Source organism: Lactuca virosa, chromosome 4, assembly GCF_052849685.1.
Source record: "Lactuca virosa cultivar CGN04683 chromosome 4, Lactuca_virosa_CGN04683_v6, whole genome shotgun sequence".
Lineage (NCBI taxonomy): Eukaryota > Viridiplantae > Streptophyta > Magnoliopsida > Asterales > Asteraceae > Lactuca > Lactuca virosa.
Window position 1 is genome coordinate 113,454,479 of NC_136429.1, and position 72,089 is coordinate 113,526,567.

The 72,089-nt window shown below is 40.1% G+C and overlaps 1 pseudogene; it reads right to left on the reverse strand.

Moving 5' to 3' along the window:
* Positions 1-5,465: 5,465 nt before the first annotated feature.
* LOC145104922 (putative mitochondrial protein AtMg00300 pseudogene) lies at positions 5,466-5,894 on the reverse strand (annotated as a pseudogene).
* Between the last annotated feature and the right edge of the window lie 66,195 nt (positions 5,895-72,089).

A 72,089-nucleotide genomic window follows, 5' to 3' on the forward strand; every position in this document is an offset into this window, starting at 1 on the left:
TGTATGGATTAACAAGAAAACAAGATGGTGCAAGAGGAGAACAAGATGGCGTAAGAGCATCCCTCTTGACCCATCTCTTCATCATGTGGCGCAACAAGGACCCCTTGTTGCTCCATATCCCTTCCCGGTGCTCCAAACCTCTTCCAAGTGCTCCAAACTCCTTCTAGGTGCTCCAACCCCCCTTGAACACGATCTGTTGCTTTGGCACTTGATCAGTTCCTTTGTCTGATGATCCATTCCTCTCTCAGAAGATCCATTCCTTTGTCACATGCTTCATAAACCCCAAGTTCTCCATTGAGGTCCAAGTGCTCCAAATGCTTCATGAACATGATCCAAAGCTCCATATGCTCGAGTCACATTTAACAATATCCACCTTGACTTGAGTATCCTCTGAACTCCACCTCGAACAAGAACTTCCTCTCCCTTCCTGCCATTCGTCCCCGAAGGGACCTACCTCCTGCGAACATCAACCAAGTCCAAGCGAAGCTTGAACTTCTCTGTAGGCAATGAGTTTGTCAACATATCTGCTGGGTTGACCTTGGTATCAATCTTCAGTATTGAAAACTCGTCTCCTTCCAAAATATCCCGAATGAAATTTAGCCTGACATCTTTGCATGAGTCAAACCACTTTGACTGTCACAATAAAAGACAGGTTTCTCCACCTTCAGACCAAGACTCTGAATAAGCCCTTGCAACCATATCGCCTCCTTTATTCCTTCCATCATGGATATGTATTCGGATTCAGTTGTAGACAAAGCAACGGTATCTTGTAATGTTGACTTCTAACTGATGGCACATCCGAATAAAGTGAATATGTAGCACGTCCGCGACCTGCGCTTCAACAAGTCACCACCAAAATCAGAGTCAACATATCCCACCAAGCCACTCTACGTATTTGCTCCATACACCAGGAAAACATCCGTCGTTCCCTTCAAGTATCGCAAGATCCAGTTTACAGCTTCCCAATGAGCCTTTCCTGGATTACTCATAAACCTGCTAACGACACTAACTTTCTTCATGAGCCAAATCAGGTCTGGTACAAACCATAGCATACATGACACTTCCAACATCACTAGAGTATGGAACCCTGCTCATGTACTTCCTTTCTTCATTAGTAGTGGGAATAGTGCTTGGACCAAGTTTAAAGTGAGCCGCCAAAGGAGTTCCAACTAGCTTGGACTGATCACAGTTGAAGGATTGCAGAACTTTCTCAATGTACTTCTGTTAAGAAATACACAACCTCCCTGCTTTTATATCCCTTTGTATCTCCATCCCCAGTATCTTGTTTTCTGCTCGCAAGTCTTTCATCTCAAACGCATTCTTGAGGGTCGCCTTCAAGTCATTTATTCCACCCATGTCTTTGGCTGCGATGAGCATATCATCAACATATAACAACAGATATATATATAGGAATCTGGTGACAGTTCCTTTGAGTAAACACAATTGTCAAACTGGTTCCGAGTGTAGCCATTCGAGATCATGAATGAATCTAATCTATTGTACCATTGTCGTGGAGACTGCTTCAAACCATATAGGGATTTCTTCAGCAAACATACATGGTCCTTCTTAGGAACCCTTCTGGCTGGGACATATAAATCTTATCTTCTAAATTTCCATGAAGAAATGCAGTTTTCACGACAAGCTGTTCAAGCTCCATATCAAATGCACTCACCATGGCCAAAAGAAACCGAATTGTCTTGTGCTTCACGACTGGTGAGAACACCTTGTGATAATCAATTCCTTCTTTCTGAGAGAACCCTTTTGCCACCAACCTTGCCTTAAGACCTAGCAGGTGCAACTCCTGGTATCCCTTCCTTCTTCTTAAAGATCCACTTGCATCCCACTGGTTTTGCTCCTTTTGGTAATGGAACAAGATCCCATGTTTCATTCTTCTCTAACGATTGTATTTATTCATTCATGGCCATCAACCAGTCATTTGCTTCATTACTCGCCACAACCTCTTTATACGATTGAGGCTCCACGGTCTCAATGTCTTCTCCAGTTGCTAAAGCAAAAGTAATGGAGTCAAGTTCACTTGAATTTACACATCCTACATATCTGTCAGGTTGTCGAATAACCTTCTTTGATCTTCTCCTTGATATAGATTCAGACCCATCATCTTTCCCAGTATCAGCACCACTGGACGAAGATCCCATGTGTTGCTCTTGGGTTTCATCTTGTCCAGGCTGTTCACTACCGCCTTGCTCTGTCACTTATCACAACTCTGTCTGGAGTTTGAGATGCAAACTCCAGCTTCTGGCTAGCACCCCGATCTTTGTTCCCTGCTTCACTTGTTTCACATCTTCCCTGGTTACCCATGGAAGATTTATCAAAGGTCACATCTCTGCTCATGATAAATTTAGGAGTTCTACCTTCTTCTATAGACCACAGTCGATAACCTTTTTCTCCTGTCGCATATCCTATAAACATGCACTTCATTGCCCTTGGCTCAAGTTTACCACCATTCACATGAGCATATGTAACACCCCGTTTCGAATCGTTCCCATTTCAGGGTGGTGATCAAGGAGTGGGTATTAGCTGAGTTAGAACCATTGAAGAGTAGAGTTTGGACTCATTTGGAGGTGGATGATGTAGTTTGGATGATCCAATTATTGGGTTTGTGTTTTGGAGCCCAAGGGTATCGGTAAAGGCGTTGTTTTGGGATTTTTATGGATTTTGTATTTAATTTCGGTTTAATTTTAGGATAAATAAGTTTTATAGAAGCGTAGGGCTTCTCGTTAGCTTTCCGTGGATATAAAGAACGTCAAAATGGGAGTTATAACGAAGAAGTTATGGCTATTTGAAGTTAGAAGGGTTTTGGGCCAAAACCAAGTACGCATGGCGTACCAAGTAGGAACGCATGGTGTTCAAAAGGAAAATGGATGCTGGTGCATATGGGAATGCCCCGCGTTCCCCATGGGAACGCGCTTTATTCGTCTGGGTAGACTAAACCCTAAATTTCGGGTGTTGAACACTATTTAAACGCCTTAACTCACCTCCAACCTTTATTCTCTTAGCCTCCATTGTACCTTAAGCCTCTATTCGAAACCCTAACCCTAATTGTGAGTGCGTGAGCTTGTAAGACCATATTTGAGTGTATTTTGGAGTTCTTGAAGAAGAGTGACCACCTTGGAGTCTCATTGATCAAGGAAGAGCTTTTGGATCCAGGTTCTCCAGCCTATTTGCAAGCCTCAGAAGGTATAAAGTTTCTAAGTTGCCACCTTATGGCTTAAGATCTAGATTAGGGCTTGTTTTGTGTTTCTTATGATCATATGGATGCTCTTTGGGAGTTTGAGCTACTCTAAGAGCCTAGGATTTAAGATCCTCATGTTTCTGAGTATTTAGAGTCATAAAAATGGTAACTTGATGGCTAAGGACCAACCATGCAAAGGTTTTGGGTCTTGGTTTATGGATTGGAAGCTTAAGTGGATGTTTGGGTCCTTTTGGACCATGTAAAGTCACCAAGTCTGTGACTTTATGATTCTATAGGTCCTAGATGGCTTGGATCTACGTTTGGATATCATGACTTTAAGCATTAAGTGCTTAATAAGCCTTTTTGGAGCCAGCACGCGAACGCGCCGCGTAGGGTTGAGGAACGCCCTGCATTCCGAGTTGAGTCCGCGACCTGAGTCGGTGACGAACGCCCATCGCTCCACCAGGGAACGCCGTGCGTTCAGGGCATCATTGGGATTTCAGATCTTTTTGCCTTGGAATGGGTTTTGGGGTTTGGGCTTTTGTGATTGGGCCATTTTCTTGAACTTTACTGATATGGGCCTTAGTGGATCATCATTTGGGCCTTAATGGACTATGTCGTATTCTGGGTCTAGGTTAAGGCCCATTAGATGGGTTGGGCCCAATTTAGCAAATTGGGCCATTGTTGGGCCACTAGTGGGCTTGAGAAGTCTATCTAGTATTGGGCCTTTCATGATATAGTTTTGGGCTTTAGGCATGGACCACATTAGATCAAGGGTAAAATGGTTATTTTACCCTAAGGAGGATTATTGGTTTTTGGACTAAGTGTTATTTTGGTATTGATAGCTCGGGGAACTGAAGGAGCAGTAGTTCGGGGAATTTCCAGTTAGCAGCCAGAGGATTATCTGCGGGATTTCAGTAGTGCGAGGTGAGTCTCCTTACTGTTTGCATGGGTCTACGGCCACAATGTCGGCCCATTTAGTTTATGTATGGTAGAAAGACTCAGGGGTTAGCCCTAGGCATTATATGATAGTATGTTATACCGGACCAAGGTCCGATGTCGGGCGGAGCCCGATGAATGTTTGCATGTTAGATTATACTTGTTGTCTGTGTGATACTTGTATGTGCTTGGTAGGGAGGTGAGTGTGGGCGAGGTCCCTTATCTCATCACTAGGTGAGTATGGACGGGGTTCCATATCTCATCCATAGCAGAGTAGGGGTGGGGCCCGTGATAGGAGAGAAGTGAGTGTGGGCGGGGGCCCGTATCTCACTATCAACAGGAGTGTGGACGGGGCTCCATGACTCATCACTAGCAGGACAGGGGAGGGGCCCAAGATAGGTGAGGCCTCAGGACAAAAATACATTTAGAGTATGTTTTCTTTATGTGCTAGTATGATTATATGATATTGTTATATGTGTATAGCCCCGCGGGGCCCAAAGACAGGCGGGGCCTAAGAGAAACAGAAATAGATCTGTATACCGAGCGGGGCTCGATGCCAGGCCGGGTCTGATGCCGGACATTGTCCGATGCTGGGCGGGGGCCCAGTATATGCGGTTATGTGTATGGTATGTGGTAGTATGGGGAACTCACTAAGCTTCGTGCTTACGGTTTTCAGTTTTGGTATCAGGTATTTCCTATTGCAGAGAGAAGAGCTGGGGATGACTGCATTGCACACACCAAGATGTTTTAGCCTGGGATGTTTACTCTGATGTTTTGATACTCTGATAATAATGTTTTGAGATATTTTGACTACGTTTGATGAAATGATTTGATAACTATGGTTTTATTTAATGATTTAAAAGGAAAATTTTGGTCATGATTTTTGGGATGTTTCAGTATATGTGGGGCATCCAAATATATGTGAACCAGAATAGTGAGAGGGTTTCCTGGACCATACCTCTTGAGGAGTCTTCAAGTCTATTGCAGTTGATGATGATCTGTTCACCAGATAGCATGCAGTGTTAATTGCTTCCGCCCATAATTGCTTGGATAAGTTAGCAAATATCTTTATGCACCTTGCACGCTGCATGAGTGTTTGGTTAATATGTTCTGCCACTCCGTTTTGTTGTGGTGTGTGTCGTATAGTGTGGTGCCACACTATACCTTCTGCCTTGCAGAAATTATCAAATGGAGAATTTTAGAACTCCAACCCATTGTCAATCCTCAGAGTATTGACCTGTTTTCCAGTCCTTTTCTCAACCATGGTCTTCCACTCCTTGAACTTCCCAAACACCTCATCCTTCGTCTTCAGAAAGTACAACCAAACCTTCCTTCAATAGTCATCAATGAACATCACGAAGTATGAGCATCCTCCTTGAGACTTCACTGGTGTAGGACCCCACTGATCTGAGTGAACATACTCCAGGATTTCCTTGCTTGTGTGTTGACCGATACTGAACTTCACTTTGCGATGCTTTCCCTTGATGCAAGCTTCACAAAACTTTATCTTTCTAGTAGCCTCTTCACCAAGCAGTCCTTGTTTACTTAGAATTGACATGCCCTTCTCACTCATGTGCCCCAACCTACGATGCCACAACTCTGTCTTGTCATCACCTTCATTCAAGGATTGGGAGATAACCACCATTCCCATAACCGTACTGCCTTCTAGGATATAGATCACTCCACGATTCATCTTCTCATTCATTATAACCAGAGAGCCTTTGGTCACTTTGACCCAGTCGCCTTCACCAGCGTACCTCATCCCGTTCTTAGCCAATGTGCCAAGAGAAATTAGATTCTTTTGAAGTTCTGGAATGTACTAGCAATCTAACTTCCTAACCATGCAATCGTGCATATTGATCTGAACCGTGCCACTACCTTTGATACTGCTCACCCAATCATCACCCATATTGACTATGCCATCCCACTCTTTGAAGGAGCTGAACCAGTCACGATTATACATCATGTGATAGGATGCTCCAGAATCCAAGACCCAAGCATCAGCAGAACTTGATGTACACACAGTCAGTACATCACCATCGTCCCCTTCATCAGAACTTTCCTGAACCACATCAGCATTGTTATTGCTGCTTGATTCACTCTTGGACTTCCCATTCCTCAGTTGTGGACAAGTTCGCTTGAAGTGCCCCTTCTCCTTACAGTTATAACATTTCATGTTTGATGATCCTTTAGACTTTGATTATGAACGTGATCTCCCTCTGTTCCCCCCTTTCCTCTCTTCTGTCCTCCCTCTTCCTACAAACAAACCGGAACTGGACACCTCCTCTCCACCTGAAACTTTTCTTTTAAGTTCCTTGGACATCAGAGAGTCCTTCACATCATTCACAGTGATTGTTGTCCTACCATAAATCATGGTATCAACAAAATTCTCATATGAGTTATGAAGCGAACATAAGAGAATGAGCGCCTTATCTTCATCTTCAATCTTCACGTCAACACCTTGTAGATCGAAGATGATACGATTGAGGTTATCCAGGTGATCTTTCACTTGGGTACGTTCAGACATTCTGAGAGTGTACAACCTTTGCTTCTAATACAACCTGTTCGTCAGTGAGTTGTTTTGGTACTTGTCACAGAGTTTACCCAGAGCCCAGAAGCAGTTGTTTGATCCACAACCTCCCTCAGTACTTCATCTGTCAAGCTCAACAGAATGACATTATGTGCCTTTGTCAGAATATCCACCTTCTTATCAGACGCCATGTCCTTTGGAAATTTTGCCTCTCCTGTTGGATATAGTGTCTAAGTCCATAACTTTATTTGGTATGTACTTGACCCGACCCGGCATGGTCCATTTGGGTTGCATGGCATTGCAATACTTGGATAGACTAAATGAGAGAATAAGGCACTTATGATTATTAATATATTATAAGTTCTAATATATTAATAATAGTATTATTTAATTAGTATTGATCAAGTATTAATCTAGTATTAATTTGGTGATCAAAGTGAGACTAATTAAATATATAGGGTTGATTATGACAATCATCAATTCTTTTTATGGTGGATTAATGATCCATGGTTTATGGGTTTGGTTATAACCATATGGAGCTCCATGGATAGTCCATGGGAGTTACAAACCCATGGGTCATGAGAAATCAAGAGTCATGACAATTAAGGGCATTCATGTGTAAACCCTAATTGTGACAACACTATAAAAGGAACCCTATGGCTAGCAAAATCGTGACCTAGTGGACCTAGTGTTACTAGAGAGGGCATAACCGATTTTGAGTGCTAGAAGTATTCTCTCAAGTTATTCCAAGTCTTGTGGTGTTGTGTGAAGCATTTGAGGCACAACATTTGGGGTGCTAGGCTCACAAAGTCTTGAAGGAATCCAAGCAACAACAAGGTATGTATTTCTACTAGTTTTTATGTTTTATGTAATCCCCATGCCATGCTAGTTAGGAAATAACCTTGAAAAAGAAATTTGCATGTATATAGAGAAAACATAGATTCAAGGTTATTAGGGTTGCATGTACACTTAGGAAGTGTTAGAATGCTCAAAACCCAACAGTGGTATCAGAGCCTAGGATTGTTTTCTGTATACTTGATGCAAAACTGCTTAAAAATCGAAAATTCTGCATTCTGACGACTGGACTCGCCGAGTCCATGGGGAGGACTCGCCGAGTCCATGAACAAATTCATCCTACTCGGCGAGTAGAATAATGCACTCGGCGAGTAGGAGCGTGCTGGGCAGTTTTTTTTTCGAGTTTTGTTGCTGGAAATGGATTAAGATCATTATCCCAATCTGTTTTGGACTTGTAAAATCTGTTTTTCAAAATGATAATGATTATGTTAACCCATTTTACATGACTTTTATCAATTTTCAAGTATTGTATATGTTTATATGATTTCTTGAAATTGCTTGACATGAATTTGTGTTCTTATGAGTTTTTAGAAGATCATAGGAATTATATGTAACCTCCATGTATGTTTAATTCATGATCTTAATGGAAATAATGGTGTCCATAACTTGTCCTCAAGTTATGGATAACCAAAAGTCACTTCTTTAAATTGTGATTAAAGAACTAAAGAAGTTTCATAAAATGAAGAGTCTTCATTTTATGAACCATTAAAACTCATAAGTTACAAATTGAAGAGACTTGGAATAGTTTCAAATCTTGCCCTCAAGTTTTGGAATTTGAAAAGTCTTACACTTTGATACTTTAATTCCAAATTAAACCTTATATTTTTAAAAAGTTTAAAAATCAACACTTATACTATTATTATAATTTTATTATATAGATATGTATAAGAATATGTCATTCTTACCGTTAGTAGGCCTCATTCACGAAGCCGGTCTATAAGGGGGGTATAAGGTTGTTGCCTATAAAATGGTGACTTATTGGGTGTCCACTCTCACCCACCGCTTCCTTGATCGGTGGAGGGTCGTTAGCCGAATGGGTAGGATACGACTTTAAATACTCGTTAAAAGTATAATGAATTATAAAGTAACTATACATTATAAATTCCCAATCTTAGTTACTTTAGGAAAATGTGAAATTGGTGCTAGCCCATAAAATTACACTTTGTACCTTACCAAGTCGTTAGTGGAGCGTGTGTGGTTAACCGGCACACTAACATGGACTAGTAAGAGTGGCAAAGGGTAACTTGACTTTATTATAGATCGGTGGAGCGTGTGTGGTTAACCGGCACATCGATTAGGTAATATTGTTGAGGGTACCAAGTCAATTTGTATGGTTATTCACACCTTGTTTGTGATCCTCGGCATCCCAGTCACAAACTTGAGAGGGCACAATCGAGATTCAAACATGCCATTGAAAAGTTCAATGTATCTCAAAAGATCTAGGAGTTTCAAAACCAATAAAACCTAATAATAAAATATTTCGTTCTTATGGTGGAAATTGGTAAATCGTCATTTACCTACCTTCAAATATTTTAGAGTATGGATTACGTCATCCCTCTTCCAACTATAAATAGTTTGTTGGATCCTAGCCTTAATATTTCATTTGGGTGAATTATTAAGGATTCCTAATCTAATGAAACTTGTCTTTCTTTCCTTTCAGATGTCTTCCAACAATGCTTCTGGCTCAAACCCAACAGGCTCCTTTTCCCTTATAAACTTGTGTGGTAAGGTCATCTTTGATGGATCCAATTTCAATGAGTGGATCAGAAACATCAGAATAATTACCCACTATGAGGACAAATAATATGTCCTCGATAGGGAGCTTAAGGTTGTGAGTGAAGCCACTGCTACTCCTGAAGAGTTTGCGGAGTTTGTTGCACATGAAAAGGATGCTACTAAAGTAGCATGCATCATGATGGCCACCATGACTCCTGAACTTCAAAAATCCTATGAAGATTTCTACCCCTATGAGATGCACCTGGATCTGATGGAAAGGTACCATCAGAGCGCGCGTCAGGAGGTATGAAATCATCTCCTCCATGATAACCGCAAGGATGAAGGATGGTGAACCCATCACCGGTCACTTGCAGAAGATGCAAAGGTTCGTTGACCGGTTGTTGAAGCTAAATGTTGACTTTCCTGAGGAAATGGCGATTGACATCATTCTCCATTCCTTACCTCCAAGTTATGATCAGTTTCGTATGACTTATCATATGAACAAGGAGGAAGTCACACTTAGCAAACTTCAAGGACTCTTAAGGACAGCTGAAAATGGCCTTAAGTGTAAAGCGGTTGCTACTTCTACTCCTTCAATAACCCCTGTTCTGGCTATTGGGTAGGGAAAGGGTAAGAAGAGGAAAAGCCCTTCGAAGGGTAACAAGGGTAAGACTCTTGATGGTTCCTCTTCAAGTGGGACAAAGAAAGGTCTCATTACTCCTTCTTCAAACCCAAAGGAAGCACAGTGCTTCTATTGCCAGGATAAGGGACACTTCAAGCGAAGCTGCCCTAAATATCTGCAAGATGTAAAGGATGGGAAGGTTAAACCCACCCATGCAGGTATTTACACAATATTGTCTAATAACTCATCTAATGCTAATTCTTGGGTGCTTGATACAGGTTGTGGTATTCACATCTGTACTGATTTGCAGGTACTAAGAAGAAGTGAGCAAGTGGAGCACGGGAAGATAAACTTAGTCATGGGCAACAGGAAAGCATCACCTGTTACCAAGATAGGAGTTTATTCTTTATTGCTTAATAATGGGTTAATGTTAGATTTGAATAAGTGTTGTTACTCGCCTGAAATGGAGAGAAATATTATTTCTTTTCATGGCTTGTACAAACAAGGTTTTACATTTTCATTTGATAATAAAAATGGTGCTATTAATGTTTATTACAATGATGTATTTTACTTTAAAGCATTACCTTGTGATGGTGTATATGAAGCCGTGAATGTTGTAGACAATCTAGGAAATAATGTGTTGTATATTGATTCTTCAGATAGCTTGGATAAAGCATCCTTGTGGCATTGTCGTCTTGGACATGTTAACAAGAAGCGCATAGGCCAACTCCAAAAGGCTGGAGTCTTGGAATCATTTGACCTCAAGTCAGATGATAGTTGCGAGTCTTGTTTACTTGGAAAAAATGACAAAGTCACCCTTCACAGGTACTTGTGATAGGGGTGAAGGTTTGTTGGACCTTGTACACACGGATGTGTGTGGGCCCTTCAGAGTTGCTACAAGGGATGCTAATCGCTATTATGTGACTTTTACTGATGATTACAGTAGATATGGATATATTTACTTAATCAAGCATAAGTCAGAAACCTTTGAAAAGTTCAAAGAGTTTAAGCAGGAAGTGGTGAATCAATTGGGCAGGAACATCAAGATGCTCCGATCCGATCGGGGAGGAGAGTATCTTAGCATTGAGTTCCTTGACTATCTTAAGGAATGTGGGATTGTCTCACAATTGACACCTCCCACAACACCACAGTTGAATGGTGTAGCTGAAAGGCGCAATCGAACCTTGTTGGATATGGTTCGTTCCATGATGAGTTGAGCTTCGTTACCAATCTCTTTCTGGGGGTATGCCTTAGAGACTGCCGTCCATATCCTTAATCTAGTCCCTACTAAAAAGGTTGCCAAAACACCTCACGAGATGTGGACTGGGAAAGTTCCCAATTTGGACCACATCAAGATTTGGGGTTGTGAAGCTTTCGTGAGGCGTGAGACTCATGATAAGCTTGAACCTCGAAGTGAGAGGTGTATTTTCATCGGCTACCCACAAAGATCCTTTGGTTACCTCTTCTACAGACCCAATGATAATGTGGTCTTTGTAGCAAGAAGAGGAGTCTTTTGTGAGAGAGAATTCATAAGCCAAGGGGACAGTGGGAGGCAAATTGACCTTGAAGAGCTTCAAGAGTCAAGTGGTGAAGGAACCTCAAATGCTATCGACCAACCTGAGGAGGAAACTCCTGTTGATCCGATAGATGAGTCTGTACCTCCAAGACGTTCCACTAGGGTGAGGAACACACCTGATTTTTATTATGGTTATCACATCACCACTGAAGGTGATACATTTATTAGTGATAGTACACTAATAGATTTGGATGAACCTAATAATTACAGGGAAGCCATGGCAGGCCCTGAGTCTGCTAAATGGAAGGAGGCTATGGACATCGAGATTCAGTCCATGTATGACAATCAAGTTTGGAACTTGGTTGACAATGTACCAGGTCGTAAGACAGTTGGGTGCAAATGGATCTTCAAGAAGAAGACCGACATGGATGGAAAGGTACATACTTACAAAGCGCGACTGGTTGCGAAGGGCTTTACTCAAACTCCGGGAGTTGACTATGATGAGACCTTCTCACCAGTAGCTAAGATTAAGTCTATTAGAGTATTGTTAGCCATAGCTGCATTTCATGATTATGAAATATGGCAAATGGATGTCAAAACCGCTTTCCTTAATGGAAAGTTGGCTGAGGATGTTTACATGGCTCAACCAGAGGGTTTTGTCGATACAAGATACTCTAATAGAGTGTGTAAGCTTGATAAATCCATTTATGGATTGAAACAAGCATCTCGCAGATGGAATCTTTGCTTTGATGAGAAAGTCAAAGAGTTTGGCTTTTCTAGGAGTGAGGATGAGTCTTGTGTGTATGTCAGGGCTAGTGGGAGCATAGTTAGCTTCTTAGTGTTGTATGTGGATGACATACTTCTCATAGGAAACGACGTCCCAACCTTGCAGGAGGTTAAGTCCTGGCTTGGGAAGTGTTTCGCTATGAAGGACCTTGGGGAAGCTGCCTATATCTTAGGGATAAGGATATTGAGAGATAGGAGTAAGAGACTAATTGGACTTAGTCAAAGTACTTACTTGGATAAGGTGCTGAAGAGGTTCAGTATGCAAGAATCCAAGAAAGGAGAATTACCAATCCAGAGTAATGCCAAGCTGAGTAAGACTCAGAGTCCGAGTACAGAGGCTGAGATAGCTGAAATGAGTCATATACCATATGCTTCCGCTGTGGGCTCGATCATGTATGATATGACTTGTACTCGCCCTGATGTGGCCTTTGCTTTGAGCATGGTCAGTAGATATCAAAGGAACCCTGGCAAAGCACACTGGACAGCGGTAAAGAACATTCTCAAGTATCTGCGGAGGACTAAGGATTGGGTCCTTACCCTCGGAGGCAGTGATGACTTGAGAGTGGAAGGATATAGCGATGCTAGCTTCCACACTGATAGGGATAATTTCTGCTCTCAGTCAGGCTGGGTCTTTATCCTAAATGGAGGGGCAATTACTTGGAAAAGTTCCAAGCAGGAGACAGTAGCTGATTCTACTTGTGAATCAGAGTACATAGCAGCAAGTGAAGCAGCTAAGGAGGCGATATGGCTAAAGAACTTCATCGGAGACCTTGGAGTTGTACCAGCTATAAAGGAGCCAAAGGAAATTTTCTGTGACAATGAAAGTGCGGTTGCTTTGGCTAAGGAACCGAGAGATCACGGGAGATCTGGGCACATTGACAGAAAATACCATTTCATCAGACATCGAATAGAAGAAGGACTCCTCGTGGCTAAGAGGGTATCATCAGATGAGAACCCGGCAGATCCCCTCACGAAGGGACTGAGCAGGGTTAAGCATTTACAACATGCGAGGCGCATTGGGCTGAAGGATGATATTAGTTTCAATAATTAGATTCCTGAAACTTGTAAAATGTAATTGACATTTGATGATAAATAAAAGTTGTTATTTATTTATGAGTAAGGTGTTACTATCTTGTGTTGATTGCTTACTATGTTTCAATTTTGCATGTTTATACTTCCAGAATAATTATGTCATTATTCAAACCATCCACAGTCAGTCAAACTTTGGAAGTAAGTATTGATTTAAGACTGTCATGAATTTGGCTTGTATAATTTGTCTAAAAGTGCTTTGGACAATGCAATGGTTGCTACAACATTCATGAGTACTCATAAGGGCTGAGTATTGGATCCAACCCACGCTCACTTGCATCACTTCATGGAATTTATCTCGAGTGATCGTGAGACGGTAATATCATATAAATCTTCAAACCTAGAGATATGAGTTGTTGACTATGAGTTGGTTATTCATTGATTGCACGAAAACCCATTGGTAACTCGATGTCATAAAATGTGCCTTTGTGAATAATTCAACAAGTAGTTAGTACAAGCATATCAGTCGAAGTTTATCTGTTCCTTCTAGAAATAGAAGCGATATCTGGGCCCCTCGATGATTTGGTTTTGAATTATGTACCGGGCCCGGTCAGAACCTAATTGATGTGTTCAATTTAGTTCTATGTCGAAACAAATCAGAGATCGAGAAACAAATGCTGGACAATAAGTAAGACCATGTTCCATGTGTTTGTCCGGCTGATATCATGAGAACAGAGGATTATATGATCACTTATCTTAAATGGCGTATCATCATCATCTCAGTTCCGAGAGACTTTGAAAGAGCTACGATTGCTAGTCGGATTTTGAAGTCATATTTGCAAATATAGTTATTAGACTTATCCAAGTGGGAGACTGTTGGATATAGTGTCTAAGTCCATAACTTTATTTGGTATGTACTTGACCTGACCCGGCATGGTCCATTTGAGTTGCATGGCATTGCAATACTTGGATAGACTAAATAAGAGAATAAGGCACTTATGAATATTAATATATTATAAGTTCTAATATATTAATAATAGTATTATTTAATTAGTATTGATCAAGTATTAATCTAGTATTAATTTGGTGATCAAAGTGAGACTAATTAAATATATAGGGTTGATTATGACAATCATCAATTCTTTTTATGGTGGATTAATGATCCATGGTTTATGGGTTTGGTTATAACCATATGGAGCTCCATGGATAGTCCATGGGAGTTACAAACCCATGGGTCGTGAGAAATCAAGAGTCATGACAATTAAGGGCATTCATGTGTAAACCCTAATTGTGACAACACTATAAAAGGAACCCTATGGCTAGCAAAATCGTGACCTAGTGGACCTAGTGTTACTAGAGAGGGCATAACCAATTTTGAGTGCTAGAAGTATTCTCTCAAGTTATTCCAAGTCTTGTGGTGTTGTGTGAAGCATTTGAGGCACAACATTTGGGGTGCTAGGCTCACAAAGTCTTGAAGGAATCCAAGCAACAACAAGGTATGTATTTCTACTAGTTTTTATGTTTTATGTAATCCCCATGCCATGCTAGTTAGGAAATAACCTTGAAAAAGAAATTTGCATGTATATAGAGAAAACATAGATTCAAGGTTATTAGGGTTGCATGTACACTTAGGAAGTGTTAGAATGCTCAAAACCCAACATCTCCTTCCAGTGCCACCGCACATCCTTGTTGAACCAGAAGAGCCCTCATCTTCACCTTCCACAAAGTGAAGTAATTTGATCCATTGAACTTCTCCAAATCAAACTTGTGAGTAGACATCTTTAATCACAGGAATACAAACCGTAGTTCTGATACCACTTTTTAGGAAGTAATGCGGATAACTAGCAAAACCAAAAGCACACAAGATACAGTATTTACGTGGTTCGGTCTAGGTGACCTACGTCCACGGACAGGAGGGGAGTATTCTTTATTTCAGAGCTCTCAACACAGAGTTTACAAGTACAATTACACAGAGAGTTTCCTATCACTCTAGAATTCCAGATACAAAATGACCAAGCATGCATCCCTATTTATACTTGAGGGATCAGACCTAAAACCCTAATGGGCCAAGCCCATTGGCCCATTGACCCATAAAGGGTGTCAACCAATCACAATCCGCCATGCAGCATCTTGTGGAACATTCTTGAGCATTATCATCTTCTAGGCATACTTGGATTAACATGGCACAACAAAGGAATCAATATGGCGCATCATGTACCAAGATGGTCCATGAAGGCGCAGTAGATTCTTCATGGCGCAACAGCAACCCTAGTTGGAGCAACACAGATCTAAATGGCGCAAGAGCATCAAGTATGGCACACAAGATCAATCTTGGAGCAACATCATCACCATGAGCAACAAGCACATGCATGGCTCAACAAGGCCATGTATGGCTTAACAAGAAAACAAGATGGCGCAAGAGCATCCCTCTTGACCCATATCTTCATCATTTGGTGCAACAAGGACCCCTTGTTGCTCTATATCCTTTCCAAATGCTTCAAACCTCTTCCAAGTGCTCCAAACTCCTTTCAGGTTCTTCAAACCCCCATGAACATGATCCGTTCCTTTGGAACTTGATTAGTTCCTTTGTCTGATGATCCATTCCTCTCTTAGAAGATTTGTTCCTTTGTCACATGCTCCATGAGCCCCAAGTGTTCCATTGAGGCCCAAGTGCTCCAAATACTTCATGAACATGATCCAAATGCTCAAGTCACATTTAACAATATGTTTATATTTTCATATGTATATCGGGCGGGGCCCAATGCCGAGCAGGGCCCGATGACTAAGACATCTGTATACCGAGTCGGGCTCGATGTTGGGTGGGGCGCCAATGCAGGGCGGGCCTCGATGACGTGCGCGACCCATTACGTGTTTATTGTGTATGGTATGTGGTATTTTGGGGAGCTCACTAAGCGTTGTGCTTATAGTTTTCAGTTTATATTTGAGGTACTTATGATTCCAAAGGGAAGAGCTCGGGATGATTGCAATGCACACACCATCTTGTTCCATATTTTATGAATACTATGATATTTCATGATGTATTTGAAACACTTTGTTCTATCTTGGTTTTATGATGGTGTTTAGATTACAGTTTTACTAATTTAAAAATGAAAATTTTTTGTCATAATTTTTGGGACGTTACACTCATGCTTTCATTGGTTCCATCATGTGTTGCCCTAAACATGCATTTTCCGTAGAACCCTTCCCTATATATATATATATATATATATATATATATATATATATATATATATATATATATATATATATGGAAGGGTTCTACGGAAAATGCATGTTTAGGGCAACACATGATGGAACCAATGAAAGCATGACAACACATCACTTCAGAGTAAACTACATAAATATCATCTACAATACATTACTTATGAATGAAAAAATGGACATTTGTCACTTAATCATTGGTTCTAGCATATGTTGCCTTAGTTATGCCTTTTTATATTGAACCTACTTATATATATATATATATATATATATATATATATATATATATATATATATATATATAATTCCTTCGTTGTTTAATTTTATTAAAATACTTTTACATATTGGAAACAATTTATAAGCTTTTTGACGTCAAATAATTTCCAATCCAGTGAATACTTACACATTTACTCACTCCTTCTATATAGATGTTGCCTTAAATATGAAAACTTTCCTCACTTTCCACTATGTAAAGACAATCACATCCGTAAAGTTTTAGGAAACCTAAAACTAACAGCTTTATCTATATGATCACAACGCTTATTTTGTGACCCTTTTAGTAGAAGTTAATATATTAGGAGCAATGTTGTGAAACTCGGCCAACTCGGGCGAGTACTCAGAATTGATCTCTTATTGAGGCGAGTTAAGCCAACTCGGCCCTATAACTATGAAATCATTGAAAATCGGTATTACTCGGACCAAGTCGGTCAAAATCAGACCAACTCGGCTAAACTCTGCCAATTCGGTCAAACTCGACCAACTCAGTCAAACTCGGTCAAAGGGTGAAAATTGTCTTAAAAAGAGAAAAAATCAACAATTTTAAGATTAACATGTATAATACACATGTGATAATTATGTTGGATTAGTTGTCTAACATAATAAATAAATTGGTATAATCTTGAATTATTAGCTTTGGTCCCAAAAACCCTAGCTTTGGTCCCAAGTTTCCTCCAGCTATATAAATACCTCTATGGCTTCATATTTCGTCCACTCCTTTCCAAGGAGACAATGCCGAAATTTTAAAGCTCCCCTCTCATCTCTCTTTAAGCCTCCTTGTTACTAGGGTTGGGTCTAAACCATCAGAGGCACAAGATTTCTGGTGCTAGTGTCCAAGCAGTTTCAAGAAAGGTTTTGTTTTGATTATCTACTATCATAACCAAAAAGTATGTTTTCTATACCCTTTTATTATTTTCGAAAATACTAGGGTTACAATACGGTTCTTGATATTCAAATTAACTATTCCATTCAATAGTGAAAACTTAGATTCTCAGGGTGTATGCGAACTTAGGGTTTTATATTTTCAACAAAAAAATATGATTTTGGTTATCTATAAAACCCATCAGTGGTATTAAAGAGTATGTTTTAAATTGAATTGCATAATAGTTGAATATATCAACATTAGGGTTTATAGAAATTAACCCTTAGGGATCCAAATTTCGACTGGGCTAGGGTTCTTGAAACCTAGCCTCCACCCTAATTTTCGAAATTTCAAAGGTTTCCTTATTTAATAATTATTACTTTTAAATTGTTTAATGTAGGATAATTAAATAAAATTGAATAACCCTTATCGCTTGAATTTTTGAAAAACCTAGATGGGAAGGGATTAGGATTAAACTTAAATTATTTAATTAAATGTTACTGGTAAATAATTATTTAATCCTCATAATATTAAATTAATTTAATTAATTGTTAATTAAAAGATAATGATTAAATCTTAATTGGTATATTTTAAATTAAATTAAATTTTTTTAATTCGAGAATTAAATTAAATTTTTTAATTTCGAAAATTAAATTAAATTTTTTAATTTTGAAAATTTAATTTAAACTTAGTATTTTGAAAAAGTTTTAAAATACACCTTATACTATGTATATAATTAAAAGTTTAATATATACTATATGTATAAGACAAAGTCAGTCAAATCGCTAGTATGCCTCATTCACGAAGCTGAATTATAAGGGAGGTATAAGGAAACTGCCTATAAAATGGTAGTTGAATGGGTGTCCACTCTTACCCACCGCTTCCTTGTTTGGTGGAGGGTCATTAGCTGAACGGATTTGATAGGACAAAATCTCATTAATAAGTGTAATTCTATAAAAGTAACTAACCTTTTATAAAATCCCACTCTTAGTTACTTTATGAACATATGAAACGTATGCTAATCCATAAACTTGCACATTATACTTTATAATAGTTAGTGGAGCACGTGTGGTTAACGGACACACTAATAGTGACTATAAAGAGTAATAATGGGCATCTCTAAAATTATAACTGATTAATGGAGCGTGTGTGGTTAATCGACATATTAATATGAGATGATAAATGACATCGAGAGTGTCAAGCATATTTGTATGGTTATTCACATCTTGTTTGTGATCCTCGGTATCCCAGTCACATATAGAAGAGCATAATCTAAGATTACACATGTCATTGATAGATTCAATGAATCTCAAATGATCTAGGAGTTTCATAGTTCGAAACTGGTAAGTTGCTTTTACCTACTTTCATAAATTCGCAATAAGATTATGTCATCCCTCTTCTTAGTTGTGAATTGTGATTTTGGATCCTAGCCTTAATCGTTTATTATGGGTTAAAATATTAAGGACGATTTTCATCTAACTAAAACTATTCTTTTTCTCTATTGATGTCTACTCTTGGTGATGCTTCTGCTCCATCGTCGTCTACCCACCACTCGGGTTTCTCCTTACTCTCGATCGTGTCCAAGGTGACCTTTGATGGCACCAACTACAATAATTGGATGCACAATATCAAGATGACTATTCGATTTGAGGGAAAATAATTTGTCCTTGATGAAAAACTCGTTGAAATTAATGAAGCCATTGCTACTCCTGAACAACTACCCTCCTACAGGAAACACTACGTTGATGCAAACAAAGTTTTCTTGCATTACGGTCGCTATGATGAATCCTGAATTGTAGAGGTTGTATGAGGACTACTGGCCATTTGAGATGAACAATGACCTTGTGGAAAAGTACCACAAGAGATCTCGTCAAGAAAAATAATAAGTGGTCTAATCCCTCATGGCTTGCAGGATGAAAAAGGGAGAGTTTATCTGAAACCACATGCAGAGAATGCAAAGATATGTGGAATGCCTTGTTAGGTTTAATGTGCACTTTGATCCAACTCCACAACTTGACAAGTTGTTATGATCAGTTCATATTGGCTTATCATCTGAACAACACGGAAACCACACTGGCCCAACTCTATAACTTGCTACAGACTGCTGATTCGGGAATGAAGGGAAATATTTTAACCCCTTCTACTGATGCTTCTGTTCTCGCCATTGGACAAGGAAAAGGGAAGAAAAGGAAGGTTGCTCCCAAAGCTAACTGGAAGAACAAGGCACATGTTGGGTTATCAAGCAATGGGCGAAAGGCAAGGCCAAAATCAGACATTCTAGCTGTTACTGAACCCAAAGAGGCCACTTCTTATTATTGCAATGACAAGGGCCATTGGAAGAGGAAGTGCCCCAAATACTTGCAAGACATCAAGGATGGCAAGGTGAAGCCATCGTCAACAAGTATATACACTATTCAAACTACTAACTCACAATCTACTCGTTCTTGGGTCCTTGATACATGATGTCGTCATATTTGTTCTGATTTGCAGGGGCTAAAAGAAAGTGAAGAGGTGGAGCATGGGAGGATGAATCTAATCATGGGCAATAGGCGATATTCTCTTGTTACCAAGATTGGGACTTATCGTATTATGCTTAGTAGTGAAGTTAGTTTAGATTTGATAGATTGTTGCTATTCTTCAGAAATGACATGAAACATTATTTCATTTCATGCATTGTTTAGACAAGGTTTTCGCTACTCTTTTAATGATTTGAATGGTTCAATTTCGGTTTATAAAAATGGAGTTTTTATATTTAAAGATTTACCTTGTAATGGTGTGTATGAAACTGTGAGTTGTGTTGATAGCTTAGGAAATAGTGTATTTCACATTGATTCGTCTAATGGTTTAGACAAGGCATGCTTGTGGCATTATCGTCTTGGGCACATTAACAAGAAACGCATCGCCCAACTCCAAAAGGATGGAGTCTTGGAATCATTTGAACTAAGGCCAAATGATGAATGTGAATCTTGTCTTTTGGGCAAGTTAACAAAATCACCTTTCATTCGATCTTGTGAAAGATGTGAAGGTTTTTTGGAACTCATGCACACAGATGTGTGTGGGCCCTTCAGATCCACCACAAGAGATGCTAATCGATTTTATGTAACATTTATAGATGATTATAGTAGATATGATTATAGTAGATATGGTTATATTTACATAAATCAGAAACCTTTGAAAAATTCAAAGAGTTTAAACATGAAGTCGATAATCAATTAGGTAGGAAGCTAAAGATGCTCTGATCCGATGGAGTAGGAGAGTATCTTAGTATCGATTTCCAAAACCTTTTCCGGCCACAGAAAATGTAACAATGACAGAATCAATTGAGCGACAGAGAGAGGAGAACGAGGACTATGGAGTTTCTCGGAGAAGTTCCGACAAAACTTGGGTTGCGACAGGTGTCTTTCAACGCAATGGGTTTGAAGGGATTATCCGGCCACACATGATGCGTATATGGTGTTGGGTTTCATCCCGGAGGTGGCTACATGTGAGTCGAGAAGGAAGATTTGTGGTCATGTTTCATTCCGGAAATGTTTAGAAGTTCCCGATAGGTTGATGTGTCGTTCTGTGGAGATAATCCCAATGGATGGAGTAAACCAGGAAAGGAGGGTTGGCCGACTCCTCGAAAGAGATTTTTCCTTCAAGTTCTCGTGACTAATGGAAAATTTTCAATTTGTTGACTTTCTCTGGAAATGTGCATGACGAGGCCCATCGACGTGGTTTTGGATTAGTCAATTCATGTGGCTTGATGTTCATTCAATGAGATCAAGAATTGTATGGGTTTTGAATTCTGATGCTCCTGAACCAACAATTTACCAATGCAATGAGAAGAAAAGGAAAAGTGATGTGCAGGTGTCGATTTCATATTGCTTGAGGTAATTAATCTTAATAACTTAGTGTTTTTAGATAATTTGTATTAAGGTGTCTAACTTGAGTGGCATGTAAGATAACGTCATATAGGTGTAATTGATATTTAAAAACATAAATGTTATATTGAATACTACGAAGCAACTTATCATGGTGTTTTATGTACAATTACAAAGATTATGATTATTAAATTATAATATAACAACTTAAACTAAATAAGAGGTCATGCTTAATTTGATTGAGTATTATAAAATAAACCAAATACAAATTTTGGATTAATAATGCTTATTTATCCTGATTTCCTAATTATGCCTAAACTAAATCAAAATATATTTGTCGTTTAGGTAACTGTTGGAATAAATAGCTACAAAGTCATGCTTTGGGTGGTTATATTGCCGAAGAATAGAGGTGAGTCAACTTGTGGTTTTGAAAGTACATTGTTAGGAGTATCACATATCTTAGATGGATTGGGATGAACTTAGTTATCTAGGATGCATGTGCCCTTTTGATGATTGATTGTAATGTCATTCTTGTTGAAATGTTTTATGTGTCATGATACCTAGGGTGTTGCATGCTAGACTCTTCTTTGTTTGGTGTGATATGTGATCTAGGGTCATGCTAGATTGAGTGAAGTGTATGAACATTATGTGAGCATGTTAATTCTTGTTTGAAAATATTTGTTTAAAATGTTTTAGGACAAGCATGCTAGTATTGTATCAACTTTATAGATGTGTTGTGTATGAAAGTAGTGTGTGATGTAAAATGTGATAACTTCATGAAATTACATGTTTGCATGAAAATAACCCTTAAAGAGGTAATGTGTTAATAAAAGAAAATTCATAATGTTTACATGATTACTTGAAAGGGTAAAAGTGTAACTCATTATTTAATTAATCATTATTAAATTAGAAAAGGGGAACACACTAGCGGGGGAAGGGTAGAAACCTAGACATAGGTAAATACCCAATCCATATATTATGACGGTCTAGTGGGTTGAAAGATACCTATAGGAAAAAGAGCTTAAGCCAACTGTGACGCCGACTGTTTTTTCTAGACAACCAATCGGGACATGGTCTTGGTAGACCTTGGTATACCGGGACAGGAGTGATGTTGGTCAAGCGATGGGACCAGCGCAAACATCACGTGGGATTTGGGAGGTGTATCTGTTGGAATTGGTACCGCTCGTACCAATCCTGAATGACAACGCATGTATACGTATGTGCACAGTCCGAGTAGCGAACGCATCGCACCGGGGGCAATGATTACGGGTGAGAGTCGCTCCTCACTTAGTGCATTGGGTCATGCCAGTCACGTTAGTAGCGAACGAGGTCTAGTTTTGGGGAGGTTTTTGCGGTGAATAGAAAGACCCTAACTAGGAGGTAGTACATTAATAATTACAGCGGTGAGCGGTGAGTAATTAGTAATGTAAAGCGGAGAAACAAAATATTATATAATAATATTCAAGCGGTGAATCGATAAGATTAAATTAGTTACAGCGACGTTGAGGAGAGTAACTAATAAAACAAGCTCTAACTGAAGAACTAAAGTAAATTGAGCTAAACATGTGTTTGTTATGTGGTGTTATGTTGTATGTATTGCTAGTGAGTCTTTGACTGTGTGTGGATCTATTGTGTGAATCTATCTTTGATATGTGTGTTCTCTTAACACTGTACTCTATTGACTCACGTAGTTTATGCTAACACTTGTTCTTTGCTTGTTGGCTTTCCTTCTGTGTTAGAACAAGTAGCTTGGCATGATGCTTTGGTGAGGATGGGAGCTTTTGGGTAGTCTTAGTTAGTATCTTTAGTTATGATACCATTTGGACATGTTGAGTTTCATCATTATGTTTTTGTGAACTTTAAATTTTGATGGGTTTTTTTTGACATGAAAATAAGCCTGATGATGTTTTTGAAATAAACCTAATAAGTCTTCCGCAACGTATTCTGATAAATAAATGTTTTTAAAAATAAAAAAATTTTGGGTGAAAAATCACGATGTTACAGATATCCTGGCAGAGCTCATTGAACAACAGTTAAGAATGTTCTCAAGTATTTGCAAAGGACAAAGGACATGGTTCTTGTCCTTGGTGGCAGTGATACGTTGAGAGTGACTGGGTATAGTGACACCAACTTTTAAACAGATAGAGACAACTTTTGTTCTCAATATGGCTGGGTATTTACATTAAATGGCGGAGAAGTTACTTGGAAAAGTTACAAGCAAGACACAATGGTTGATTCTACTTGTGAATCAGAGTACATAATAGCAAGTGAAGCATCAAAGAAAGCAGCTTAGTTGAAGAACTTCATCGGAGACCCTGGAGTAGTTCCAACCATTCAGGAACCAATGGAACTTTTCTGTGTAACGAAGGTGCGGTTGCTTTGACTAAAGAGCCAAGATATCATGGCAAGTCAAGACATATCGACAAAAAGTACCATTATATTAGACATAGAGTAAAAGAAGGTCACGTCATTATGAAGAGGGTATCATCAAAAGAGAATCCTGCATATCCTTTGGCGAAGGCTCTTAGTAGGGTTAAACACAATCAACATGCTGGAAACATTGGATTAAGAGATTATATTAGTTTTAGTAGTTAGATGATTACTTTGAAACTTGTAACAAAATAAATATAATTGACTTTTGGTGATTAAATAATATAGATTATTTATGAGATTGTTTACTGCCTTTGTCAATTATTTATTCTTGTGTTTCGTTTTGCATGTTTTACTTCCAGAATAATTTAATTATTCAAATTCCACAGTCGCTCATACTTTGGGAAGTAAGTAGTGAATTAAGACTGTCATGAATTGGATTGTAGATTGTCTAAAGAGGTTAGATATAGAAATTGTATTGCTACAATAATGAGTACTTAGAAATGGAGATGTAAGTATTGGATAAACCCATGCTCAGAGAATTACTTCATGGATTATATCACAAGTAATTATGAGACGATAATATCTTATATTCTTGAAACAGAGATATATGAGTTTTAATTTACACGTCAATTGTACATTGGTATCGTGAAAACGTGTCAGTAACATGATGTTATAAAATGCAGTATCATGTATGATTTGGTGAGTAAAGGATACAAGGATATAAGTTAAAATTTATTCTTTCTTTTTGCCCTAACGGTAAAAGAGATATCTTTTGGCCCCTCGGTGATTTGGTGTTGACTTATAGTGCTGGGCCCAACCAGGACTCAATTGATTGTTCAATTTGAAGTCTTATGTCGTCATCAAAAATCAGGAAATCGGGAAACAAAATGTTGGACAATGAGATTGATTCTAATCCATGTCTCATGTTTGTATGCTATGTAGTAGAACGGATGAATATTAAATCACTTATCTTAGGACCAATGTCTGTTTAGTTTAGAGTTCGGCAGTTGCTATGGAAACACTATTTGCTGTTTAATTTAGATGCTATACCAGTAATTTAGTTTTAGACTTATCCAAGTGGGAGACTATTGGATTAGGTGTCTAAGGCAACAACTAAATTAGTATAATCTTGAATTATTAGCAAAGTCCTTTTGGGTTGCCCTCAAACATAGTAATTGAAAAAGGATGACTTTGAGAGAGAGAGAGAGAGAGAGAGAGAGAGAGAGAGAGAGAAAGAGAGAGAGTGTGGTTTATAATTTATTATGTGATTAATAAATTAATTAGAAATCAAAATGAATTTATTAATATGCTATGAAAAAATATATTAATTACAAATTGTATTATTTAATTAATAATAAATCATAAATTAATTAGAATTAATTTTCGGATTAATTAGATTAATTAAAAGTGTAGGGATTGTTTGGTTATTTATTGAAAGTTGAAGCAGGAAGGCTATAGAATCCCATGAGACGGGGTGGACGAAAATTGGATAAGAATACCCAAGAATTTTCGTCCATAGGGTTAGGATAAAGAGATAAGACAACTTCATTATTATATTAATTAATCAAGGCCTTATCCCAAAAACCCTAGCTTTGGCCCCAAGTTTCCTTCAGCTATATAAAGACCTCCCTGTTGTTAGGGTTTGGTGTGAACCATTAGAGGCACGGGATTTCTGGTGCTAGCTTCCAAGCAATTTCAAGAAGGGTTTTGTTTTGATTATCTACTAGCATAATCAAAAGGTATACTTTCTATACCCTTATATTATTTTCGAAAATACTAGGGTTACAATAGGGTTCTTGATATTCAAATTGATGATTGCATTCAATAGTGAAAACTTAGATCCTTAGGGTGTATGCGAACTTTGGGTTTTATACTTTCCACCAAAAATATGACTTTTGTTATCTATAAGACCCATCAAATTAGTACATATATATAGGTCTGGCAATTGGGTTGGATTTGGGTTGGCGGGTTAGAATCATCAACCCAACCCAACCCATATAACTCGTTTAAGTATATGGGTTCGGGGGTTCACATGTTAGTTGGTCGAACCCAACCCGCGTAACCCGTTTAATAAATAGGCAACACATTTTCAAAAAATGCGATTTTTTCAACATAAAGTCATAAAGTGATTAAATTCATTAACAAAAAAGAGTTTTCAACATAAAGTCATAAAGTCATTAACATCCATGAGAAATGAAAACATTCATACAAAGTGAAATTGTTCAAAAATATTCAAATACAAATTCAATAATTAATTCATGCTATAATTCTCATTTCTTCCTCTAACAACGACTTCTTCATTTGGTAAGAAATGAATTCAAAACTTCATGCATGACATCAAAACAACTTGTGAGTCTAGATCTAAAACATATAATGTTCTTAGGACCTTTGAGAGTAATAAAGTTTCGAACTTGTTCCCAACTCTCACTCAAAACGCTTCAACGTGGACTAAAACTAATAATACTTCAAGATACCAATAAGCAAGGAAAATTGTGACTTATAAAGGTCCAAAAGATAGATGAAGGTAGGATTCCACAAGATTTAAGCTTCTAAGACAAACCTTTCTTGCCTCTTTGAACAAAACATCCAAAATGTACACCAAAAAAAATTTAAGGAGAAAGGAGGAGATTAAATCATGAAGAGGGAGGCTAGGGTTGCTATCAAGGAGTTATAGATGTGATGGAGGCTGAGAAAACGACCTAAAACATGAACTCTTACTTTTAAATACGTTGAAAACCCTAAAAAATCATAGGCTTGGGTCTGCCTAGAGTCCGCTCTGTGGAAAATAGTTCTCCGCTCTGTGGTGATTACCATGCCATGGAGACCTGCTCACCACCCCGTGGAGATGATTTGTCACCCAAATCTGTTCTAGCTTTAAACAATCATCACTTCTTCTTTTCAACTCCGTTTCGGCGATCTTTATATGCACGCGAAGGTATTGACAAGCCCCATAATTATATCTAATTGATTTTGACTAAAAACATACCGAACTAAAAATCATTAATTCATGTAAGAAGCCCAAAATATCACCTTTCCCATTTTACCTTTTGCTTCAAAGCATAATTTAAGGGATTTAATCACTTAATCAACATTATCAATATTTGATAGGGTCTAAACTCTATTCATTTGAAGCCCAAAACCTTTAGTCAATCAAATTACAACCCAATATCCTAAAATTAGAAACATCATTGAAACTAGGTGTTGCACACATGTTTCTTTCAACATCTTCTTCGTCACACATCTACTTTCCTCTTTCTTTTCGTTCATCCCCGATCGACGTCTATGCCTACCATCGTATCCCCCTTCATCGATTTGTAGCATACCGCCTCCATCTCTGTCTCCATCTACATACGTCTATTATGTTCTTTAATCATTCTCCCAAATTCTGGAACTCATCAATTTACTCAAAACACTACATCTATATAATATTTGTATTCTCATGATATCTTCTACCTAATTTGTTATTGAAAATCACCAATTCTTAAGAAATATTTTGTAATGCCCGGTTCCCTATACATATTTTTATTACAAGTTTTTGCATATTTACACAGGGACTCGACGAGTTGGAAGCCCAACTCGTCGAGTAGGTGCGAGTGATTGGACGCGGGTGGAAGTATCTACTCGCCGAGTTGGAAGCCCCGTACCTGTCTGGATGAAACCCTAAATTTGAGGGTTTGCACCCTATTTAAACACTTCAACTGGCCTCCACTCCAGCCTCCATCACCCTCAGACCCCATTCTCGAAACCCTAATCAATTGTGAGTGTTCTTGAGCTATTTTGGTGCCATTTTTGTGATTTGAAGCTTAGAGAAGGAAGGGAAGGCTTGGAGGTTCAGGAAGAAGGCAGTAGATCCAGAGTCTTGGTTGCATTTCCAGCTTGTTTGAGGTAAAAAGCTTCAACCTTGACTTCCCATTTGTTAGATCTTCTTTAGGGCTTGAATCTTATCATTTTTGGGGCATTTCTAAGTCACATTGGGGTGTAGAGTGTATAGTAGAGTGATGACTTCAGATCTTGAACCTTGGAGGGTTCTCATGGCATAAAGGTGCCAACTTTATGTCCATGAGAGCCCCATGCATCTTGTAGACTTCATTTTTGGGTCTTTTGAGCTTGAAGACCCATGCATGGACGTAAAGTTCGTGACTTTACGTGTGATATCGACCCTAGGAGGTCAGATCTATGTTCTGGATGCATTAAGCCCGACTGAAATCGACTTGGTAGACTTGGACTTTGGGGGACTCGGCGAGTCGGGTTATGGTCCCCCAACCTTTTCTGTTTTTGATCGATCTGGTTGAGTATAAACGAGGACTCAACAAGATGGACTTGAATATGAACTTGAAGATCGAAGAACTCGACGAGTTCAAGGATGAACTCGGCGAGTTCAAGGAAATGTCCCAAGGTATATAAATAAGAACTCGACGAGTCAAGGAAAGACTCGGCGAGTCAAGGACTAACATTCCAACTTGCATGAAGAAGTCCAGCTTCCGGTTATGCCAGTCAGATACCGGTTGAAAGATGCCGAGGGATAGGCAGTATATGTTTATGGTATGTGGTATAATAGGGGAACTCACTAAGCTTCGTGCTTACAGTTTTCAGTTTTGTTTCATGTACCTCTTCAGCGAAGGGGAAGGAGCCGGCACGGTGGCAGCGCATCGCACACATATGATTTCCGCATTTTGAGATTCATGGGATTGTACTCTGACATTATTACTATTTTGATGATATGGTTGAGACATATGACTATGGTTTTATGGTTGAGACACATTTCTATGGTTTTATGATTTGATATGGGATTGTACTCTGACGATATTACTATTGGGATGTTACAAGTTGGTATTAGAGCCTTAGTTTGAGGGATTCGGGCACACTCTCGGGTGTGTCCGGACTCAAACTGAGGACTTGGTATGAAAATTTTCAAAAGAAAAATCATTTTTCTTATAAAAAGAATTTTTGAAAAGAATTTGAAAAGAGAAAAAGGAACTTTGAAAAGAACGAGGTGTATGATGCGTGCAACCGGCCGAGCTCAAGTAAGTTTTCCCCAAGATACCTATACATGTTATGTTATGATGTGATATGACTATGAGAACTGCATCCTAGATTAGGGCTAAGGATATAGGAATAATGCCTTATATGCTTATTGTCTTTGTATGAGAACTGCATGCTAGATTAGGCCTAAGGATCCAGGGAGATGCCTTATGTGCCTGCTATATGTGCTTATAGAGATACATGCTAGAACTGATTAGTTAGTAATACGATGGCATGTATAGGGTATGTTTGGTATGGTTACTCAATGCTCGAATGCTGCTTTCTTTGTGCTATTAGGAGTTGTAGTTATCTTTAGCTAACTAGTAAACGGCTACGTTAAGTTACATATTGCGAGGACTAAATCATTTCAGAAGGTTAGGTCTAGCCCTACTGCACAGCTCTTGTTTGAGTCCAACCGTTGTGGGGTGGGACCTCTCATTCAAAGAATTATCTGGTCTTAGTGATATGTAATGGTATTCACAAGCTAGTTAGGTAAAGGTGGCATGAATTCCTTATGCAGCTGATGGCGGAGAGTAGGTTGGAGGGTTACCCTAGGGTAAGCCTAGGATGAGATTAGTGTAGTGAGCAATAGTAGTGAAAGGGACTTGGTGAAGTCAAGGCAATCCTTGAGGAAAGTACGGATAGATGTGGAAGGTAGTATGGGCCCGTACTACTGAAAGCAGAGGATCCGTACTCGAGTCAAGGAGGGCCGAGATAGAACCAGGGAACTTGTAGTATGTGAGACCTTCTGAGGTTATGTATGACCTTGACGATTATGTGTTTTGTTTCAGAATGGTGATGATTACGCGACATGGAGGAGGAGGTTCAGGGTCAGGATCAGGTTCGGGATCAGGTGTCGAGCCAGTTGATGAGGGCCTACATGAGTTCATTGCTTCTGAGATCACTAGAGGCATCCTTGAGTCGACCCCGGTGATTTTCGGGTCGATCAAGGAAGGGATTATTGAGCTGATGGAGGATCGCCTCATGGCGTTTAGGAGTGACTGGGTGTCTAGCCAGTCAGGGGCGCGCACACTATCCTTTAAGGACTTCAGGGGATGTGGTGCGCCAGACTTCCATGAGGTGAAGTACCCCATTGTTGCCAGGAGATCGATTGCATACATGGAGTCTGCTCAGTTGACTAGCTTCTGCCCTGAGGGGTCGATGGTTCGGTATGCTGTTGGATGTTTGAGGGACAGGGCTAGAGATTGGTGGGAGTCAGTTGGTGATTCTTTGGGAGACTCAGCCATTGAGGCTATGACCTGGTCGGACTTTGTGACCAGGTTTAGGGATGAGTTTGCGCCGGCTGTGGAGCATCAGCAGCTGGCCATGAAGTTTCTTGACATGAGACAAACTACTGAGACAGTGGCGGAGATTACCGCCAAGTTTCGGGAGTGGGCCTTATTGGTGTCTCAGTATGCCGGAGATGAGGAGATGCGGAAGACCCGCTATCATGACATGTTGAGGGCGGACATTCGGGAGCATGTCAGCTACTCAACATGCCCGACCCTAGATTCTATGATTGTCAGGGCGAGGGAGAGGAAGATTGACTTGGAGCACCTCAGGAAGAGGAAGGAAGAGAAGAAGCAGGTTACTGGGGCTTCGTGGAAGAAGCCCAAGGGATTCGACTCTAGGTCGAAGGGCCAGCAGGGCCGGAGCTGCTGTGGGAAATGCGGTAGGTCACTTGAGGGAGTTTGCCGCACTGGGTCGGGATCAGGCTGCTATAAGTGCGGCAAGACTGGGCACGTTGGCAGGGATTGTAATGCCCCTACCCCCACCATTCAGACATCAGACCTGATTTGCTTTCATTGCAATCAGAAGGGTCATAAAAAGGTCAACTGCCCGAGATTGACAACAGCAGCACGAGTAGCGGCGCCAACTCCAGCGACCCTATGGATTACTGATGGCCGGCAGGGCAAGTCAGAGGCTCCAGTGGTGAGGAGCCGAGCCTTCCAGTTGACTACCGAGGAGGCACGCGCCGCACCCGATGTGGTGGCGGGTATGATTTCTTCTCCCTAGCTCTTAGTATATGTTGATTATGATATTTATGTGCCATGTTATGTGTTGTGTTTAGGATCGTTCCATGTGAACGGTATCCCAGTTCATGTGTTGTTCGATTCGGGTGCTACCCAATCATTTGTCTCGCTTGCGCTTAGCAAGAGGTTCCCTGAGTCTTCGGGCATGTTGGATTTCCCTCTAGAGGTCGAGATTGATGATGACCGGTCAGTTCGAACATCAGAGGTTTTCAGAGATTGTGTTTTTAGGCTATTCGAGGAGCGCTACTTGGTGGACTTGATTCCCATACCATTGCGAGGGAACAAGTTTATCATCGGTGTGGATTGGTTGAGCCCTAATGGGGCAGTGATAGACTACGCGCATCAGTTGGTACGTGTCAGGACCCGAAATAGGGGAGAGCTGGTGATTCAGGGCGAGAGGCCACAGCGTGGACCAGCTTTATGCTCAGCAGTGAGGGCTAGGCCCTACCTTCAGCAGGGTTGCGCCGGATATGTCGCCTACGTCATGGATACCCGGGAGGAGGGTAAGGCGACTGTGAGTGATGTGTCAGTGGTACGAGAGTACCTGTATATGCTTCCAGAGGATTTGCCTGGGATACCTCCGAAGAGACAGGTGGAGTTTAGGATCGAACTGGTCCCTGGTGCGGCTCCGATAGCCAAGGCACCATATCAGTTGGTGTGACAACCCGTAACTCTTTTTCCGTTATCCTTACTCAATTTCCGTTAATCAAATTCGGGTTTTTATTTAATTCCGTCAAATTTGATAGTTTGGGATAGACTTTGCGTGTAAATAAATCAATTCGGATTTATTTATGTTCACGTCAGTATTTTTTTTTTTGACTAACGGAATATTCTAAACTTAGTACATCAAAGGAAACGGTGTTAGGATGAATTGTTGAAGTTCAAGTCATGAAGCAAACCGAAAACCTCCTCAAAAAGGAGTTTTCGGTCAAGACCTTAGAGTTTTCGGTCAAGGTGACCGAAAACCCCATCTTACATATATATTTCATGATCATTTCGATCATTCTTTCCCTTTTTACAAGTCTAGAACTCAAAAACTCTCTCAAGTATCATCAAGTTCTTCACTTTGATCTTCAAATTCTCGAAAATGTAAGTGTTTCTTTCACCTTGAATCGTTGATGGATCTTCCTAACTAGCATCCCCCTTCGATTTCATCCACTAACTTCATCTTTTTGGGTTTAATCTTCAAGAACACGAAGAACACACACTAGTGTGTGTTTGGCCGAAAACACTATTTCTTGCTTCCATATCGTAAGTATTACTTTCTGCACTTATTATCTAGTTGGAACTCTTGTTTAAGGCCTGGAAATCGTCATTTTTCCAAGAACAAAAGGAGTTTTCGGTTAGTGCATCTCCTTAAACCGAAAACCCTAAAGAAATGTGCCTTTAAGACCTTAAAACGCACTTAAGGCTTCAGATATAACTTAGAACCCTTTTTCATGTTTGAAAGCCCTTGAGAAACACCACATGCATCAAAGATATGGAGTTTTCGGTCACCTTCATGGACCGAAAACCCTTCATGGACCGAAAACCCTTCATGAACCGAAAGCCCTTCATGGACCGAGAACCCTTCGAACCGAGAACCCTTCAACCGAGAACCCTTCGGACCGAGAACCTCCTTCGGACCGAAAACCATTTGGACCGAGAACCACTTGGACCGAAAGCTCCATTTGGTAACCATACACTCCTTTTATGCAATCATTTGTGATTGTAACACTTCCATATAAGTGTTTCCTAGACTATAAGGGTCCCGACAAGCATTTCCAAGTCTTTAGGGTAGTTTCCCGTCATGTTTAGTCATGAAGCACCCTAAATCTAACACACTTATGTGCGATCACCTGTTAATAGGATCCACTTGCATACGAAACATCGGTTGACACTCAACATTCGTAACCGATCATACACCCAGATCCTACGTCAAACTGTGAGTTCATACCCCTACACCTTTTACCGAGTTTTTCATGATTTCAGGGGGGAATACAAGCAAAAGTACAAGGATTGTACTCAAAACCTATTATTTTGTATGAAATACTTACATGTTCAGTATGCTTTTAACACAGAAAACCGTTTTACAAACTGATTAAGAAATCAACTTGTAGAGATAGTTTTCAAAATTAAAGCAAGGAAACTCGTGAATCTTATGATAAAATGTTATATTTTATATTTTACAAAGGATTCATACCAACCATAAACAGGATTTTCTATATTATTACTTGTAAATTCGTTATCTTAAGATTGGAGACACGTCCTTGGTAACATTCCACCAGAATACGCGAATGTAGGACTAACCTGATGGGTTTTTGAGCATTCTAACACTTCCTAAGTGTACATGCAACCCTAATAACCTTGAATCTATGTTTTCTCTATATACATGCAAATTTCTTGTTCAAGGTTATTTCCTAACTAGCATGACATGGGGATTACATAAAACATAAAACTAGTAGAAATACATACCTTGTTGTTGCTTGGATTCCTTCAAGACTTTGTGAGCCTAGCACCCCAAATGTTGTGCCTCAAATGCTTCACACAACACCACAAGACTTGGAATAACTTGAGAGAATACTTGTAGCACTCAAATTTGGTTATGCCCTCTCTAGTAACACTATGTCCACTAGGTCCTCATTTTGCTAGCCATAGGGTTCCTTTTATAGTGTTGTCACAATTAGGGTTTACACATGAATGCCCTTAATTGTCATGACTCTTGATTTCCCATGACCCATGGATTTGTAACTCCCATGGACTATCCATGGAGCTCCATATGGTTACATCCATAACCCATAAACCATGGATCATTAATCCACCATAAAAGAATTGATGATTGTCATAATCAACCCTATATATTTAATTAGTCTCACTTTGATCACCAAATTAATACTAGATTAATACTTGATCAATACTAATTAAATAATACTATTATTAATATATTAGAACTTATAATATATTAATAATGATAAGTGCCTTATTCTCTCATTTAGTCTATCCAAGTATTGCAATGCCATGCAACCCAAATGGACCATGCCGGGTCGGGTCAAGTACATACCAAATACAGTTATGGACTTAGACACTATATCCAACAGTCTCCCACTTGGATAAGTCTAATAACTATATTTGCAAATATGACTTCAAAATCCGACTAGCAATCGTAGCTCTTTCAAAGTCTCTCGGAACTGAGATGATGATGATACGCCATTTAAGATAAGTGATCATATAATCCTCTGTTCTCATGATATCAGCCGGACAAACACATGGAACATGGTCTTACTTATTGTCCAGCATTTGTTTCTCGATCTCTGATTTGTTTCGACATAGAACTAAATTGAACACATCAATCAGGTTCTGACCGGGCCCGATACATAGGTCAAAACCAAATCATCGAGGGGCCCAGATATCACTTCTATTTCTAGAAGGAACAGATAAACTTCGACTGATATGCTTGTACTAACTACTTGTTGAATTATTCACAAAGGCACGTTTTATAACATCGAGTTACCAATGCGTTTTCGTACAATCAAAGAATAACCAACTCATAGTCAACAACTCATATCTCTAGGTTTGAAGATTTATATGATATTACCGTCTCGCGATCACTCGAGATAAATTCCATGAAGTGATGCAAGTGAGCGTGGGTTGGATCCAATACTCAGCCCTTATGAGTACTCATGAATGTTGTAGCAACCATTGCATTGTCCAAAGCACTTTTAGACAAATCATACAAGCCAAATTCATGACAGTCTTAAATCAATACTTACTTCCAAAGTTTGACTGACTGTGGATGGTTTGAATAATAACATAATTATTCTGGAAGTAAAAACATGCAAAATTGAAACATAGTAAACAATCAACACAAGATAGTAACACCTTACTCATAAATAAATAACAACTTTTATTTATCATCAAATGTCAATTACATTTTACAAGTTTCAGGAATCTAATTATTGAAACTAATATCATCCCTCAGCCCAATGCGCCTCGCATGCTGTAAATGCTTAACCCTGCTCAGTCCCTTCGTGAGGGGATCTGCCGGGTTCTCATTTGATGATACCCTCTTAGCCACGAGGAGTCCTTCTTCTATTCGATGTCTGATGAAATGGTATTTTCTGTCAATGTGCCTAGATCTCTCGTGATCTCTTGGTTCCTTAGCCAAAGCAACCGCACTTTCGCTGTCACAGAAAATTTCCATTGGCTCTTTTATAGCTGGTACAACTCCAAGGTCTCCGATGAAGTTCTTTAGCCATATCGCCTCCTTAGCTGCTTCACTTGCTGCTATGTACTCTGATTCACAAGTAGAATCAGCTACTGTCTCCTGCTTGGAACTTTTCCAAGTAATTGCCCCTCCATTTAGGATAAAGACCCAGCCTGACTGAGAGCGGAAATTATCCCTATCAGTCTGGAAGCTAGCATCGCTATATCCTTCCACTCTCAAGTCATCACTGCCTCCGAGGGTAAGGACCCAATCCTTAGTCCTCCGCAGATACTTGAGAATGTTCTTTACCGCTGTCCAGTGTGCCCTGCCAGGGTTCCCTTGATATCTACTGACCATGCTCAAAGCAAAGGCCACATCAGGGCGAGTACAAGTCATAGCATACATGATCGAGCCCACAGCGGAAGCATATGGTATATGACTCATTTCAGCTATCTCATCCTCTGTACTCGGACTCTGAGTTTTACTCAGCTTGGCATTACTCTGGATTGGTAATTCTCCTTTCTTGGAATCTTGCATACTGAACCTCTTCAGTACCTTATCCACATAAGTACTTTGACTAAGTCCAATTAGTCTCTTACTCCTATCTCTCAATATCCTTATCCCTAGGATATAGGCAGCTTCCCCAAGGTCCTTCATAGCGAAACACTTCCCAAGCCAGGACTTAACCTCCTGCAAGGTTGGGACGTCGTTTCCTATGAGAAGTATGTCATCCACATACATAACCAAGAAGCTAACTATGCTCCCACTAGCCCTGACATATACACAAGACTCATCCTCACTCCTAGAAAAGCCAAACTCTTTGACTTTCTCATCAAAGCAAAGATTCCATCTGCGAGATGCTTGTTTCAATCCATAAATGGATTTATCAAGCTTACACACTCTATTAGGGTATCTTGTATCGACAAAACCCTCTGGTTGAGCCATGTAAACATCCTCAGCCAACTTTCCATTAAGGAAAGCGGTTTTGACATCCATTTGCCATATTTCATAATCATGAAATGCAGCTATGGCTAACAATACTCTAATAGACTTAATCTTAGCTACTGGTGAGAAGGTCTCATCATAGTCAACTCCCGGAGTTTGAGTAAAGCCCTTCGCAACCAGTCGCGCTTTATAAGTGTGTACCTTCCCATCCATGTCGGTCTTCTTCTTGAAGATCCATTTGCACCCAACTGTCTTACGACCTGGTACATTGTCAACCAAGTTCCAAACTTGATTGTCATACATGGACTGAATCTCGCTGTCCATAGCCTCCTTCCATTTAGCAGACTCAGGACCGGCCATGGCTTCCCTGTAATTATTAGGTTCATCCAAATCTATTAGTGTACTATCACTAATAAATGTATCACCTTCAGTGGTGATGTGATAACCATAATAAAAATTAGGTGTGTTCCTCACCCTAGTGGAACGTCTTGGAGGTACAGACTCATCTATCGGATCAACAGGAGTTTCCTCCTCAGTTTGGTCGATAGCATTTGAGGTTCCTTCACCAGTTGACTCTTGAAGCTCTTCAAGGTCAATTTGCCTCCCACTGTCCCCTTGGCTTATGAATTCTCTCTCACGAAAGACTCCTCTTCTTGCTACAAAGACCACATTATCATTGGGTCTGTAGAAGAGGTAACCAAAGGATCTTTGTGATGGGTTTTAAGCATTCTAACACTTCCTAAGTGTACATGCAACCCTAATAACCTTGAATCTATGTTTTCTCTATATACATGCAAATTTCTTTTTCAAGGTTATTTCCTAACTAGCATGGCATGGGGATTACATAAAACATAAAACTAGTAGAAATACATACCTTGTTGTTGCTTGGATTCCTTCAAGACTTTGTGAGCCTAGCACCCCAAATGTTGTGCCTCAAATGCTTCACACAACACCACAAGACTTGGAATAACTTGAGAGAATACCTCTAGCACTCAAATTTGGTTATGCCCTCTCTAGTAACACTATGTCCACTAGGTACTCATTTTGCTAGCCATAGGGTTCCTTTTATAGTGTTGTCACAATTAGGGTTTACACATGAATGCCCTTAATTGTCATGACTCTTGATTTCCCATGACCCATGGATTTGTAACTCCCATGGACTATCCATGGAGCTCCATATGGTTACATCCATAACCCATAAACCATGGATCATTAATCCACCATAAAAGAATTGATGATTGTCATAATCAACCCTATATATTTAATTAGTCTCACTTTGATCACCAAATTAATACTAGATTAATACTTGATCAATACTATTTAAATAATACTATTATTAATATATTAGAACTTATAATATATTAATAATGATAAGTGCCTTATTCTCTCATTTAGTCTATCCAAGTATTGCAATGCCATGCAACCCAAATGGACCATGCCGGGTCGGGTCAAGTACATACCAAATAAAGTTATGGACTTATACACTATATCCAACAGTCTCCCACTTGGATAAGTCTAATAACTATATTTGCAAATATGACTTCAAAATCCGACTAGCAATCGTAGCTCTTTCAAAGTCTCTCGGAACTGAGATGATGATGATACGCCATTTAAGATAAGTGATCATATAATCCTCTGTTCTCATGATATCAGCCGGACAAACACATGGAACATGGTCTTACTTATTGTCCAGCATTTGTTTCTCGATCTCTGATTTGTTTCGACATAGAACTAAATTGAACACATCAATTAGGTTCTGACCGGGCCCGGTACATAAGTCAAAACCAAATCATCGAGGGGCCCAGATATCGCTTCTATTTCTAGAAGGAACAGATAAACTTCGACTGATATGCTTGTACTAACTACTTGTTGAATTATTCACAAAGGCACGTTTTATAACATCGAGTTACCAATGCGTTTTCGTACAATCAATGAATAACCAACTCATAGTCAACAACTCATATCTCTAGGTTTGAAGATTTATATGATATTACCGTCTCACGATCACTCGAGATAAATTCCATGAAGTGATGCAAGTGAGCGTGGGTTGGATCCAATACTCAGCCCTTATGAGTACTCATGAATGTTGTAGCAACCATTGCATTGTCCAAAGCACTTTTAGACAAATCATACAAGCCAAATTCATGACAGTCTTAAATCAATACTTACTTCCAAAGTTTGACTGACTGTGGATGGTTTGAATAATAACATAATTATTCTGGAAGTAAAAACATGCAAAATTGAAACATAGTAAACAATCAACACAAGATAGTAACACCTTACTCATAAATAAATAACAACTTTTATTTATCATCAAATGTCAATTACATTTTACAAGTTTCAGGAATCTAATTATTGAAACTAGTATCATCCTTCAGCCCAATGTGCCTCGCATGCTGTAAATGCTTAACCCTGCTCAGTCCCTTCGTGAGGGGATCTGCCGGGTTCTCATTTGATGATACCCTCTTAGCCACGAGGAGTCCTTCTTCTATTCGATGTCTGATGAAATGGTATTTTCTGTCAATGTGCCTAGATCTCCCGTGATCTCTTGGTTCCTTAGCCAAAGCAACCGCACTTTCACTGTCACAGAAAATTTCCATTGGCTCTTTTATAGCTGGTACAACTCCAAGGTCTCCGATGAAGTTCTTTAGCCATATCGCCTCCTTAGCTGCTTCACTTGCTGCTATGTACTCTGATTCACAAGTAGAATCAGCTACTGTCTCCTGCTTGGAACTTTTCCAAGTAATTGCCCCTCCATTTAGGATAAAGACCCAGCCCGACTGAGAGCGGAAATTATCCCTATCAGTCTGGAAGCTAGCATCGCTATACCCTTCCACTCTCAAGTCATCACTGCCTCCGAGGGTAAGGACCAATCCTTAGTCCTCCGCAGATACTTGAGAATGTTCTTTACCGCTGTCCAGTGTGCCTTGCCAGGGTTCCCTTGATACCTACTGACCATGCTCAAAGCAAAGGCCACATCAGGGCGAGTACAAGTCATAGCATACATGATTGAGCCCACAGCGGAAGCATATGGTATATGACTCATCTCAGCTATCTCAGCCTCTGTACTCGGACTCTGAGTCTTACTTAGCTTGGCATTACTCTGGATTGGTAATTCTCCTTTCTTGGAATCTTGCATACTGAACCTCTTCAGTACCTTATCCACATAAGTACTTTGACTAAGTCCAATTAGTCTCTTACTCCTATCTCTCAATATCCTTATCCCTAGGATATAGGCAGCTTCCCCAAGGTCCTTCATAGCGAAACACTTCCCAAGCCAGGACTTAACCTCCTGCAAGGTTGGGACGTCGTTTCCTATGAGAGGTATGTCATCCATATACAACACCAAGAAGCTAACTATGCTCCCACTAGCCCTGACATACACACAAGACTCATCCTCACTCCTAGAAAAGCCAAACTCTTTGACTTTCTCATCAAAGCAAAGATTCCATCTGCGAGATGCTTGTTTCAATCCATAAATGGATTTATCAAGCTTACATACTCTATTAGGGTATCTTGTATCGACAAAACCCTCTGGTTGAGCCATGTAAACATCCTCAGCCAACTTTCCATTAAGGAAAGCGGTTTTGACATCCATTTGCCATATTTCATAATCATGAAATGCAGCTATGGCTAACAATACTCTAATAGACTTAATCTTAGCTACTGGTGAGAAGGTCTCATCATAGTCAACTCCCGGAGTTTGAGTAAAGCCCTTCGCAACCAGTCGCGCTTTATAAGTGTGTACCTTCCCATCCATGTCGGTCTTCTTCTTGAAGATCCATTTGCACCAACTGTCTTACGACCTGGTACATTGTCAACCAAGTTCCAAACTTGATTGTCATACATGGACTGAATCTCGTTGTCCATAGCCTCCTTCCATTTAGTAGACTCAGGGCCTGCCATGGCTTCCCTGTAGTTATTAGGTTCATCCAAATCTATTAGTGTACTATCACTAATAAACGTATCACCTTCAGTGGTGATGTGATAACCATAATAAAAATCAGGTGTGTTCCTCACCCTAGTGGAACGTCTTGGAGGTACAGACTCATCTATCGGATCAACAGGAGTTTCCTCCTCAGGTTGGTCGATAGCATTTGAGGTTCCTTCACCACTTGACTCTTGAAGCTCTTCAAGGTCAATTTGCCTCCCACTGTCCCCTTGGCTTATGAATTCTCTCTCACGAAAGACTCCTCTTCTTGCTACAAAAACCACATTATCACTGGGTCTGTAGAAGAGGTAACCAAAGGATCTCTGTGGGTAGCCGATGAAAATACACCTCTCACTTCGAGGTTCAAGCTTATCATGAGTCTCACGCCTCACGAAAGCTTCACAACCCCAAATCTTGATGTGGTCCAAATTGGGAACTTTCCCAGTCCACATCTCATGAGGTGTTTTGGCAACCTTTTTAGTAGGGACTAGATTAAGGATATGGGCGGCAGTCTCTAAGGCATACCCCCAGAAAGAGATTGGTAACGAAGCTCGACTCATCATGGAACGAACCATATCCAACAAGGTTCGATTGCGCCTCTCAGCTACACCATTCAACTGTGGTGTTCTGGGAGGTGTCAATTGTGAGACAATCCCACATTCCTTAAGATAGTCAAGGAACTCAATGCTAAGATACTCTCCTCCTCGATCGGATCGGAGCATCTTGATGTTCCTGCCCAATTGATTCTCAACTTCCTGCTTAAACTCTTTGAACTTTTCAAAGGTTTCTGACTTATGCTTGATTAAGTAAATATATCCATATCTACTGTAATCATCAGTAAAAGTCACATAATAGCGATTAGCATCCCTTGTAGCAACTCTGAAGGGCCCACACACATCCGTGTGTACAAGGTCCAACAAACCTTCACCCCTATCACAAGTACCTGTGAAGGGTGACTTTGTCATTTTTCCAAGTAAACAAGACTCGCAACTATCATCTGACTTGAGGTCAAATGATTCCAAGACTCCAGCCTTTTGGAGTTGGCCTATGCGCTTCTTGTTAACATGTCCAAGACGACAATGCCACAAGGATGCTTTATCCAAGCTATCTGAAGAATCAATCTACAACACATTATTTCCTAGATTGTCTACAACATTCACGGCTTCATATACACCATCACAAGGTAATGCTTTAAAGTAAAATACATCATTGTAATAAACATTAATAGCACCATTTTTATTATCAAATGAAAATGTAAAACCTTGTTTGTACAAGCCATGAAAGGAAATAATATTTCTCGCCATTTCGGGCGAGTAACAACACTTATTCAAATCTAACATTAACCCATTATTAAGCAATAAAGAATAAACTCCTATCTTGGTAATAGGTGATGCTTTCCTGTTGCCCATGACTAAGTTTATCTTCCCGTGCTCCACTTGCTCACTTCTTCTTAGTGCCTGCAAATCAGTACAAATGTGAATACCACACCCTGTATCAAGCACCCAAGAATTAGCATTAGATGAGTTGTTAGACAATATTGTGTAAATACCTGCATGGGTGGGTTTAACCTTCCCATCCTTTAGATCTTGCAGATATTTGGGGCAGCTTCGCTTGAAGTGTCCCTTATCCTGGCAATAGAAGCACTGTGCTTCCTTTGGGTTTGAAGAAGGAGTAATGGGACCTTTCTTTGTCCCACTTGAAGAGGAACCATCAAGAGTCTTACCTTTGGTACCCTTCGAAGGGTTTTTCCTCTTCTTACCCTTTCCCTGCCCAATAGCCAGAACAGGGGCTATTGAAGGAGTAGAAGTAGCAACCGCTTTACCCTTAAGGCCATTTTCAGCTGTCCTTAAGAGTCCTTGAAGTTTGCTAAGTGTGACTTCCTCCTTGTTCATATGATAAGTCATACGAAACTGATCATAACTTGGAGGTAAGGAATGGAGAATGATGTCAATCGCCATTTCCTCAGGAAAGTCAACATTTAACTTTAGCAACCGGTCAACGAACCTTTGCATTTTCTGCAAGTGACCGGTGATGGGTTCACCATCCTTCATCCTTGCGGTTATCATGGAGGAGATGATTTCATACCTCTCCTGACGCGCACTCTGATGGTACCTTTCCATCAGATCCAGGTGCATCTCATAAGGGTAGAAATCTTCATAGGATTTTTGAAGTTCAGGAGTCATGGTGGCCATCATGATGCATGCTACTTTAGTAGCATCCTTTTCATGTGCAACAAACTCCGCAAACTCTTCAGGAGTAGCAGTGGCTTCACTCACAACCTTAAGCTCCCTATCGAGGACATATTCTTTGTCCTCATAGCGGGTAATCATTCTGATGTTTCTGATCCACTCATTAAAATTGGATCCATCAAAGATGACCTTACCACACAAGTTCATAAGGAAAAAGGAGCCTGTTGGGTTTGAGCCAGAAGCATTGTTGGAAGACATCTGAAAGGAAAGAAAGACAAGTTTCATTAGATTAGGAATCCTTAATAATTCACCCAAATGAAATATTAAGGCTAGGATCCAACAAACTATTTATAGTTGGAAGAGGGATGCCGTAATCCATACTATAAAATATTTGAAGGTAGGTAAATGACGATTTACCAATTTCCACCATAAGAACGAAATATTTTATTATTAGGTTTTATTGGTTTTGAAACACCTAGATCTTTTGAGATACATTGAACTTTTCAATGGCATGTTTGAATCTCGATTGTGCCCTCTCAAGTTTGTGACTGGGATGCCGAGGATCACAAACAAGGTGTGAATAACCATACAAATTGACTTGGTACCCTCAACAATATTACCTAATCGATGTGCCGGTTAACCACACACGCTCCACCGATCTATAATAAAGTCAAGTTACCCTTTGCCACTCTTACTAGTCCATGTTAGTGTGCCGGTTAACCACACACGCTCCACTAACGACTTGGTAAGGTACAAAGTGTAATTTTATGGGCTAGCACCAATTTCACATTTTCCTAAAGTAACTAAGATTGGGAATTTATAATGTATAGTTACTTTATAATTCATTATACTTTTAACGAGTATTTAAAGTCGTATCCTACCCGTTCGGCTAACGACCCTCCACCGATCAAGGAAGCGGTGGGTGAGAGTGGACACCCATTAAGTCACCATTTTATAGGCAACAACCTTATACCCCCCTTATAGACCGGCTTCGTGAATGAGGCCTACTAACGGTAAGAATGACATATTCTTATACATATCTATATAATAAAATTATAATAATAGTATAAGTGTTGATTTTTAAACTTTTTAAAAATCTAAGGTTTAATTTGGAATTAAAGTATTAAAGTGTAAGACTTTTCAAATCCAAAACTTGAGGGCAAGATTTGAAACTATTCCAAGTCTCTTCAATTTGTAACTTATGAGTTTTAATGGTTCATAAAAATGAAGACTCTTCATTTTATGAAACCTCTTTAGTTCTTTAATCATAATTAAAAGAAGTGACTTTTGGTTATCCATAACTTGAGGACAAGTTATGGACATCATCATAGCCATTAAGATCATGAATTGAACACACATGGAAGTTACACATAATTCCTATGATCTTCTAAACTCATATGAATACAAATTCATGTCAAGCAATTTCAAGAAAATCATATAAACATATACAATACTTGAAAATTGATAAAAGTCATGTAAAATGGGTTAACATAATCATTATCATTTTGAAAAACAGATTTTACAAGTCCAAAACAGATTGGGATAATGATCTTAATCCATTTCCAGCAACAAGACTCGAAAAAACTGCCCAGCACGCTCCTACTCGCCGAGTGCATTATTCTACTCGTCGAGTAGGATGAATTTGTTCATGGACTCGGCGAGTCCTCCCCATGGACTCGGCGAGTCCAGTCGTCAGAGTGCAGAATTTTCGGTTTTTAAGCAGTTTTGCATCAAGTATACAGAAAACAATCCTACGCTCTGATACCACTGATGGGTTTTAAGCATTCTAACACTTCCTAAGTGTACATGCAACCCTAATAACCTTGAATCTATGTTTTCTCTATATACATGCAAATTTCTTTTTCAAGGTTATTTCCTAACTAGCATGGCATGGGGATTACATAAAACATAAAACTAGTAGAAATACATACCTTGTTGTTGCTTGGATTCCTTCAAGACTTTGTGAGCCTAGCACCCCAAATGTTGTGCCTCAAATGCTTCACACAACACCACAAGACTTGGAATAACTTGAGAGAATACCTCTAGCACTCAAATTTGGTTATGCCCTCTCTAGTAACACTATGTCCACTAGGTACTCATTTTGCTAGCCATAGGGTTCCTTTTATAGTGTTGTCACAATTAGGGTTTACACATGAATGCCCTTAATTGTCATGACTCTTGATTTCCCATGACCCATGGATTTGTAACTCCCATGGACTATCCATGGAGCTCCATATGGTTACATCCATAACCCATAAACCATGGATCATTAATCCACCATAAAAGAATTGATGATTGTCATAATCAACCCTATATATTTAATTAGTCTCACTTTGATCACCAAATTAATACTAGATTAATACTTGATCAATACTATTTAAATAATACTATTATTAATATATTAGAACTTATAATATATTAATAATGATAAGTGCCTTATTCTCTCATTTAGTCTATCCAAGTATTGCAATGCCATGCAACCCAAATGGACCATGCCGGGTCGGGTCAAGTACATACCAAATAAAGTTATGGACTTATACACTATATCCAACACTTTGTGGGTAGCCGATGAAAATACACCTCTCACTTCGAGGTTCAAGCTTATCACGAGTCTCACGCCTCACGAAAGCTTCACAACCCCAAATCTTGATGTGGTCCAAATTGGGAACTTTCCCAGTCCACATCTCGTGAGGTGTTTTGGCAACCTTTTTAGTAGGGACTAGATTAAGGATATGGGCGGCAGTCTCTAAGGCATACCCCCAGAAAGAGATTGGTAACGAAGCTCGACTCATCATGGAACGAACCATATCCAACAAGGTTCGATTGCGCCTTTCAGCTACACCATTCAACTGTGGTGTTGTGGGAGGTGTCAATTGTGAGACAATCCCACATTCCTTAAGATAGTCAAGGAACTCAATGCTAAGATACTCTCCTCCCCGATCGGAACAGAGCATCTTGATGTTCCTGCCCAATTGATTCTCCACTTCCTGCTTAAACTCTTTGAACTTTTCAAAGGTTTCTGACTTATGCTTGATTAAGTAAATATATCCATATCTAATGTAATCATCAGTAAAAGTCACATAATAGCGATTAGCATCCCTTGTAGCAACTCTGAAGGGCCCACACACATCCGTGTGTACAAGGTCCAACAAACCTTCACCCCTATCACAAGTACCTGTGAAGGGTGACTTTGTCATTTTTCCAAGTAAACAAGACTCGCAACTATCATCTGACTTGAGGTCAAATGATTCCAAGACTCCAGCCTTTTGGAGTTGGCCTATGCGCTTCTTGTTAACATGTCCAAGACGACAATGCCACAAGGATGCTTTATCCAAGCTATCTGAAGAATCAATATACAACACATTATTTCCTAGATTGTCTACAACATTCACAGCTTCATATACACCATCACAAGGTAATGCTTTAAAGTAAACTACATCATTGTAATAAACATTAATAGCACCATTTTTATTATCAAATGAAAATGTAAAACCTTGTTTGTACAAGCCATGAAATGAAATAATATTTCTCGCCATTTCGGGCGAGTAACAACACTTATTCAAATCTAACATTAACTCCTATCTTGGTAACAGGTGATGCTTTCCTGTTGCCCATGACTAAGTTTATCTTCCCGTGCTCCACTTGCTCACTTCTTCTTAGTGCCTGCAAATCAGTACAAATGTGAATACCACACCCTGTATCAAGCACCCAAGAATTAGCATTAGATGAGTTGTTAGACAATATTGTGTAAATACCTGCATGGGTGGGTTTAACCTTCCCATTCTTTAGATCTTGCAGATATTTAGGGCAGCTTCGCTTGAAGTGTCCCTTATCCTGGCAATAGAAGCACTGTGCTTCCTTTGGGTTTGAAGAAGGAGTAATGGGACCTTTCTTTGTCCCACTTGAAGAGGAACCATCAAGAGTCTTACCCTTGGTACCCTTCGAAGGGCTTTTCCTCTTCTTACCCTTTCCCTGCCCAATAGCCAGAACAGGGGCTGTTGAAGGAGTAGAAGTAGCAACCGCTTTACCCTTAAGGCCATTTTCAGCTGTCCTTAAGAGTCCTTGAAGTTTGCTAAGTGTGACTTCCTCCTTGTTCATATGATAAGTCATACGAAACTGATCATAACTTGGAGGTAAGGAATGGAGAATGATGTCAATCGCCATTTCCTCAGGAAAGTCAACATTTAGCTTCAGCAACCGGTCAACGAACCTTTGCATCTTCTGCAAGTGACCGGTGATGGGTTCACCATCCTTCATCCTTGCGGTTATCATGGAGGAGATGATTTCATACCTCTCCTGACGCGCGCTCTGATGGTACCTTTCCATCAGATCCAGGTGCATCTCATAGGGATAGAAATCTTCATAGGATTTTTGAAGTTCAGGAGTCATGGTGGCCATCATGATGCATTCTACCTTAGTAGCATCCTTTTCATGTGCAACAAACTCCGCAAACTCTTCAGGAGTAGCAGTGGCTTCATTCACAACCTTAAGCTCCTTATCGAGGACATATTCTTTGTCCTCATAGCGGGTAATCATTCTGATGTTTCTGATCCACTCATTGAAATTGGATCCATCAAAGATGACCTTACCACACAAGTTCATAAGGGAAAAGGAGCATGTTGGGTTTGAGCCAGAAGCATTGTTGGAAGACATCTGAAAGGAAAGAAAGACAAGTTTCATTAGATTAGGAATCCTTAATAAATCACCCAAATGAAATAATAAGGCTAGGACCCAACAAACTATTTATAGTTGGAAGAGGGATGCCGTAATCCATACTATAAAATATTTGAAGGTAGGTAAATGATGATTTACCAATTTCCACCATAAGAACGAAATATTTTATTATTAGGTTTTATTGGTTTTGAAACTCCTAGATCTTTTGAGATACATTGAACTTTTCAATGGTATGTTTGAATCTCGATTGTGCCCTCTCAAGTTTGTGACTGGGATGCCGAGGATCACAAACAAGGTGTGAATAACCATACAAATTGACTTGGTACCCTCAACAATATTACCTAATCGATGTGCCGGTTAACCACACACGCTCCACCGATCTATAATAAAGTCAAGTTACCCTTTGCCACTCTTACTAATCCATGTTAGTGTGCCGGTTAACCACACACGCTCCACTAACGACTTGGTAAGGTACAAAGTGTAATTTTATGGGCTAGCACCAATTTCACATTTTCCTAAAGTAACTAAGATTGGGAATTTATAATGTATAGTTACTTTATAATTCATTATACTTTTAACAAGTATTTAAAGTTGTATCCTACCCGTTCGGCTAACGACCCTCCACCGATCAAGGAAGCGGTGGGTGAGAGTGGACACCCATTAAGTCACCATTTTATAGGCAACAACCTTATACCCCCCCTTATAGACCGGCTTCGTGAATGAGGCCTACTAACGGTAAGAATGACATATTCTTATACATATCTATATAATAAAATTATAATAATAGTATAATTGTTGATTTTTAAACCTTTTAAAAAACTAAGGTTTAATTTGGAATTAAAGTATTAGAGTGTAAGACTTTTCAAATTCCAAAACTTGAGGGCAAGAATTGAAACTATTCCAAGTCTCTTCAATTTGTAACGTATGAGTTTTAATGGTTCATAAAAATGAAGACTCTTCATTTTATGAAACCTCTTTAGTTCTTTAATCATAATTAAAAGAAGTGACTCTTGGTTATCCATAACTTGAGGACAAGTTATGGACACCATCATAGCCATTAAGATCATGAATTAAACACACATGATGGTTACACATAATTCCTATGATCTTCTAAAAACTCATAAGAACACAAATTCATCTCAAGCAATTTCAAGAAATCATATAAACATATACAATACTTGAAAATTGATAAAAGTCATGTAAAATGGGTTAACATAATCATTATCATTTTGAAAAACAGATTTTACAAGTCCAAAACAGATTGGGATAATGATCTTAATCCATTTCCAGCAACAAAACTCGAAAAAACTGCCCAACACGCTCCTACTCGCCGAGTGCATTATTCTACTCGTCGAGTAGGATGAATTTGTTCATGGACTCGGCGAGTCCTCCCCATGGACTCGGCGAGTCCAGTCGTCAGAATGTAGAATTTTCGATTTTTAAGCAGTTTTGCATCAAGTATACAGAAAACAATCCTAGGCTCTGATACCACTGATGGGTTTTTGAGCATTCTAACACTTCCTAAGTGTACATGCAACCCTAATAACTTTGAATCTATGTTTTCTCTATATACATGCAAATTTCTTTTTCAAGGTTATTTCCTAACTAGCATGGCATGGGGATTACATAAAACATAAAACTAGTAGAAATACATACCTTGTTGTTGCTTGGATTCCTTCAAGACTTTGTGAGCCTAGCACCCCAAATGTTGTGCCTCAAATGCTTCACACAACACCACAAGACTTGGAATAACTTGAGAGAATACTTCTAGCACTCAAATTTGGTTATGCCCTCTCTAGTAACACTATGTCCACTAGGTCCTCATTTTGCTAGCCATAGGGTTCCTTTTATAGTGTTGTCACAATTAGGGTTTACACATGAATGCCCTTAATTGTCATGACTCTTGATTTCCCATGACCCATGGATTTGTAACTCCCATGGACTATCCATGGAGCTCCATATGGTTACATCCATAACCCATAAACCATGGATCATTAATCCACCATAAAAGAATTGATGATTGTCATAATCAACCCTATATATTTAATTAGACTCACTTTGATCACCAAATTAATACTAGATTAATACTTGATCAATACTAATTAAATAATACTATTATTAATATATTAGAACTTATAATATATTAATAATGATAAGTGCCTTATTCTCTCATTTAGTCTATCCAAGTATTGCAATGCCATGCAACCCAAATGGACCATGCCGGGTCGGGTCAAGTACATACCAAATACAGTTATGGACGTAGACACTATATCCAACATAACCCTTGAAACCAGAATATCTTGGAGGGAGAGCGTGACTATTGTGTATAGATCTATACGGGACTGACTATCCCGCACCTTGCTGCTAGCTACAGTGGGACCGACAGGTCTACGGGTGACAAAGTCATAAAAGATACTGGCCCCGTTATGTGCCATATCCAGTTTAATGTATGGTTATAGAACTCGCAACTTAGATAATGGAGATTTACTTTTGGTAATAATGAACCTAGTGAACTAACCTCAAAGTAATAACCGATTTGATTACTAGAGGGTATTGATAATACCCTTAGGATCTAGTTCACTACCTACTTTATTAGTTTTATTTATGTAATAAGGCTAATACGTCTCTCAACGATCATCCAAGGTTTTCAAGGAAACTACATCTATCGATACAAGTATGGTAGATACTTGTACATCTCATTCAGAATCGACAATTGAACATCTTTCATAAGAAAATATGGGATTTTCTTGGGTTAACTCAATCTTTCATAAACAGGTGGTTTATCATATAACTAATGGGAAATCAAACCTCTTTCATAAGAAAATATGGGATTTTCTTGGGAAACAACTTTTCAAAGAATCAAGGAAACATTTCTTTCACCAGAATTAACTGCTTATGAACTCACCAGCTTTATGCTGATATATTTTAAAACTGCTTGTATTCTCAGGACATCAATAGGCAGGTACTTTTGACAACTTTTGGAGAAGATGGAACATCCTGAAGTCACATCTTTTGCTTTTGCTATATATACTGATATGTATAAACCATGTTTTTGAATAATGTAAATATTATTATTATAATGTAATGATTGTGTTTACTATGCTTACTATGATACAACTGTTGTGATACTACGCATGACGTCACTCCGCCCCGGAACGTTTCCGCCTTCGGTTTCGGGGTGCGACAGATTGGTATCAGAGCTATTGTTTATAGTGAACTAAGTATACCAAACCTTACATGGTATACAACTATAAACATTAGGGGGCCTAAGTGCTCTAAACTAAAAGTATACTTCTAAAAATATAAGTATTTTTACAAAAAGTATACAAGTATACCCGAGTACCAGAATCCGTGTCTTAAGTGGAACAAAACAAAAGTATTTTGGATGTTGAACACTGCGGTTAAACCTAGGCAGTTATGTAATCATGTCTAGGGTCAATATAGCCTGATCAACTATATTTGTTCGAGACATGACCAACATGTGCTTGGGAGTGACTTTGGTGTTGCAACAGGCCTAAAACTTACCCGGTATCCATACAACATAAAATACTATAGGAGTATTATAGTGAGAGCCAAATACATCGTAGGAATTCATTCCTAGTGTTGCTACTTATCCCTTTTAGCGATAACTTAACTTCATTGATAGCTCTTCCTTGCTTATCGCTTAGTAGAACATTCCAACCGTCATAATGAGATATATATTCTTGCTTCATATCTCTTGGTTCGATTCAGAGGTCTTACCATTCTCTTCTTCCTGATTGTTTCTAGAACAAGATGCCTATCAGAAGGAACAACGACACTCCACCACCACCACCGCCCTCTCAGTTCGATCCCATTATGTTCCAAGCAGCTGTTACTGCTACTGTGACTGCTGCGATGGCACAAGTTAATTCTGGTGGATCTAGTGGGCAAGGAAGTGGTACTCATCCCCAGAATCAGGAAGGTGGTCAAGGACACCAAAAGGAGTTCTCTTATAAAGACTTCATGAACGTGAAACCCACATCCTTCGACGGCACTGGAGGTGTTATTGCTCTGACTCAATGGATCGATAAAATTGAGTCCATCTTCGAAATCTACTCTTGTTCCGAAAATAACAAGGTGAAATTCGCCGCTTGCACTTTCGCCAACAAAGCATTGACCTGGTGGAATGGCCGGGTCAAGTCCCTAACCCTGCCAATAGCAAATGCTATGGGTTGGGAGAGCTTGAAAGAGCTCATGCTTGCTGAGTACTGCCCACGGGGCGAAATCCAGAAACTGGAGCACGAACTCTGGAACCTAAAGATGAAGGGTTCCGACATTGCCGCCTGCACATCTAGGTTTGAAGACCTAGCGCTTCTCTGCCCGGGAATGGTCACCCCGGAAAGCAAGTAGGTTGAAAGGTACATTTGGGGGCTAACCCAACCAACCAAAGGAAATGTCCTGGCTACTAGGCCAAACACCTTCGACAGCGCTAAGTGTCTGGCGCAAACCCTCATAGATCATGGAGTCGATCTCGATGAAGTGACAGCCACTCCTGAACCGGCTAAAGGGAGTGGTGAGAAAAGAAAATTCTAGAAACAGAAGAAGGGCCAGTCTTCGTAGGAGCCCTCAAAGAAACAACAAACGGTAGCAGTCCACGCTGTTACTACTCCTGCTGCTACTCCTGCCACTCAAGCACCTACTAGTAGGTATACTGGTACCCTCCCTTGGTGTAATAAGTGCAGTTATCGTCACCACATCCCTGGTCCATGTCGTGAGATGCTCTGCAACAATTGTGGTAAAAAGGGCCACCTGGCTCAAAACTGCAGAAAACCAGTCCAACCAACCGATCAGGCCTCTGGAGCAGGTGTTGGTCAAGCCTGCTATGGCTGTGGGGAAGTCGGACATTTCAAGAGGAACTGCCCCAAGGCAGCAACAACTGGCAACACCGGGAGAGTACTAACTATGGGACAAGAGGAGGCAGTGGCTGACCCTACCGTTGTGACGGGTACGTTCCTCCTCGATAACTCTTGTGCATGCATTCTTTCCGATTATGGTGCGGAGAGAAGTTTTATTAGCCATGCATTTAAACATCTCCTTAAACATAAACCTCAACCCTTAACCAAAACATTTACCGTCGAGATGGCTAACGGTGAGAAAGAGAGCACTAACGAGATATACGTAGGTTGTACCCTTACCTTGAACGACCATTCATTTCCCATCGATCTTATGCCAGTTTCCATAAAGAGCTTTGATGTCATCATCGGCATGGATTGGTTGAGCCCCAATCGTGCTGATATCCTCTGTTTTGAAAAAGCTATCCGTCTCCACCTTTCCCCGGATGAAACTCTTGTAATCTACGGCGATAAACTCAGTTCAAACCTTCACATCATTTCGTGCATCAAAGCCCAGAAACTCCTGCGGAAGGAATGTTATGCATTCCTAGCCCACGTCATTAACGAAAAGCAGGACGTTAAAGACCTCGAGAGCGTCCCCGAAGTCTGCAACCTTCCCGATGTTTTTCCTGAAGATCTTCCGGGAATCCCTCCTGAACGCCAAGTCGAGTTTCGTATCGACTTAGTCCCCGGAGCTACTCCCGTAGCTAAATCTCCATATCGCCTAGCACCAGCAGAAATGCAGGAGCTATCTAGTCAGCTCAATGAACTGCTCAGCAAAGGATTCATCAGACCGAGTTCCTCACCCTGGGGAGCCCCGATCTTATTCGTGAAAAAAAAGGATGGATCCTTTCGGATGTGTATCGATTATCGAGAGCTGAATAAGCTCACAGTCAAAAACCGTTACCATCTTCCTCGAATCGACGATCTCTTCGACCAACTTCAAGGAGCCAGCTACTTCTCAAAAATAGATTTAAGATCAGGGTACCATCAGCTACGAGTCCACGAGGGTGATGTTCCTAAAACAGCATTTCGGACTCGATATGGTCACTACGAGTTCGTAGTTATGCCCTTCGGTCTAACCAACGCACCAACAATGTTCATGGACCTGATGAACCGGGTGTGCCGTCCTTTCCTCGACAAATTCGTCATCGTGTTCATCGACGATATACTTGTCTATTCTAGAAGTGAAGAAGATCATCGACAACACTTGAGATCGGTGCTGGAAACCTTAAGGACGGAGAAACTGTACGCGAAATTCTCCAAGTGCGAATTCTGGATTCGAAAGGTAACCTTCTTAGGTCACGTGGTAAGCGAGGAAGGCATACACGTGGACCCCTCCAAAATCAAAGCGATAGAGAACTGGTCAGCACCGAAGACGCCCACAAAAATCCGTCAATTCTTGGGTCTTGCTGGCTACTATCGTAGATTTATCCAGAATTTCTCCAAAATTGCCAAACCCTTAACCACTCTAACTCAGAAAGGCGTACCCTTTTGTTGGAGTGAAAAGCAAGACACTGCGTTCCAAACATTGAAGCAGGCCCTATGCAGCGCACCTATCTTGTCTCTGCCCGAAGGGACGGAGGACTTCGTTGTCTACTATGATGCATCCAATCAGGGCCTGGGCTGTGTGCTCATGCAACGGGGAAAAGTCATTGCTTATGCCTCAAGACAGCTGAAAGCACACGAAGTCAACTACACAACACACGACCTGGAATTGGGAGCAGTGGTCTTCGCGTTGAAAATATGGAGACATTATCTCTACGGAACCAAGTGCACTATCTTCACAGACCATAAAAGTTTGCAACATATCTTCGACCAGAAGGAGCTGAACATGAGACAACGGCGATGGGTTGAGTTACTCAGCGATTACGAGTGCGAAATCCGCTACCATCCCGGCAAGGCCAATATGGTGGCAGATGCCCTCAGCCGGAAGGAATACTCAGGTCGTAGAGTGAAGGCACTGACCATGACCATCCATTCCCATTTATCCGCACAAATCAAGGAGGCTCAGTTGGAAGCCTTAAAACCAGAGAACATGCCGGGTGAAGCCTTAAGAGGAATGGAAAAGAACCTAGAGATCAAGGGAGACGGAGTCTATTATTTCATGGACCGGATCTGGACCCTAAAGTTCGATGGTTACAGAGAGGTTGTAATGAACGAAGCTCACAAGACCAAATACTCCGTTCACCCAGGTTCGGACAAGATGTACCTCGATCTCAAGAAGTTATATTGGTGGCCAAACATGAAAGCGGAGATCGCTACATTCGTGAGCAAGTGTCTGACTTGCACCAAAGTAAAGACCGAATATCAGAAACCCTCAGGTCTACTCCAACAGCCAGAAATTCCCGAATGGAAGTGGGAGAGGATTACTATGGATTTCATCACCAAACTACCCAAATCTCCGAGTGGGTACGACACCATTTGGGTAATAGTTGACCGACTAACTAAATCCGCTCACTTCCTGCCGATCCGGGAAAACTTCAAAATGGAGAAACTCACACGAATCTACATCCAAGAGATAGTCCGACTGCACGGTGTGCCTGTGTCCATTATCTCCGATTGAGATAGCAGGTTCACTTCGAGGTTCTGGCAGTCACTACAGAAAGCTCTTGGAACTAAGCTGGATATGAGCACAACTTACCATCCTCAGACTGATGGACAGAGTGAGAGAACAATTCAGACATTGGAAGATATGTTGAGAGCCTGCGTCATCGATTTCGGCGCGTCATGGGACACTCATCTTCCTTTGGTTGAATTTTCCTACAACAACAGTTACCATACCAGCATCAAGGTTGCGCCTTTCGAAGCCCTCTATGGTCGCAAGTGCAGATCCCCTCTGTGCTGGGCTGAGGTGGGTGAAACGCAGCTAGCCAAGGGGCAAATCCCTGACAATACTCTCACTGGTCCAGAAATCATCCGCGAAACCACCGAAAAGATAGTACAAATTCGAGAACGACTTAAGGCCTCACGAGATAGACAGAAGAGCTACGCCGATAAACGACGAAAACCCTTGGAGTTCCAGGTTGGAGACTGTGTTCTGCTGAAGGTCTCGCCCTGGAAAGGCATGATACGCTTCGGAAAGCGTGGAAAGCTAAATCCAAGATACATAGGACCCATCGAGATCCTCGCTAGGATCGGTCCCGTAGCCTACAAACTTCGTTTACCGCAAGAACTTAGCAACATTCATCCTGTATTCCACGTTTCGAATCTTAAGAAATGCGTATCCGACGAAACCTTTACAATTCCTCTCGACGAAATTGAAATCAACGAAAATCTGAACTTCGTAGAAGAACCAGTCGAAATCATGGATAGAGAGATCAAACGAAAGAAACAAAGTCGCATCCCGATAGTGAAGATTCGCTGGAATGCCAAGCGGGGACCTGAATTCACTTGGGAACACGAAGATCAGATGAAACAGAAGTATCCACATCTCTTTTCTAATCCATGATTTGTATTTTATGTTCAAATTTCGGGACGAAATTCCCTCTAACGGGGGGATGATGTGACAATCCGGAACTCTTTTTCCGTTATCCTTACTCAATTTCCGTTAATCAAATTCGGGTTTTTATTTAATTCCGTCAAATTTGATAGTTTGGGAAAGACTTTGCGTGTAAATAAATCAATTCGGATTTATTTCTGTTCACGTCAGTATTTTTTTTTTACTAACGGAATATTCTAAACTTAGTACATCAAAGGAAACGGTGTTAGGATGAATTGTTGAAGTTCAAGTCATGAAGCAAACCGAAAACCTCCTCAAAAAGGAGTTTTCGGTCAAGACCTTAGAGTTTTCGGTCAAGGTGACCGAAAACCCCATCTTACATATATATTTCATGATCATTTCGATCATTCTTTCCCTTTTTACAAGTCTAGAACTCGAAAACTCTCTCAAGTATCATCAAGTTCTTCACTTTGATCTTCAAATTCTCGAAAATGTAAGTGTTTCTTTCACCTTGAATCATTGATGGATCTTCCTAACTAGCATCCCCCTTCGATTTCATCCACTAACTTCATCTTTTTGGGTTTAATCTTCAAGAACACCAAGAACACACACTAGTGTGTGTTTGACTGAAAACACCCTTTCTTGCTTCCATATCGTAAGTATTACTTTCTGCACTTATTATCTAGTTGGAACTCTTGTTTAAGGCCTGGAAATCGTCATTTTTCCAAGAACAAAAGGAGTTTTCGGTTAGTGCATCTCCTTAAACCGAAAACCCTAAAGAAAGGTGCCTTTAAGACCTTAAAACGCACTTAAGGCTTCAGATATAACTTAGAACCCTTTTCATGTTTGAAAGCCCTTGAGAAACACCACATGCATCAAAGATCTGGAGTTTTCGGTCACCTTCATGGACCGAAAACCCTTCATGGACCGAAAACCCTTCATGAACCGAAAGCCCTTCATGGACCGAGAACCCTTCGGACCGAGAACCCTTCGACCGAGAACCCTTCGGACCGAGAACCTCCTTCGGACCGAAAACCATTTGGACCGAGAACCACTTGGACCGAAAGCTCCATTTGGTAACCATACACTCCTTTTATGCAATCATTTGTGATTGTAACACTTCCATATAAGTGTTTCCTAGACTATAAGAGTCCCGACAAGCATTTCCAAGTCTTTAGGGTAGTTTCCCGTCATGTTTAGTCATGAAGCACCCTAAAGCTCCATTTGGTAACCATACACTCCTTTTACCGAGTTTTTCATGATTTCAGAGGGGGAATACAAGCAAAACTACAAGGAAACTTGTACTCAAAACCTATTATTTCGTCTGAAATACTTACATGTTCAGTATGCTTTTAACACAGAAAACCGTTTTACAAACTGATTAAGAAATCAACTTGTAGAGATAGTTTTCAAAATTAAAGCAAGGAAACTCGTGAATCTTATCATAAAATGTTATTATTTATATTTTACAAAGGATTCATACCAACCATAAACAGGATTTTCTATATTATTACTTGTAAATTCGTTATCTTTAGATTGGAGACACGTCCTTGGTAACACTCCACCAGAATACGCGAGTGTAGGACTAACCCCTGTAACCAGAATCTCTTGGAGGGAGAGCGTGACTATTGTGTATAGATCTATACGGGACTGACTATCCCACACCTTGCTGCTAGCTACAGTGGGACCGACAGGTCTACGGGTGACAAAGTCATAAAAGATACTGGCCCCGTTACGTGCCATATCCAGTTTAATGTATGGTTATAGAACTCGCAACTTAGATAATGGAGATTTACTTTTGGTAATAATGAACCTAGTGAACTAACCTCAAAGTAATAACCGATTTGATTACTAGAGGGTATTGATAATACCCTTAGGATCTAGTTCACTACCTACTTTATTAGTTTTATTTATGTAATAAGGCTAATACGTCTCTCAACGATCATCCAAGGTTTTCAAGGAAACTACATCTATCGATAAAAGTATGGTAGATACTTGTACATCTCATTCAGAATTGACAATCGAACATCTTTCAAAAGAAAATATGGGATTTTCTTGGGTTAACTCAATCTTTCATAAACAGGTGGTTTATCATATAACTAATGGGAAATCAAACCTCTTTCATAAGAAAATATGGGATTTTCTTGAGAAACAACTTTTCAAAGAATCAAGGAAACATTTCTTTCACCAGAATTAACTGCTTATGAACTCACCAGCTTTATGCTGATATATTTTAAAACTGCTTGTATTCTCAGGACATCAATAGGCAGGTACTTTTGCCAACTTTTGGAGAAGATGGAACATCCTGAAGTCACATCTTTTGCTTTTTCTATATATACTGATATGTATAAACCATGTTTTTGAACAATGTAAATATTCTTATTATAATGTAATGGTTGTGTTTACTATGCTTACTATGATACAACTGTTGTGATACTACGCATGACGTCACTCCGCCCCGGAACATTTCCACCTTTGGTTTCGGGGTGCGACAGTTGGCTCCTCCCGAGATGTAGAAGTTGTCTACACAGCTGCAGAAGCTGTTAGATAAGGGATTCATCAGATCGAGCAGTTCTCCCCAGGGAGCCGCGATTCTGTTCGTGAAGAAGAAGGACGGGTCGCATCGGATATATATAGATTACCGGGAGCAGAACAAGGTAACGGGGAAAAACCGTTTCCTACTCCCGAGGATTGATGATCTCTTCGACCAGCTACAGGGGTCATCTTGGTTTTCCAAGATAGATTTACATTCAGGCTACCATCAGATGAGGGTCGGAGACGAGGATGTACAGAAGACTGTGTTCCAGACTCGCTATGGCCACTACGAGTTCGTCCTGATGCCCTTCGGCTCACCAATGCTCCTGCCGCATTCATGGATCTCATGAACCGTATATGCAACCCGATGCTGGATCGGTCTGTGATAGTTTTCATTGATGACATCTTGGTTTACTCCAAGACACATGAGCAACATGAGGAGCACTTGCGAGAGGTGCTGGATACCTTGAGGAGGGAGAGCTTGTACGCCAAGTTCTCCAAGTGTGAGTTCTGGTTGCGCGAGGTGCAGTTTCTTGGGCACCTTGTCAACCAGAACGAAATTTTGGTTGACCCGGCCAAAGTGGAGGCCGTGATGAGATGGGAGGTTCCGAAGTCTCCATCTGATATTCAGAGTTTCTTGGGATTGGCAGGCTATTACCGGAGATTCATTCAGGACTTGTCCAAGATAGTCGTACCCTTGACCCAGCTGACGAAGAAAGCCATTGTATTTCGCTGGGGGCCTGAGCAGGACGCAACATTTGAGACATTGAGACTGAGACTATGCGAGGCGCCGATCCTCGCTCTGCCAGAGGGCGTGGAGGATTTTGTAGTATACTGCGATGCGTCCATTTCGGGTTTGGGCGTAGTATTGATGTAGAAAGGGCACGTCATCGCCTAGGCAGCTAAAGCCTCACAAGGCGAACTACCCGACACATGATTTGGAGATGGGGGCGGTCGTCTTCGCCCTCAAGATTTGGCGACATGACCTCTATGGGGTCCGTTGTACAATTTACACGGATCACGAGAGTCTAAGGTACCTCATGGATCAGCCGAATCTGAACATGAGGCAGCGTCAGTGGCTAGATGTGGTGAAGGATTACGAATGTGAGATCCTCTACCACCCGGGGAAGGCCAATGTTGTGGCCGATGCTCTTAGCTGCAAGGCAGCCCCGATCAGAGACATTTGCTTGCGGATGACAGTAGTGACTCCACTATTGGAGCAGATCCGAGAGGCCCAGCAGGAGGCTATGAAGGAGGAACATCAGAAGAGCGAGCAGATTGTGGGTCAGATTTCCTCCTTCGATTATGATAGCCGAGGGTTGCTGACAGTACACCGTAGGGTGTGGGTTCCATATCATGGAGGGGTGCGCCAGGTCTTGATGGAAGAGGCGCACAAATCCTGATTCTCGATCCATCCCGGGGAGACGAAGATATACAGAGATCTTCGTCCTACAATCATAGCTTCCACGCGAGCATCGACCGTCCTCCTTTCGAGATATTGTACGGGAGGACGTGCAGGACCCCGATTTGTTGGGGTGAGGTTGGGTAGAGGGTCATGAGGAGTACCGAAGTGGTACTCAAGACGACGGAGAGGATCCAGCAGGTCCGAAGCAGGCTCCAGATCGCTCAGAGTCGGCAGAAAAGTTATACCGACAAGCGCCGTTCAAACCTGGAATTCCAGGTCAGGGATACGGTTCTCCTGAAGGTGTCACATTGGAATGGTGTCATCTGGTTCAGGAAGCGGGGCAAGTTAGGCCCCAGGTACATCGGTCCTTTCAGGGTTGCAGCCCGGGTGGGCAAGGTGGCGTATAGGCTGGACTTGCCAGCAGAGCTTAGCCAGATTCATAGTACCTTTCACGTCTCCCAGCTGCGGAAGTTCCTGGTAGACGACTCTGCAGTGGTGCCTCTAGAGGATATTCAGGTGGATGACAGCCTGAATTACATTGAGCGACCAGTAGCTATCCTCGACAGGAAGTCGAAGGATCTGAGGAACAAGAGGGTTCAGCTGGTGAAGGTACAATGGCAGCACCGCAAGGGCTCAGAATGGACTTGGGAGCCGGAGGACGAGATGAGGGAGCACTACCCCAAGCTTTTTCCAGATACAGTTAGCAGACTTCGAGGACGAAGTCTAAAATAAGTGGGCGAGATTTGTAACGTCCGGTTCCCGGTACGTATTTTTACTACAAGTTTTTGCATATTTACACAGGGACTCGACGAGTTGGAGCCCAACTCGTCGAGTAGGTGCGAGTGATTGGACGCGGGTGGAAGCATCTACTCGCCGAGTCAGAAGCCCCGACTCGACGAGTAGACGTGTCTAGATGAAACCCTAAATTTTAGGGTTTGCACCCTATTTAAACACTTTAACTGGCCTCCACTCCAGCCTCCATCACCCTCAGACCCCATTCTCGAAACCCTAATTAGTTGTAAGTGTTCTTGAGCTATTTTGGTGCCATTTTTGTGATTTGAATATTAGAGAAGGAAGGGAAGGCTTGGAGTGTGACATCCCCATTTTCACAGCCAGAAAAGACCGATTTTGTTTATGCTTTATAAAAATCAGAGTACCTCTTTTAATAAAAATGTTGCGGAATTTGTTCCCAGAAAAACATGATAAATACGTTATCAAATCATTTCCGAAGAAATGTATCTTTCTCCATTTTAAAACATTTGGGATGTCATCGTCAATACAGAAACATAAGCATAAACAAAACTTACATTCATTTACACTAGTGATCTACATCTCTTTTAAATCCCTCAGTGTAAAGTAACTTCATATCGACACCTGTGATAAAAATAAGCTTGAGTGGGTCAGGTTGGGAAACCTGGTGAGTACATAGGGTTTTCAACCCACAATAATATAATTATTATGTTAAACATCAAACAATCAACCCAATTACCCATCCCCATTATCTTCTTTACGCTTAAGGATCTACCCTAAGAATCATCTATCCTGCATTCGTTCATTTCGAAGCCCATTGCTTCCAGGGTTTATATAATAGGCACTAAGTCCATAGCTGCCAATGCTTGTTCATAAAGCACTAATTCCATAGGTGCTAAAGTTCATTCATCGGGTACTAAATCCATAGCTACCAGTGTTCAGCTAATAAGTACTAAATCCATAGCTACCAACGTTTATTTAACAGGTACTAAGTCCATAGCTACCAACGTTTATCTAACAGGTACTAAGTCCATAGCTACCAATGTTTATTCGATAGGCACTAAGTCCATAGCTGCCGATGTTATTTGTTAGGCACTAAGTCTATAGTTGCCAATGTTCACTCATATCATCTTTCATCTCTCATCATTCATCTACCCATGTTTTACCCAACATATTCGTAGATATAAAATACATATACAGTTTAAATTATTTAAAACATGTATAAAATCGTTCATCCAGCATAGAAAGCAAGTATTCAAATAATATGCACACATAACACGTAATTTATATAAAATACTTCATATATATGTGTAAGATGAAAGTAACTATGCACTCACTTGATAAGGTGGTGACTCGGTACTCGGACAGTGCTTCGTTTACTTTAAAATAATTTCCTTCGACGAAACCTAGTATTATTACCACTAGATTTTAGTCTAATATTTACCGTGACTAATTATTAGTCTTATTATTATTATTATATAAACGTTTAAAAAATATTTTCCAACCACTATGTACAGACACGGGCCAGACATAAAACACCGGAGGGCAGGATCATTTTCGCATATAGCATTTTTGAAATCCAACAACCTAGGCGGCCCTTCAAACCGGATTCCCCGTACCGCGAGTGGTTAAAAAGATATTATAACGACACTTATATAACCCATAATAATAGCTCAAATAATTATTATAAGGTCCTAATAACGTTACTATATTTAAATAAAAGCTATATTAAAAATTAGGTAGGTGTATCTTACCTACGAGGGGGTTTGGCTAGAAGTCGTGCTCTGCAGGGGCAGAACTTCCGAGCCGAAAGCTCTTCTTCTCGGAGCCGTCGAGCGCTCCGGGGCTTTCTTCTAGCGCTAGGGGAATTTTGTTAGGTTTAGAGAGAGAGTAGAGAGAGAAGGGTGGAGGTGTGAAGAAATGAGGGTGGAAGGTGTTGTATTTATAGGTTGAAGTATGGTTGAAGTTGGTGCCACATGTCACCATCTAGTGGCAAGCCTTGGGGAGAAAGCAATGGCCAACATTGTGCCACGTCACCCCTTTTGCAGCAGCACCCTACCGACTTCTAAACCCCGTAACTTTCACATCCGAGCTCCGTTATGAACTTTCTTTACATCCACGCGTAGGTAAAAACAAGATCTAAAACTTTCATTTAGACTCCGTCGGCTAATTCTTGATCGATCTTAAATTTAACAGTAGGAGGATATTATACTGTTAAATGTTCGCGTAAAATTCATAACTTCTACAAACGGACTCCGTTTTCGTCTGTATTTTTACCGTTGAGTTCCTATTAATGAGATATTCAAATCTCATTTAGGTTGCGCAGGCCAAAAACCGCTCGAACTAAAATTTGAGTTTCGGGTCGTGCAATGCTATGCCAAATATTAGAAAATTCATAACTTCCTCATACGAAGTCAGATTTGGGCATTCTTTTTTTGTATGTTCTCGGTTTATCGTATACTACAAATTTTGTTTAGATCACTAAGGCTAAAAAGTCTTCTACCGTAAATTCACTATTTACGTCTCCCGGTGTCGTGCCGGTTTTGCCGTAAAACTTCGACGGGCCATAACTTCTTCGTTATAACTCGGATTTCGACGTTCTTTATATGTACGGAACCCTTGTAACATATACTACAAGTTGGTTAAGATTAATACTTCTAAATAATATTCCATAAAAAACTCATTTTTGATGCTCATCGTCTCTAAATTGACTAGCTCGGATCTGCAGGCGTTACAATTATCTCCCCCTTAGGATGATTACGTCCCAGAATCATCAACGAAACAGGGTTGTATAATGACTCCGTACGTTATCTCTTTATCCTAGGTAATAATCGTAACTTATATGTTCCTTCGAATGAGTATCTAATTCTTGGACTTCTCGACTGCAGGCCGTGCTCGATCTTGCACTTGCTCCTTATCTCACGTTAGACTCCAAATTATGACCTTCAAGTCACAATCTCGATCCTCACTAGATACATTTTTTTTTAATTACTACAATGGAACGATGTGTCATATTCTAATGACCTATCATCGTATGTTGCAACACTTAGACTTAGGTGTCTTAGAGTCTTCCAGAACAGACTATACTTTCGTTCATGTTCTAATCTCATCTTAAAAGGTAGCATTTCTAGCTACAAGCAACTTTTAGCGATACATCTACTGATCGCTTTTTATTTCAATATTCCGTCTTAAGTCAGATGCTACATCGAACTTGATTATGTGAACCACATAACATACTCAGCGTAATCGGACTCAATTTGATATGACCACCAGGGTCGGAATAACATTCATCTTCTTAGTCATTATCGAAACGATGGTAACGACATACTTGAATAAAACGAAGTCAATTACTAGCTCCTTGGTAACCTTGTAACTCTCCCTGATCCAAGCGTGAGTCCTGTGCTTCCGGTAGTATAGGCCTCTACTACCATTCACACCTACTCATACTCGTCCCAAGTATTGTCTCGCAGTCCTCCAAGTCATTATCACAAAAACAATTTTAACACATACAAATGTGTCCAAACAATCATATAATTTTCCCTAGACTCTACTAGGACTTCTTACATGCGTATCTTCAATCATCAATTCTGCTTCAACTCGGTTGGTGATGGAAATGTCAGACGATGGGATAACTTCATGGATTATACAAAAAATCTTTCTTTCTGCTAATCGAAAGTGTACTTCTCCCGTACTAGACGTATTATTTCTTAGACGCGTTCTAAAGGCAAGATATCACTCTTAAAATATCTTCTGATAGGTATCATTCAATATCGTAAGCCTTCTTATTTCCTCCATCTGCTTAGTCTGCTATGAGTACTTATCATGATATTCTATACAACAAAGCAGGCGTCCGATGTATTGAGACGAGAATATAGATAGAGGAAGATTTAGACGCGTATTCCTCCTTATTACTCTAAAAAGTTACGTGCCAGTTCTAATATGGTAATTAAACGTTTAGAAACCTGAGCACATAAAATTTCCAGATCTGGTCGGCAACAAACCATAGATCCGATCAAACGATAGCATAGAGCATCACAAATCATTTAGCACATAAAAGCATTTTAGGCATCTTCCCTAATCAAGCTAGTGCTTGTGTCTATTTAGGTGTACTTCCTAAAATATATTAGACACACTCCTCACGATCATCGCTTAGCATTCTAAGTTTAAGTCTAGAAATAAATCCTTATTCCTAGTTCGCTTAAACTAATGCTCTGATACCAACTGTGACATCCTCATTTTCACGGCCAGAAAAGACCGATTTTGTTTATGCTTTATAAAAATCAGAGTACCTCTTTTAATAAAAATGTTGCGGAATTTGTTCCCAGAAAAACATGATAAATACGTTATCAAAGCATTTCCGAAGAAATGTATTTTTCTCCATTTTAAAACATTTGGGATGTCATCGTCAATACAGAAACATAAGCATAAACAAAACTTACATTCATTTACACTAGTGATCTACATCTCTTTTAAATCCCTCAGTGTAAAGTAACTTCATATCGACACCTGTGATAAAAATAAGCTTGAGTGGGTCAGGTTGGGAAACCTGGTGAGTACATAGGGTTTTCAACCCACAATAATATAATTATTATGTTAAACATCAAACAATCAACCCAATTACCCATCCCCATTATCTTCTTTACGCTTAAGTATCTACCCTAAGAATCATCTATCCTGCATTCGTTCATTTCGAAGCCCATTGCTTCCAGGGTTTATATGATAGGCACTAAGTCCATAGCTGCCAATGCTTGTTCGTAAAGCACTAATTCCATAGGTGCTAAAGTTCATTCATCGGGTACTAAATCCATAGCTACCAGTGTTCAGCTAATAAGTACTAAATCCATAGCTACCAACGTTTATTTAACAGGTACTAAGTCCATAGCTACCAATGTTTATTCGATAGGCACTAAGTCCATAGCTGCCGATGTTATTTGTTAGGCACTAAGTCTATAGTTGCCAATGTTCACTCATATCATATTTCATCTCTCATCATTCATCAACCCATGTTTTACCCAACATATTCGTAGATATAAAATACATATACAGTTTAAATTATTTAAAACATGTATAAAATCATTCATCCAGCATAGAAAGCAAGTATTCAAATAATATGCACACATAACACGTAATTTATATAAAATACTTCATATATATGTGTAAGATGTAAGTAACTATGCACTCACTTGATAAGGTGGTGACTCGGTACTCGGACAGCGCTTCGTTTACTTTAAAATAATTTCCTTCGACGAAACCTAGTATTATTACCACTAGATTTTAGTCTAATATTTACCGTGACTAATTATTAGTCTTATTATTATTATTATATAAGCGTTTAAAAAATATTTTCCAACCACTATGTACAGACACGGGCCAGACATAAAACACCGGAGGGCAGGATCATTTTGGCATATAACATTTTTGAAATCCAACAACCCAGGCGGCCCTTTAAACCGGATTCCCCGTACCGCGAGTGGTTAAAAAGATATTATAACGACACTTATATAACCCATAATAATAACTCAAATAATTATTATAAGGTCCTAATAACGTTACTATATTTAAATAAAAGCTATATTAAAAATTAGGTAGGTGTATCTTACATATGAGGGGGTTTGGCTAGAAGTCGTGCTCTGCAGGGGCAGAACTTCCGAGCCGAAAGCTCTTCTTCTCGGAGCCGTCGAGCGCTCTGGGGCTTTCTTCTAGCGCTAGGGGAATTTTGGGAGGTTTAGAGAGAGAGTAGAGAGAGAAGGGTGGAGGTGTGAAGAAATGAGGGTGGAAGGTGTTGTATTTATAGGTTGAAGTATGGTTGAAGTTGGTGCCACATGTCACCATCTAGTGGCAAGCCTTGGGGAGAAAGCAATGGCCAACATTGTGCCACGTCACCCCTTTTGCAGCAGCACCCTGCCGACTTCTAAACCCCGTAAATTTCACATACGAGCTCCGTTTTCAACATTCTTTACATCCACGCGTAGGTAAAAACAAGATCTAAAACTTTCATTTAGACTCCGTCGGTTAATTCTTGATCGATCTTAAATTTAACAGTAGGAGGAGATTATACTGTTAAATGTTCGCGTAAAATTCATAACTTCTACAAACGGACTCCGTTTTCGTCTGTCTTTTTACCGTTGAGTTCCTATTAATGAGATATTCAAATCTCATTTAGGTCGCGCAGGCCAAAAACCGCTCGAACTAAAATTCGAGTTTCGGGTCGTGCAATGGTATGCCAAATCTTAGAAAATTCATAACTTCCTCATACGAAGTCAGATTTGGGCATTCTTTTTTTGTATGTTCTCGGTTTATCGTATAGTACAAATTTTGTTTAGATCACTAAGGCTAAAAAGTCTTCTACCGTAAATTCACTATTTACGACTCCCGGTGCCGTGCCGGTTTTGCCGTAAAACTTTGACGGGCCATAACTTCTTCGTTATAACTCGGATTTCGGCGTTCTTTATATGTACGGAACCCTTGTAACATATATTACAACTTGGTTAAGATTAATCCTTCTAAATAATCTTCCATAAAAAAACTCATTTTTGATGCTCATCGTCTCTAAATTGACTAGCCCGGATCTGCAGGCGTTACATGGATGTTTAAGAAGAAAGCAGTAGATCCAGAATCTTGGTTTCATTTCCAGCTTGTTTGAGGTAAAAAGCTTCAACCTTGACTTCCCTTGGAAGAGTTTTCCTACAATAATAAATTCAAATAATCAAATATTATCAAATAAGGAATTTATTATTCAAACAGTTGGTAATTATCGTTTGTTTTGTTAATGATATTCACAAAATAGTAATAAAATTCGGAATTTATTAGTCTAAAACGATTTAGGTAAGTATCCTTAAGCAAAACAGCAAGAAATCCTGAAAATCTCTATGTCTAACAGCTAAACTCGTCGAGTCCACATTGGAACTCGTCGAGTTCCTCATGGAACTCGTCGAGTTCATCAGACAGTTAGCCAAAAAAATCAATTTTCAAGAATGAATGAATAAACAAGGCATCAATACAATAGAAACCAAACATAGCTCTGATACCACTGATGGGTTTGAGCCAAAAGAACATCCTATGTGCTTATGCAAACCATAATGCTTGGATCTAGGTTTCTCTAATTGTACATGCTCTCATCCAAGACTTTCAAACACTAGATCTAATAAGAGTAATTCGAAATTATAAAAAACAAATCAGATCTAGATCATTACCTCTTGTTGCTTGCTTGATTCTTCTTGTCTTTGAACCTTAGAGTCACAAGTGTCACTCCTCTAATGGCTTACAAACACCAATAGCAAAAGAATGATCTTGGAGAGAGGTTGGAGGATTCTTGAAATCGGCTCTATCACTCTTAGGAATAGGGTTAGCGGATTTCTGAAGCCTAAGGAGTCTATTTATACTTGTGCTGCTAGGGTTTCAGTCAAAACCCTAATTGGATAGCTTAGGCCTTAAGCAGTCCAAAGAATCTTCCAGAATAAGGCCTTGGATGAAAATTAGATGGGCTCCCACTCTATTTTCGTCCACCCCCTTAATCCCAAAGGATTCTCATCCCAAATCAACTATCACACAATTGACAGTTCCAGTCCCCTTTATTTGATTAATCTCTTTTAGCCACAGAATTAATTCTTAATTAATTCTTGTCTAATATTAATTAAACTATATGATTTCTCTTTTAATATATTATTCATATAACATATTAATAAATCATAATAACCTCTTTATTCATAAATCATCCGATCATGTTGCTTTGATGAAGGCAACCCAAAAGGACCATGCACAACCGGGTCAAGTACTTACCAAATATAGTTACGGGCTTAGACACTAATCCAACAGTCTCCCACTTGGATAAGTCTAGTAACTACAAATGCAAATACAATTCGATTAGCAATTGTAGCTCTCAAAGACGCTGTCAAATTCTGATCTCATCAGTAACTTGTCCTTTAGATAAGGGATCGTATAGTCATCTGTTCTAGATATCGTGCTGACAATTACATGGAACATAGTCATACTTGTTGTCCAGCAGTTTGTTTCTCGATCTCTGATTCGTTTGACATAGAACTTAATTGAACACTTCAATTTAGTGCTGACCGGGCCCGACACATAAGTCAAATCAAATCATTGAGGGGCCCTGATATCGCTTTTACCCTCCTAGGATAAAAGGAACATATAAACTTCGACTTATATGCATTTACTATCCACTAATCAAATCATACACAACAATGTGTTTTATAACATCAAGTTACTGATGCGTTTACGCATTATCAATGCATAACCAATTAGCAAACAATAAACCATATATCTAGGTTTTAAGACCATATGATATTATCGTCTTGCGATCACTCGTGATAAATTCCATGAAGTGATTCCAGCAAGCGTGGGTTTATTCCAATGCTCAAAACTTGTTCCTAAGCACTCATGAACGTTGTAGCAAACTTTTGCTATGTCTAATACTCTTTAAACAATCTACACACCAATTCATGACAGTCTTCATTCATACCTACTTCCAACATATGAATGACTGTGGACCATTCGAATAATCTTGTTATTCAGGAAGTCAAAACATGCAAATATGAAACAATAGGTAAACAATTAACATAAGACAATAACATTACTAATAAATAATACTCTTTTATTTAATCATCGAATGTTAATTACAATTTATCTATTACACGTTTCTAAACTATCTAATCTAAACTAATGTCGTCCTTCAGCCCGATGCTCCTAGCGTGCTGCAAGTGCTTAACCCTACTCAGTCCCTTCTTAAGGGGATCTACTGGGTTATCCTCCGATGATACCCACTTTACTACGAGGAGTCCTTCTTCCACCCTATGTCGAATAAAGTGATATTTTCTGTCGATATGCTGAGATCTGCCATTATCCCTCGGTCCCTTGGTCAAGGCAACCGCTCCTTCATTATCACAGAAAATTTCCATGGGCTCCTTTATGGCTGGCACAACTCCAAGGTCTCCAATGAAGTTCTTCAACCATATTGCCTCCTTTGACGTTTCGCTCGCCGCTATATACTCTGATTCGCACGTTGAATCAGCTAGGATCTCCTGTTTGGAACTTGTCCAAGTCACTGCTCCTCCATTTAGGGTAAAGACTTGTCCCGACTGCGAACGGTAGTTGTCCCTGTCGGTCTGAAAACTGGCGTCACTATAACCTCGCACTTTTAAGTCATCACTCTCACCGAGGACTAGAAACCATTCATTGGTCCTCCGAAGGTACTTAAGAATATTCTTGACAACGGTCCAATGTGCTTTTCCAGGGTTCCCTTGATATCTGCTGACCATGCTCAAAGCGAAGGCCACATCAGGGAGAGTACAAGTCATTGCATACATAATCGAGCCAACTTCGGAAGCGTATGGTACTCGGCTCATCTCTTCTATCTCGACTTCGGTACTCGGACTTTGAGTCTTACTCAACTTGGCATTACTTTGGATCGGTAACTCCCCCTTATTTAAATTCTCCATACTAAAACGTTGTAGTACCTTGTCCAAGTAAGTATTCTGACTAAGTCCTATTAGTTTCTTACTTCTGTTTCTCACTATCCTTATTCCCAGAATATAGGTAGCCTCTCCGAGGTCCTTCATAGCGAAGCACTTCCCGAGCCAGGACTTAACTTCCTGCAGTGTCGGGATGTCATTTCCTATGAGTAGTATGTCGTTCACATACAATACGAGGAAGCTTACTATACTCCCACTGGCTTTGACATATACACATTATTCATCTTCGCTTCGCAGAAAGCCAGACTCTTTAATTTTCTCATCGAAACAAAGATTTCATCTGCGAGATGCTTGCTTAAGTCCATAAATGGACTTCTCAAGCTTACACACTCTATTGGGATGCTTCGCATTGACAAAACCCTCTGGCTGAGCCATGTAAACATCCTCAGCCAACTTCCCATTTAGGAAAGCCGCTTTTACATCCATTTGCCATATTTCATAATCATGAAATGCGGCAATGGCAAGCATCACCCTGATAGACTTTATCTTTGCAACTGGTGAGAAGATTTCATCATAGTCAACTCCGGGAGTTTGAGTGAAATCCTTCGCAACCAATCGTGCCTTATAGGTGTGTACATTCCCATCCATGTCGGTCTTCTTCTTGAAGATCCACTTGCACCCGACCGTCTTACGACCTGGCACATTGTCAACCAAATTCCAAACTTGGTTGTCATACATGGACTGAATCTCGCTGTCCATCGCCTCTTTCCACTTTGCAGACTCCGGGCATGCCATGGCTTCCTTGTAGCTGTTAGGTTCGTCCAAATTTATTCGTGTACTATCACTAATATACATATCCCCTTCTGTAGTAATATGAAAACCATATAACTGGGGTTGAACCCTAACTCTTTCGGAACGTCTAAGAGGTAATGACTCGTCAATTGGTTCAACCGGAGTTTCCTCCTCGGGTTGAAAGCCAGTGTTAGAGGTTCCTTCATCGCTTGATTCTTGAATCTCTTCAAGATCGATTTACCTCCCACTATCCTCTTGGCTTATGAGTTCTCGTTCTCGGAAAACCCATCTCCTCGCAACGAAGACAACATTGTTAGTCGGTCTATAGATGAGATATCCAAAGGACTTCTGTGGGTAGCCGATGAAAATACATCGCTCACTACGAGGTTCGAGCTTGTCGTGACTCTCTCATCTTACGAAATCCTCGCAACTCCAAACTTTGATGTGTGCCAACGAGGGAGCTTTCCCTGTCCACATCTCGTGAGGTGTTTTGGCAACCTTCTTCGTAGGGACTAAGTTAAGGATATGGGAGGCAGTCTCTAAGGCATACCCCCAGAATGAGATAGGTAGCGAAGCACGACTCATCATAGAACGAACCATGTCTAGCAAGGTTCGATTACGCCTCTCAGCCACACCATTCAACTGTGGTATCCTAGGTGGCGTCAATTGTGAAACAATTCCGCATTCCTTGAGGTAGTCGTGGAATGCAAGACTTAGGTATTCTCCACCTCGATCAGATCGAAGCATCTTGATTTTCCTGCCCAACTGATTCTCCACTTCTTGCTTGAACTCTTTGAACTTTTCAAAGGTTTCTGACTTATGCCTGATTAAGTAGATATAACCATATCTGCTATAATCATCGGTAAAAGTCATGTAGAAGCGGCATGGATCCTTTGTGGTGGATCTAAATGGTCCACATACATTTGTATGTATGAGGTCCAATAAACCCTCACCCCTCGCATAAGTTCCAGTGAAGGGTGACTTGGTCATCTTTCCAAGTAAACAAGATTCGCACACGTCATCGTCCCTATGGTCGAATGACTCCAACATTCCATCCTTTTGGAGTTGGGCTATGCGCTTCTTGTTGACATGTTGAAGACGACAATGCCACAAGCATGCTTTATCCAAATCATTGGAAGAATCAATACACAACACATCATTTCCTAGTTTGTCTACAACCATCACAGTTTCATATATTCCATTACAAGGCAATGCTTCAAAATATAAGACACTATTAAGATAAGCATAAATAGAATCCTTTTTATTATCAAATGAATATCTAAATCCGTGTCTATATAAACCATGAAATGAAATGATGTTTCTTGCCATATATGGAGAATAGAAACAATTATTTAAATCTAAACCTAATCCATTACTAAGCACTAAGGAATATACTCCAATCTTGGTGACAGGCGACGATCTTCTGTTTCCCATGATTAGGTTTATCCTTCGATGCTCCACATCCCTATTTCTTCTTAGTCCCTGCAAATCAGAACATATGTGAAAACCACATCCTGTATCAAGAACCCAAGAAATATCATGCGATGAATCATTAGATTTAATAGTGTAAATACCTGCGAAGGACGACTTGATCTTCCCATCCTTGATAGCTTGCAGATATTCTGGGCAGCTTCTTTTCCAATGCCCTATCTTGTGGCAGTGATGGCACTCTGCCTCCTTTGGATTTGAGTTGGGCTTAGCAGAACCAACTTTGGTTCCACTAGAAGAGGTTCCATCTTGGGACTTTCCCTTGTGGTGGCTCTTTGAGGGAGCCTTCCTCTTCTTACCCTTCCCTTGCCCTATTGCCAAGACTGGGGCAGCAGCGGGAGTTGGAGTTGATGCAACATACTTATCTTTGAGATTTCTCTCATCAGTCCTTAGCAAGCCTTGAAGCTTGCTCAAAGTGACCTCTTCCTTATTCATGTGGTAGGTCATGCGGAACTAGCTATAGCAGGGAGGCAAGGAATGAAGGATGATGTCAATTGCCAGCTCTTCATCAAAGTTCACATTCAACTTTAGTGGGCGATCGACATATCTCTGCATCTTTTGCAGATGAGCAGTAAGGGACTCTCCATTACCCATTTTGGTAGTGATCATCGAAGTGATGATCTCGTACCTCTCTTGC